The following is a 72,089-nucleotide window of genomic DNA, read 5'->3' on the forward strand; positions in this document are numbered from 1 at the left end:
CACGGTAGCGGAGGTAAATTATTCAGTCAGTCAGGAATTGCTGGGAGCTGAATTAATGGTCATCGAGACCTTGAGAGCGTGACCAAACTTCAAACCACTGACAAATTATTTGTAATCCTTGTTTCTGGTTCTTAACCTGAGTACAGTCTGCATCAGTGGAAGTCTAGGCAGAATGCAGAATGCTCACTAGGCTAGGATTTTAAAGAGAAGTTAATAAAAGATTATAAATATATATACAATATGTATGTATATAACATGTGTATATATATATATTATATGTTTATTTCTCAATAATTAAATATTTTATTCATACTATATTTAAATATGTATAATATACTTAATATACATATGTAATATCCCAGTTTGATTCTTAGGACATAATACATATATGTATCTATAAATTACATATATATAATATAATATACCGACAAGTAAATTTTATTACATATATATAAGATTTTTGTTTAAACCACACTACTGATTTCATTACTAGTGAGTACTGTCTTTGACATATTCCATTCCCCATGTAAGTCTCTTAACGAAAACAGAGTTCACTGAAATTGACTTCTAAGGTCAAATGTCTTTGGGTCTCGTGTAAGGTCAAGTGTATTAGTGAATGCAAGTATTAACACCAGAGCCAAAGAGCATCTAATAGTAGATGAAATAGTTTCAAAGTGTCCAAAAAGTAGGGACAAGGACTAGTGACTCATTCTGCTAAAGATTGATGATGTTCGTAAAGCAAAAAGGATTTATTGACTTATTTATTGATTTGATTTATTGGTTTGGAATGATTTTTTTTCCCAAGAAGCATTCATGAATGTGCCACAAACACAATCAAAGAAAATGCAGCGTCTGCATCTTGATGGAGAGTGAAGCTCAGCAGACAGCAGCAAGTGCAGCGGATTTAACGAAGAAGAATGATTTTTGCGGCAGAGATACATCACACAGCACAGCACTGTGCTCAGTCGATAATGATGACTGACCAAGATGAGATGAGAATTAGAGTAGCAAACAATGCCTGCAGAGTGACTACTGTAAGAGAGAATAAAAGGCAGTATGTAATTATAGCTGTTTTTGTTTTATTTTTCAACCAACTATGGCATATTATGGCATAAAATTTGGTGAATGATAAGGAAGTCACACAAAGCAAACAAAACCCTTAATGCGTTTTAGCTTGACTAGATACCCAGATGGCATGCATTTACCCGACAAACAAACAAAGTAATATAAAATGTGGAAGCCTCAGTGATGACTCAGGTAGATTTGACTGCGTGAGTTTGTACTAGCACAAAGGAGGAACTGATTCTGGATAACTGACTCTAGAAAAAGAATTTGTAAGAAAGACATTGGATAGCTCATAAGATCTCCAGAGATGTAGAGAATCAGCTTTGGAGACCAAACAACCAAAAACAATGCTCAAATCATGCTGCACATCTGGTCCGTGAAAGACATAACTCTGTCTCTGGAAATGAGATGATACCTGTTTATGTCATGGGAACTTCTGAGTCAGAGTCATAGAAATGGCCTCTACTAACGCAGCTCTGCTGAGACTGTCCTCTGGGTTTAGCTGCACTCACTGCAGCTACCTATCACCAGAGAGCACATCACTGTGTCCCTTCTTCTTCAGGCAACTAGCATCCATTTCAAAGTCAATGTGTAATCAGCACAACCTTAGTTATGTGTTTGTAATTTTTCTGTGAGGGACTGGGAAAGTAAGATTCCAGTATTCTTGGCTTCTAAACAAGAAACTGGATATACCCAATTGGTTGGGAATTTTACAAGCACAATATGTAGATTCAGATGCTGGGTAGACAAAAAGAATGTTAAGTGATCTCTGAAGCAAATAAGCAAAAATAACTAATGTACCCTGAACATGACCATTCTTTATGGGAAGTAAGTTATAAATGAAGAAGTCCTGTGCTATGAAAATCACCAACATTCCACGGCTCTTCTTACTATCAAATTTATGTAACTGAGTAGAATTACTATTGCAATCTGGATTTATTATTATTATTATTATTATTATACTTTAAGTTCTAGGGTACATGTGCACAATGTGCAGGTTTGTTACATATGTATACATGTGACGTGTTGGTGTGCTACACCCATTAACTTGTCATTTACATTAGGTATATCTCCTAATGCTATCCCTCCCCCCTCCCCCCACCCCACAACAGGCCCTGGTGTGTGATGTTCCTCCTCTGTAAACTAGTTCAACCATTGTGGAAGTCAGTGTGGCGATTCCTCAGGGTTCTAGAACTAGAAATACCATTTGACCCAGCCATCCCATTACTGGGTATATACCCAAAGGATTATAAATCGTGCTGCTATAAAGACACATGCACATGTATGTTTATTGCAGCACTATTCACAATAGCAAGTCTTGGAACCAACCCAAATGCCCATCAATGATAGACTGGATTAAGAAAATGTGGCACATATTCACCATGGAATACTATGCAGCCATAAAAAATGATGAGTTCATGTCCTTTGTAGGGACATGGATGAAGCGGGAAACCATCATTCTCAGCAAACTATCCAAGGACAAAAAACCAAACACCACATGTTCTCACTCACAGGTGGGAACTGAACAATGAGAACACTTGGACACAGCAATCTGGATTTTTAAAAATAGATTAAACCCATCTTGATGGCCTAGCTGTGTGACCTAGTCAACTATCAGTTTAAAAATATGTGTTAATTAGAGTATAATGACAGTTGCTGGACTACATATTATTACTTGATTTGGTTATTCTGACTAAATCATATTCTGGATAATATAAATGCCACATAAACTAAATTTGTAACTTATAATTGCATTTTAAAATTCTCATTCTCTAGTGGCTACATTTTTTTCTGATAGTCCAACTTACAGCACCATAATTATTATATATTTCATTTCATTTCATCTTATTATTTTATTTTATTTTAATTTTATATTTTTGAGATGGAGTCTTCCTCTGTCGCCCAGCCTGGAGTGCAGTGGTGCAATCTTAACTCACTACAAGCTTCACCTCCTGGGTTCAAACAATTCTTCTGTCTCAGCCTCTCAAGTAGCTGGAACTACAGGCGCATGCCACCATGCCTGGCTAATTTTCATATTTTTAGTACAGATGGAGTTTCACCAAATTGGCCAGACTGGTCTCCTGATTTCAAGTGATCCACCTACCTTGGCCTCCCAAAGTGCCGGGATTGCAGGCTTGAGCCATCGCGCCTGGCCCAATTATTACTGTATTCTTGAGCTACCATTATACCACTCTTTAGTCCATGCATTTTAAAATATGTATACACTGCTTGCCTCTATTTTTTGTTTCAACAGACACTTCTGAATACCTTGGAACTTGACTTTTCTTCTTAACGCTTCATTGTATATGTTTTCAAGGAGGACTACTAATGACTGTCACGGTGAATCCAGTGGCCCTTTGATTGTCTTCATCCTCCAATGTCTTTGTCATATTTGTTTATATTGCTCGGATCACCTTCGGTACTTTCTTTCCTTGTCTTCTATATTATCTCGTGTTGCATTTTCCTTCTACTTCTGTGCTCACTAATTCTTGTATCTTTTTCTTCTGCTCCTCTTCTAAATGCAAATATCTCACCAAATTCTAAGTATCCTCCTCTCTTCCATGTAACACAGCCATCTTTGGTCACTCATTCCATAGAGTTTGTAGAGTTATTAACAGTCCAATCCAAATGTGTGATTGTCCTATATACATCTCTGTGTTCAATTTCTATTCCAAACTACCCCTTAATTTCCATAAGCATTGCATAATGAAGCATTTCCAAAGCCAAATTGATCACATTGTCTCTCAAACCTGCTATCCCTGCAGACTTAGTATTATATATATTTTAAGGCATGAGAGAGGCCTAGCTGCAGGTCATTTGGTTCAATCACCCACATATTAAATCTCAGTCTCACAGGCCAGAGACAGGGTTTGTTTTAATTAGTGCAAGCACTGTATGTCATTGTTATGTATGTTAAATTTTACATGGATACCAAACCTTTAAATGCCAGGAAGAGAACATAGAATAATAACAATTAGAGAAATCAGAGGGCTATTAGAACTATTGTCTATCATCAAGAACACAGAATTGTGTATTTTATATTTTAAAGCTATAGTTTACCTCCTCCTTTTATTCAACTTTTTCATGAGCTAGGTAATGAAATTGGTAGTCTGTCTTTAAAGAATTTGCAGTGGTAAAAACTTAAAGTTTCCAAAGGTGAATGTAATATCTGAAAGTTTTTGTTGCTGGTCAGCATTCTGCAGTATTCTATTTATTCTGATTCTGGTAAAATCCCCTGTTATTCTCCTAGGGATAGCATTTATCTTTTCAAAATATTGCATCCACCTACCTACATGCACACACAAACATGCTGCCACCATGGGCCTTTCTGCTGAGCACCATATTTTGTTTGCCTTTTTTTTTTTTTTCTTTTTGAGACAGAGTCTCACTCTGTCACCTGGACTGGAGTACAGTGGTGCTCACTGCAGCCTCAACCTCCCCAGGCTCAGGTGATCTTCCCACTTCAGCCTCCTGAATACCTGAGACTACAGGTGAGCACCATCATGCCTGACTAATTTTTGTGTCTTTTTTTTTAGAGATGGGGTCTTGCTATGTTGCCTAGGCTGGTCTCAAACTCCTGGGTTCAAGCGATCCACCTGCCACTGCTTCCCAAATTGTTGAGTTTACAGACAAGCACCACCATGCCCAGTCTTTGTTTGCCTTTTGACTGAAGAACAGAACATAATACTTGATGCGCATTCATTCTACTAGAATGATTTGCAATCTTAGACATTTGTAATATTTTGAAAGTTTTAATAGGTTGGATTAACTAAACCAAAACATTTTGGATACGATATACATTTTGTAAAGCTAAAGCTGTCTAAATCAGCAAAAGCAAGTGGTTAAGCCTAAGTTTAATTAAGATGTTGGCCAACTTCTGTTATAAAAATTACATAACTTAATAAATAAGAGTCAAATATTTTATTTCCCAAAGCTTCAGGATTACTTATTAGCTATGCTCTAAAAGATCAGCAAGTGAGATGAAACATTAAAAATGGTAACTTGTGAAAACCACCAATGTATTTTTTCATTCTCACTTGTATGATACATTTTAGAAAGGCAAGGATTCTAAATGTATTTTCTTAATAATGAATATGAGAACAATGTCATTGTTACTAATATTTCAGAGTTGAGATTGTCAGTGCAGTCACTGATTAACAGTCTTGTGTAAGTTATTGGACAAAATGATTGTTGACCCACATGCATAAGAATAATGGTAGGAATTACATCAGTTCTGTCAGATTTTTATGTTGAGAAGCCCACATTCCTCTAAAAGTTAAGAACATAAGATCAGAATCCTGGTTGAAGGTAAAGAAACTCAGTCAGCAGAAAGATAATTTAGTAAATGTGCTTTTAATCTCTTTTCTATTTAGTTTTCTTGGGATGAAAAGAGAAACACTAACTTTGTGTAGTTTTTTTTTTCTTGGAAAGGGAAACATAATTTCATATATTTAAATTTATGCCTGGGGAGCAAAAGCTAACAGCCACATGAGAAGTGGCACCGGAAAAAATGTAAAGAGAATATTTCTCTTTTTTAAATTTGCTGTTAATATTATTTCAAAGACTAACATAAATGTTTATATATAATATTAATAGTATAAAATATTAGAAATTTAGCCAGTTACATTATTCTCACCTACTCATCAAGTCTTTTTTATAATTTTCACTAATTATATTTTTTTCTATTGCTCAGATTATGACTTTTAATGTAATTAAACTTCCATTTTCTGATCCAGTAACTTTAAACAGAACTACTAATAAAGGGTAAATAAACTAGAATGAAGAATTTGTTTTTATCTTTGACTATTCATCCATTACTTTTTGTAAGTATGATAGGCAGAAAAATGCCTCCACTTAAGATAAACTAGCTTCTAAATTTTTGAATCCTGTGTATATGTGACTGGTTGAAGGTGTGCAGGTTCTTGGCATCTTGAACAAAGAATTGACAAAACGCACAAAGCAAGGAAAGAATGAAGCAACTAGAGATACATTGAAAATGAAAGTACACTCCACAGGGTGGGAGCGGTGGAGCACAGCAGCTCATGAGTCGTGTTACAGAACTTTCTAGGGTTTAACTACCCTCTAGAGGTTTCCCATTGGTTACTTGGTGTATACCCTATGTAAATAAAGTAGTGGTTCCTAATTTGTCTGATTGGTTGCTTACCAATCAGAGGCTGAAATGAAGTTACAAAGGTTACACCCTATGCAAGCATCTGATAGGTTGTGGAAAGCAACCAATCAGAAGCTGAAGTTACAAGGTACTCTCCTATGCAGACGTCTGATTGGTTGCTTTCTGCAACCAATCAGAGATAATTTCAATTTTCCATCTGCCACACAAAAAATGGGAGGGGTTGCAAAGAAAGTAGCCTCCTCTCCTTTTGTTACTTTGGTGTGGAGAGTTGGGGTTTCCTTTTGATTTAGTTCTAGGAAGTCAGTGTGAATCAGCCTTAGGTTCCCTGCCTCCAGACCCTGCTCTCCTATCTCATATATATATATATACCTCATATATATATAAGAGATATATTTATATATATTTATACTTTGTATAACAAAAAGTGAATATTATGTGGCAAAGTGACTAAAATGAGGGTCTTGAAAGGTAGATTTTATGCTGGATTATCCATTTGGGCTTAAATGCAAATATCTATTCCGTAAAAGAGAGGCAGAGAGAGATTAGGCAGACACACACAGAGGAGGAGTTTACATGATGATGGAAGCGGAGATTCGAGAGAAAGAGGCGTAAGCCAAGGAAGCTGGAGGAGGCAAGAAATATTTCTCCCCGAGAGCCACCAAACAGAGTGTGGCTCTGTCAACACCTTGATTTTAAACTCCTAACTCCCATATCTGTGACAGAATACATGTCTTGCTTTAAGCCACCAAATTTGTCGCTTGAAACACCAATTCGTGAGGTAATTAATTTGTTACAAACAGCCATAGGAAACTTACAGAGTGAGTCATACTTTTGATTCAATCAGGGCATATGTTTCCTGCTCTTAAGTACATTTGAGGCTTTTTCATTTGTTTGTTTTGCTTTTATCCATAAGTTAACTTTATAAATGCAGATTAGAGAACATTTCAAATATTATCTTATATAAATATCATATATAAGGGACAAAGTGTTGTGACAAGACTCAAAGACAAATATCAGTAAATTTAGGGTGCCTGAAACAGTTTTAAAAATAGATTTTTTTTTTTCTCTTCACAAGTTACTCAAAAATCACCTCATGGTTTGATTTATTTTGTATTTGAGTCATGACTTTAGTGTACAGTTTTTTTTCTTGTCTCTTTCTAGATCATTTTTTCTCTCTTTGCATTCACTAAATAAGCACTGCCTTTACTACATTAATCATACAATCTGGATAATGAAACCTACTTCATTGCTGGAGACGTTCTTCTCAGAATCCTTTGACTTCCTAGTCCACATTAGATTGATTACATCTTAGACAATTATACAGCTGTCATTCTGGATTTTTTAATTTTTGTCCTCTTGAATTACTTTCACTATATCCTACTTCATATCTTTCTATTTTAGTTTGTTTTAGGTTTTCTACCATTGTTTATCAAATTATATTTTAGAAGTATTTTAAATTTTTGAATATTTATATTCTGTTCCCCTACTAGGGTATTTACTTAACTTACTATTACATTCTAGGCACAAAATTATTTTCACTAATAATTTCTCAACATTGTTCTGTTAGATCTTAGCCTTTAGAATTAATAGTAAACATTTTGACATGTATCATCGTTTGGCTTTTGCCTTTTTCCTTATTTGTGGCTAAGTAATGCCCTTTCTTTTCCTTTCATCTCCTATCTTTAAAAATCTTAAGGGTTTTTATTTGTTGTTGCTAACTTTTTTTTCTTCTTTTAGTATTTTGAAATATTACAGAACTATGTCTAGGCATGTACCTTTATTTAATTATCTTTTCAGTCTTCGTTTGTCCTTGAGAAAACTTTCCCATTATATTTAAAAGTACCTTGTTTTTCTTTCCTTGAACTAACTTTTAGATAAATATTAATGTTCTGGATTCATTCTAAAAGTCTCTTACACTTTTATTTCTCATGATTTAAGAGACTTTCTCAATTTTATAATACAGCTCTTCCATTGACTGTACGAATTCAAGCAGTGAAACCAAGTAAAGGAATATTGGACTAAGATGTGAATGACTACTGTCTACAACTGTCAAGCAGGGCTCACGCTTGATCTTAGACTTTAAGCTTTTCAATGCTGTACATCACATAGGACTGGGGAGCTCAGAAAGCAAGACTGTGGAGCCTAATCAGGAATTCCTTAGGATTAAGCAAAGTTTACAGGGTCAGTCAAGGCTTGAAAAAACGTAAAGCAAATCACTCCAAAGCATGGTCTGTAGTCCACTTAGACTCAAACAAAAAGAGCAAGGCCTTTTTATGGTGTTCAATGAGAAATTGAACACCATTAAATTCCATGCTTTCATTGTTTATGTACAACAACTGGATATTTCCTAATAATTTACTAAATATATCATTAAATATCAGGAAATTTGGGTATCTGTCAACTAATATTAGTAGGTTGTTAGAATTCACTTATTTTGTATTTCCCCTGCCCCCAAAACAGTGGATACCATAATAATGAATAATAATGAGCCCCATGCACACCTCCTTTTCCATAAAGTTGGTCCTCTTCTCTGAGGTTACATTGTGTAAGATCTTACATTGTGTAAGATCTTACATTGTGGAAGATCTCATGCTGATGATCATGATAGTGGTGTTGGCTGAAAACTTGTGAGCAGAAAAGGCAGACCCATACATGCAATATATGCCTGTTCGTCTCAGAATTAATTGCTGGCTACTTCAGACAGAGTGCTGTCATGATACTCTGGATATCAATGTCAGCTCTGATCCAATATGTTTGGGTAGTTCCCTTCTCCAGTGTATAATGTATAAATGGAAATCCTCCCATCTGGAGAATAATCATGGTAATTGCTGCCATGTACATTTATCATCTAACGTGGGCTGCTTCATCCTATTGATATGGATTATTTTCAGCTGGTGTGTTCTGGGTCAAAACCCAGCTAGGTCTGAAATGTGGGGAAGCGACTGCTACTTTTTACTAATGCAAGTGCTTTCAGTCTTTTGGATTATTCACTTTTTGTGGATACCCATCATTTTATTCCTCTGGACACTATTTTCAGTTACTATTTTAATAGTACTTTGCTGATCCAGGCCTCTCGACTACCCCTGTTACCTCACTGGGAGGATTTTATTCACTCGGCTTCTAAGTGCTGCCACATGGCCTCACTGGGGTCCTATCATTCTTTCCCATCACTGTCAGTGAGACAAATTTTGTAACCATCTTTTGTAACATGATCCCAGGTCTGCAGAGTAAAGCACCACTGAATACTGTTGTCCTTTTTAATGGAGCATCCTGCATGGGCTTGATACATCACCTATCCTCCAGACCAACCTGAAAACATAACCATTTGGTGGCTTTTCAGCCTTGCATAGTATATCTACTCTAGCCTTCCCGCTTCTCTGATACTTTTAGTACCTTCTTCCTCTTTCTGTTACGGCAATTCTTGCATTTTAAAGTAGCGTGGATCATTACACTTTCACACTTCTAGGACACTTCCTAGCAACAAGTTAATTATCTCCTGGAGTTCTTGCCAGAATTTTACGTCTCACATCTAGGGAAAGTGCTCCTAAATAAATGCTTTTTATTCTACTTTTATTTTTGAATTCTTCTCTTGATCAAAGACTCTCAGAAAGCAATCCCATGCTTTTCCTTTTCATGCTCCTTCTGATATTTCTGTCCAGGTTTTATTGTTCCTTTAAGATACAGTCCCTCTTTTATTAGGTTCTCCCTCTTTTCTTGGCCTCTTTTATTAGGTCAAGTACATCCCTGGCTAATGTTGGTTATGAGTTCACCCTATATACAGGCTTATCAACCATGAGAGAATTTAGAACAGATTCTGAGAAGGTCATTGGTATTTTGTAAGGTAGAATATTCTCAATGATTTTCAAGCAAAGGGAGAATGCTAGCTCTTAATATGAAAATTTAGGTTACTTCTACCAGTTCAAGGAGTTTGGAAAATTCTAGGATTCAAGATTTTCAGGGACATCAACACACATGTCTCCATTCCATGTCAGTGCCTCATTCTTTTCCAGTAAGAGTCTTGAATTAGTCATGAAGGACCTGTGTTGGGAGTTTAGTCTTATTTGGAAATTGGCTGTACTGTTAAGCCTAATCTCCTACTTTATAGAAGTGCTACTAAGAAGACCCTCTGACTTTCATCCTTGCTTTCAACTGGTGATCAATCTTTCTTGACATCTTGGTATTTTTCTAGAGTGCCAGTGGAGTTTAATAAGTTTAATAGTAGCTACTAAATTTCCTTGCCCTTAAAATTACTATTTTTCTCATGTTATTCAAATACCTTATACTTTGCACCAGGTAATCTATTCCTTTCTTTCAGATACTGCCCCAATTCACTACTAGTAAAATTTAACAATTGGTCTGCCATTTATGTCAGGAATTATTTGTTTCACCTACCACCAGTGATGGAAACCTGTATCAGCCAGACTGCAAGAGAGCCAGCCAGAACCCATTTGAGTGCCTGCTTTCTCAGACCATTGCTTGTACTAATTGTCAGGTTGGATTCCCTAGAGAGCAGACCCTGAAGTAGAGTTTAGCATGCATGAAATTTATTACAGTATCTCTGAGATCAATACCTATAAAAGGGTGGTAAAGGAAACTGACTTGATGAGAAGGACTGAAGATTCATTGACCAATTTAGTCAAGCGTGAAGGAAGTTCTAAAGCAACAGTGGACTCCCATAGTTGTTTCTCACTGAATTGAAATGATCAGGCTCTTAAACTCCTGCATTGATCAGACTTTGGGCTTGAACTGCCCAGTGAAGGGATGCATCATTGGACAAGGAGCTGTTGCCTTTGAGACAATCTTTCGGGAGACTGACAGCACTTTCATCAGTTGAGGCAACAGATCCAACCGTGAAGAGTAATATGAGCAGCACATCAGAATGTCTTGTTACATATATACCACATATGCATCAGTCATATCTACTCCAATCAAAAACTCTAATTAAAAATTCTATCCCATTGAAATCTCCCAATGCTTACAGTAGGAAGTCACATAAGTTTAGAATTTTATTGAAGCCAGTTCAGAAAGGTCTTCAATTGATCTTGATTTTAAATTGATGCAAATATTGGTTTTCTCATTAATATTTACTTTCAGGAATTGTTTTACATGAACTATTTGATTATTCTCATGGTTCATGGTAATGCACATTTGCTTTGACTTCCTTTTGTTTATACTTTGGCAGTACTAAACTTGTTTTGTGTTTGTTTTCTTGTTTGGTTTTTGTTTTTTATTAACTAAGTGATACATGACAAAATGTTTCGGACCACTAATTTTCAAAAGAATTCTAGCACACTCAGAGCAAATACATTGAAGAGGGGGAAAAAAATTGGGTCATCATTTTTTATACTGTTTTCACAAGAATCTGGATGTTTTTCTACAGTAAGGGTGAAAAAAATATGTTGAATTTAAATTTTAGTTAGGACCACAGACAAATGCTGGTCCTTTTTTTTCTTTTTTAACCAAAGCAGAAAGGTGGGAGTTCTCTTTTTCATTTAAACTCTTGGTTAGAATTATGTCAGAAATTTTAAAACTATAAAAGTGAATGTTTTTGATTTCTGTTTTTGTTATTGCTTGTGGTCCTTAAAATGACAATATATTATTATTCCAAAAAGGACCCAATAGCTTTCCTCCCATTTTCTCCTCAGAGAATATAGATATATTTTAATCAACAGAAAAGAAATGCCTATGCTATTTAAAAATGTAATCAAATTATTGAAAATATTTTATTTCTACCTTTAAACATTAAGTTATAAAAGCAAAATCTATATGAATGCACTTTTAATATATTTATAACCACAGTAAACTTGCTGTTGAAATGCAGTGTCTCTTAGACTCTCTGGCTGATTTTTTGAGAAAAATGACTTATTTGTAATCTGGAGTTTCTAATAAAAATCATTTACAATGTATCTGATCATTAATGAATTTAGTAGAGTTTTGCAAAAGTAAATGTTTCTAGATTCTTGATTGAGCTGAGATAGAAATCTAGGATTCATATTACTTTTTTCTTCAAATTCTCACTGTTTAAAAATATCTTTTGGGGTTAGTTGCATTTCTCACACACCATTTCTTTTAGAATTCCTTTGAGATTTCCTTAAAAAATGCTTAGTTTTTTTCTGAACATAGAAACATCATTCTAATGTAGAAAAGCTAGAAAACAAATTTAGCTAAGAAACAAATCTAACTTTATCTACAAAATAGAAGAATGTTATAATGTCCTGGGTTTCAACATATCAAATCCTTGCTTTTTTCTTTAGGCATTGCGTAGTGTAGCATTTCTCGCACATTTAAAGAATCGCTATTCCTGTCGGACAGTGATGTTTATAAATTATTAAAAGTGAAAAAGTGAAGCTTGTTAATTATTTGACTCTTCTATAATTTGTCTGTGTCAGTGCAGTCACTCATCATTATTGTTACATTTATAGTGCATTTCTTGCTTTTTCTGCTTTTCAGTGAATATTAGAATCTTCAATATAAGAATACACTTAAACTAACACAAAGTTAAGGAGACATCTCTTAGCCTGAATAATATAATTTTAACAAATAATGAAAGAAAAATTACTGGAGGAAGAGACATTTATTTATAGTGCTTTGATATCCTGTGAAGATAAACCAAGTTGAGGAGATTAAAAACATAATTAGGCAAAGACTTTTTGTCTTATCACTCAATATTATTCTTAGTTAAGAGTTAGTGTGTTATCAATATTGTGTCTGAGAAAACTTGCTTCACTGGAATTTCAGAATTTTTTTTGAGTGCTGACATTAGGCAAAAATTGAAAAATGAAACAATTTGGGGAGGTTGATTTTAATTTTAAAAATTAAATCAAATTTAATTTGGGCATATATATTTCAATGAATTATGAATTGTAGGCCATGGTATTCTTTAAACGAGGGGTCAGTAAAGGACCTAGATGTTGATTATTGTCAACTAAACTAACAGTATTATTTTTAAAATTCATGAAAGTTCCATGGAACTTGCAAATTGCTTGAGAAATAGATATTGTTTTATTGTTATGGAAGTAAAAATAAAATTTCTAAATATGGGTTTAAAGTTAAATGAACTTTAAAGTTATATACCTTTTGAGATGACATTGTCTCTAATAAGCTGAAAAAGACTATCATTCTTAGAGGGTTTGGATTTTGTCTTCTAATACATTATTTACATCTTTTATGCACGCTTATTTATGATTAATAAATGTTTTCCACATAAGAACATATTTAAAGGGAATGATATTTTTCATTCAAATATAAAATAATATAAAGTATTAACTACAAAATCTTTCCATTGTACAGAAGGCGATAATCAAAGTCTTTCAAAACAGAGAGAAATATCAGATTTTTACAACAACCTCTTATACCTGTTTTCTAAGACTAGAACTACAAGTTATGGAAATAGTAGTTTACTAGGTCTGCTGTGCCTATTTGTTATATAATTCAAAGTAGAGAAAGATTGAACTGCCTTTTATATATTGCTTTTTAAAGTTAAGAATGATATCTTTTTAGTTTGTTTGCATCTCTGATTTGACTGATTCATTGAACAACAATTGTTAAAGACCATGACAGAGAGGATACTGTGCTAATTCTGGAGAAGAATTCCAAAATGACTTCGACATAGAGAATGGATTCAAAGGGCTTGATGTTTATATGCTAGCTTGAACACGATTAAGTTTGTAACTTATTTATTTAGTACTAATAGAGTCAGAGTAAATTCAAATTATAATAATAACTTCTCCATGATGCTAAGTATATGATGTTCAAAGCTTTGAATGGTGGCCCGAATGGCTATAGTTTATATTTTCTATAATTAATGGTATTCTAAGTAATAATGTTCAATTAGAATCAACTGTTACACAGTTGTTGGAGAAGCGTTTCTTCAGTCTATCAATATTTTGCAGAAAATTTATTTATTCAGGTGATGCATTCATTTCCTAAAACTGCTGTAATGAAGAATCATAAAGTGGGTGGATAAATTTATTGTTTCACAGTTCTGGAGGCTAGCAGTCCAGAGTCAGGTTATCAGCAGGGTTTGTTCCTTCTTAGGGCTGTATTGTTCCTCCCCTGTAGCTTCTCATCATTGGTGGGCAATCTTTGACATCCCTTCTCTTGTAGAGGCATCACTCCAATGCCTGCTGTCATTTTCACATAACATTCTCTCTGTGCCTCTTCACATACTGTTCCCTCTCTGTTTTTCCAATTCTGTGCAAATTTTCTCTTTTATAAGGCTATCAGTTATATTGGCTTAGGGCCCACCCTATACTTGATTACCTCCGTAAAAATCCTATTTCCAAATAAGGTCTCATTTTGAGGGACTGGGATTTAGGACTGCAACATTTCTTTTTAGGAGGACACAATTCAATTCACAACAGATAAATAGGGATTATTCAAAACTACAGCTACATTGGCAGCTCCAAAATTCAAACAGAAAATTAAATCAAGTTGTTCTCTTTACCTACAAGTCACATTTGCTATGGCATTTTTAAACTCACAGAAAACTGTAAGTTGTATGTATTTTAATAAATACATTTTCCTTCTATTATTGACAAATTTCTAACTTGTTTAACTCTTAGGTTTTTTGCACAGTTGGTTTTTCTAATTATGCATTACAACCCAAGTAATTTTAAAATGTATGTGTGTTTCATCTGCCCCAGTCTATGTCTATATTAATTTTAAAGAGCTTATCACCCCAATAACGTTGGATATAAAAAGAAATAAAGATACATATATCTTCTTGGAATCTATGTCTTTACTTAATCCCTTTTATGATGCTGTATTTTATCAGACTCTTCTTAATTTTCTAATATCCAAACACATATATTTTTCTAGCATATGATTTTTAAATTTAATATAGGTGGTTTTATGTTTTATAAAGCAGTGGTTCACAGTTTTGGTTATACTTGGAGAAAAGGAAATGCTGAGAGACTTGGTCAAAAGTCTTTTATTAACAAATAGTTAGATCACTATCCGGAAGTAAATAGCCGTCGGTAAGTTGTACTATTAGTTTTGTGAGTCTTTTTTTTTTTTTTTTCCGGATAGCTTGTGGTAATTTGACAAATGACTTTAGAATAATTTTGTCATTCAAGAGGCTTTAGACCTTCAGATGAAAAATCAATGTGACTTTTCTGTTTCAAAAAATAACTTTTTCATAAATGCATAATGTACATAAGAAAAATATAGCTTTTATGTGAATTATTTAATTAATAGTTTCAGTTTTCCTCTGGCAGAATGGCTATGGGGTATAGACTCCTTTTTTTTTTTTTTTTTTTTTTTTTTTTTTTTTTTTTTGTGACAGGGTCTCACTCTCTCACCTAGACTGGAGTGCAGTGGCCCCATCTCAGCTCACTGCAACATCCACCTCCCAGGCTCAAGTGATTCTCCTGCCTCAGCCTCACAAATAGCTGGGATTGCAGGCGTGCACTACTACTGCCTGGCTAATTTTTGTATTTTTAGTAGAGACAGGGTTTCACCATGTTGGGATAGACTCATGCAGCATGTCAAATCCTCTTTGTTCCACTTTAGGAATATCATCAAGCTCTTTGAATTTCATAACTCATCTCTTTATCAATATCACCTATATTGAATCATCTCTTATCAAAATCACTTCTTTGTTTTTCTAAATGGGCTAAACAAAAAATCTCGAAAACACATTCAAAAAGTATTTTTCATTGAAACTAGATTTTTTAAAAATACAAAGTTGATAGTATTACCCATCTACTTAAATATTATCAATACATTTCTATTACTATGAATATAAAAATGGGCTCCATAATATGGCAGACAAGAGCCTCCATGTCCAATCCATGCTAGCAAAGTTTTGAAGATGTTGTAGTTCTTTTTTTGTATTTCCTCCCTTCCCAGGTTAAACCTCTGGTGCCTCTGATTTTCATGCCCCACCCATTTTTATTTTTATTTTTCAATGCATTTACTAGAAAACACTCCATTTTGCTCAAGCTTTCTCTTTCAACGCTTTGGTCAAATTTGAAATGTCAAAAAAATAATAATAATATTTTGATTTTCACATACTATGTGTATTTTCAAAAGTGTCTATAGGGCATTGGCATTACTTAGGTAAAAATGACAAATTCTTATTTTAGAATTACACATTCTGGCACATACCAGTGATAAAGATTTGTTGGGTTTATGAGATTATCTTTGTGAACAGGAGCACTCGAAATGTTTGCAATTGTCTACTGTCATATGAAGTTTCTTATATTTAAATAGCATAGAAAATGTATAAAAAATATGTTTTGAAATGATGACACACTCAAAAGCAGCAAAAGATTATAGACCAAAATTCTTGTCAAAAATTCAAATATTTGATGTCAAAAAATATTTTAAAAATAAATACTGAATATTACTCAGTTGAAAGTTAAATTCAATTTCATTTTCCTATTTATATACTTAATAGCAGTCTTCTTTATGTTGACATTTTAAATTATAACATTAAGTTTAAAAATTTTACTGACTCTATCCGATAAAAATGAGATGATCTTATTCCAGATATAATGCATATAAATCAACTTAAAAATAAAAAAATCAGAATAAAGTTTTATAAACCAATGCAGGGTTATGGTTTAATGTTCATAAAACTAATGTATGCATAAGTAAATCAGACTTCTAGTTTTAATAAATTTTAGAAAACTCTTCCCAAAAGGCAATGAATGGATTCTTTTCTGGTTGTCATCAGGTCAGAAACAACATTTCACAGAATTATAAACACAGAAGGTTTTCTCCGGATTCCCTCCAGTGCTGTGCACTTCATCGGCCTTTAAAAAAATAAATTGAAGGGTGGATATATATCAGAGCCTAAAAGTAGGACACCAACATTCTAGTCTTCATTTTATCACTAATTTCTTTACTCACTTAACTTCTTCCAAGAAAAGTTGAGGGGTTTGGGAAGAACAGGAACATCTGTGAGAATTGAAAGCTTCAGAATGTTATAGCTTGTATAAAGTTGGCACTATGGTTTGAATATTTGCCCCCTCCCAAACTCATGTTGAAATTTAATTACTATTTTAACGGTATTGAAAGAAAGACTCTTTAAAAGGTGATTAGATCTAGGCTGGGTGTGGGGGTGGCTCACACCTGTAATCCCAGCACTTTGGTAGTCTGAGGCAGGCAGAATGCTAGAGATCAGGAGTTCGAGACTAGCCTGGTCAACCTGTTGAAACCTTGTCTCTACTAAAAATAAAAACAAAAAAGTAGTCAGGCGTGGTGGCAGGCACCTGTAATCCCAGCTACTGGGAAGGCTGAGGCAGGAGAATCACTTGAACCCTGGAGGTGGAAACTGCTGAGATGATGCCGCTGTGAGTGTGCTGGCTCACACCTATAATCCCAGCACTTTGGGAGGCTGAGGCAGGTGGATCACCTGAGGTCAGGAGTTCGAGACCAGCCTGGACAACAGGGTGAAACCCCGTCTCTACTAAAAATACAAAAATTATCCGGGTGTGGTGGTGGGCGCCTGTAATGTCGAGATTGCACCACTGCACTCCATGCACTCCAGCCTAGGTGACAAGAGCGAGGCTCAGTATCAAAGAAAAAAAAAAAAAGAAAACGTGATTAGATCATGAGGGCTCCAATATTAAGGGTGGAATTGGTGCCGTCACAAAAGGACAAATTGAGTTTGTCCCCCTCTTGCTCTTTCTCACATTCCACCATGTCATGATGTAGCAAAGAAGGCACTCTCCAGAGGCTAGCACCTTGCTGTTGAACTTCCCGGCCTCCAGAACTGGGAGCTGTAAACTTCTGTTTGGTATAAATTATTCAGTATTTTGTTACAGCAGCACAGAACAGACAAAGATGGTTACATGGCAGTATCAGGTTGATTTGCTAAAAGCAGGGCTGAAGGCTGAATTACATGCTAAACCAAGGACTGGGATATTTTATCCTGTAGGCTCATGGTACTCAAACTTTGCTCTACCTAAGTATAAACCAAAATTTATTTAGAAAAAAGACATTCTCAGATCCTGATTCTTCCTTTGAGATTGTTATTCAGTAAATCTGAAATAAAGGTGAGGAATCAATTGTTTTCAGGTGATTCTGATAATAAAGTTTGCTTGGAAAAACACTGCTCATGGCCATGAGGAGTTAATACATGTTTTAAAAATTGGGGTAAGAAATTAGATTTATCTATTGGCCTTTAAGTCTAGGATTAATATATTTTAGCATGTGTATGTATAAGAATTGTTACATTAATTTTTACTAAAAATTGTGTGTATTTTAAGTATAGTAATAATTGTATTTATAGTACACTGCTGAGAAAATATATTAAATCTATGCCCAAGTATACAAATAAATATTCCTTGTCTGAATGATACATGACTTATTAGTGACATTAAATATAAAAAGTTTTGTGCCATTGGTATTGTGTCAAAACCTGTCAAAGAAATATGAGTTTTTAATAGAGTGCCATTTTATATAATGTCTTCTATCCAAAGTATTTACATTTATAATTGGAATGCAAATGTTCATAAAAACTGAAATATTCATAAGGCTAAGAAAAAGTTTTATGAAGAACAGAATTTTGATAGATGCTTCTGTAAAAATGAATTGTCTGCATTTAAAAGTGACAAGCTTTATAACTGTCCATAATGATGATCTCTTACTAGCTATAAAGCAGTTAGCAATATATAAAATTTTAATGATAAAAAGATTCATCACACTTTATTGCATTCTAGAAACCTACAGTGCTCATAATTATTTTTATTCATATATTTTCCTTCTTTGTATTTTTATTCTATATGAAATTAATTCCTATATTTAAAATATTTATTAAACAGTTAATCCTGAGATTTTTCCTCATTTTAACAAAAAGTAAATCTGAAAACATGATTTCTATCGGTTTTACTGAAGGTTTATTTTTGTCATTATATTTCTAATATAAAATGTTTGAAATTTGCATATCCCAAAAGTATAAATTGACCCAATATCTTATTATTTGGTTTAGATAGAAAATTGCTAATTTGGTGGCAATTAACATTAAATTTAATATCTTTCTTCATTATGCTTCTAAATTATTTTCAAATATCAATAGATGTTCTTTAAAAGATTGGGACAATATTTTTGTATGTTCTAACTTTAATTCCAGATTTGGTGTATTCCCTTGAAATGCATGTTTTTATTTGTACATACTGATAAATATATTTTATTCTCAGTAATTACTCATTATTCCTAGTTGCCTAAGGCACTCCACCCATTGAATTGTTGGCCTTTATTTATTTACCAAGATAATAAATCATTGTCACTAAGTTTCACAGCAGAAGTTTTTTTTATTTGTTTGATTTTATATTTGCAAGACAATACTTTAAAAATAAAAGTATTTGATCCAGACCCTTGAGAGACAAAATATTTGAAGTTGATTCTAAAAATGTGGTTTTATGATCAAAAGCTAGATTCTGGCTAAATCGAAGTATATAAAGTTTTCATAATGAACGAAGCAGATGGATGTATAAGGAGTTAACTACAGTTTTCTCTTCCCAAATGCAGAAAAAGACAAAATGAAAAGCAAGGATGAAGTTTCTGATAGGAACATTTCCAGAGTTTAGACAAAATAAATACCTAAAAGCTGCCCCAAGCAAGTGTGGAGAAATGAGAGAGAAAGCTCACAGATGGAGATTCCAGAATAGATGTGACCATTATCTGACTTCTTGTGGTAGAATCCAGAGGAAAGTAAATCTCTTAGGAAACCTTCACTTCTGGATGTGATTGAATGGTGGTTATAGCAGCTCAGAATGCCCGCATCTAGTCCCGAGTGTGAAGGGTTTGGAATGGCAGCGGATTAGAAAGGAACTTCGGGCTGTTGTTAGAAAATATCTAGCTAGCACATGTGCTTCCCTTGAAGACTGAAAGGAGTTTTTGGTTCAAGGATGTAATAGTGAATATCAGTAAATGATAACAAAGGTGAAATGAATGTGTGCACCTCAGTGGAGGCCAGTGATGTCTCTTCATATAATATATTTCTCATTTAAATCCACATGAGTTTGGAGGAAACATTTTTATTAAAATCCCTAACTATAAATATTTGTAGGTCTTAAATTGTAAGAATAATTTTAAAACTTCCTTTACATAAAACCGAAAAGTAGGTGTAGTATGTGTCACTTAGAAAGCAAAGTAGAAGTTATCTAACTTGATTATTTATCCTGTAAGCAATTTATTCCCCCTCTCTCATACATTTTCACTAATACACACACGCACAAGCACATATGTTTGAATGTAGTAGTACTTAGCACATACCTGGTTAGGATGGTCACATAAGGTATGTAACAGACTTATTCATGAATCTCTCTTCTCCTAAATGAGTATTATTCATAGCAAACACCCCAAACCTGAACACTTACAATACACATCCTGCTATTCTTTAACATGCAAAAGAGAAATTGACCATTCTTGTCACATCTTTTCTGCTTAATTCAAATAATCATTCTACAGAGTAACATAGTTAACATTTCTATCAACTCAGTCCTTTAACTTTTTAATATGTAAATAACATCATATTTTTTCTCTGTTTAAACGTCTCCAGTGATTTTCCACTTGTGCTTAGAGTGTAATTAAAACCCTTTCTCTGGTCAGCAACTGGCTTTTTGATTGTAATTCATACCAAGCTCCTCCCGGCTCACTGACTGCAGCCATTCTGAACTATGTTTAGCTGTAAGGAAACACCAAGCCTGTATCCACCTCAGAGACTGCACTTACGCTTTATTCTTATTTATTTATTTATTTATTTATTTATTTATTTATTTATTATTATACTTTAGGTTTTAGGGTACATGTGAGCAATGTGCAGGTTAGTTACATATGTATACGTGTGCCATGCTGGTGCGCTGCACCCACTAACTCGTCATCTAGCATTAGGTATATCTCCCAATGCTATCCCTCCCCCCTCCCCCCACCCCACAACAGTCCCCAGAGTGTGATGTTCCCCTTCCTGTGTCCATGTGTTCTCATTGTTCAATTCCCACCTATGAGTAAGAACATGAGGTGTTTGGTTTTTTGTTCTTGCGATAGTTTACTGAGAATGATGATTTCCAATTTCATCCATGTCCCTACAAAGGACATGAACTCATTATTTTTTATGGCTGCATAGTATTCCATGGTGTATATGTGCCACATTTCCTTAATCCAGTCTATCGCTTTATTCTTCCTTAGATCTTTAAATGTTTGATTCTTTCTTGTAATTCAGATTTCAACTCACGTGTTGCCTCAGGTAAGAACTTTCCTGGCTATATTACTTGACATTGCTTCCTCACTAGTTAGGCACACACTTGCTCCCATCATAGTTACTTTCCCTCACTGCACTGTATTCTTTTCATAGCACTTGTTACTGTCTAAGAGTACCCTTTATTTAACTGCTTGAGCTGTGATTCAAAAATAATAATTAAAACCTAGTGAGGTATTTATTTGTTTATCTATTTCCATATGTTTTATTCACTTTTGGTTTGGGGATAATTAAATGAACTATATAAACAAAAATACTGTAGTCAGTAATCATATCATTTGTGAATGACTTGTACGTGCTTCCAAGTTACTAAGGCACACATAACAAGGCAATGAATATGGAGATGGAGATCTGGAGAGGTAAGTGAATTTACATGGACCACAGAAGGCTTTGAATGACTTGTTAGGAAGATTGACTCTGACCCTTGGGCAACAGGAAAGTACTTAAGGGTTTTAATTATTGGTATAGAGTAACATCATCAAATGTATAAATGGGGAAAAATATGCTGAGCATAGTAATATGAGAGAGTTGAGAACATGTTACCATATTACTGATTGTTATGTCTTGACTTTTTTATTCAACAGTTATTTATTGAGCACTCTTCTAGACACTGGGGATAAAGTGGTGAACAAAACAAAATTTTAATCCTTATGAAACTTACACACCAGGGAGAGACACAGAAAGTAAACAGATGAGCAAATACGTGTAAGTGTATAAAAGTAAATATATAATTGTTAATGTATACATATGATATAAATATATAATTATAATATGTAAATATAAGTATATAATTCTGAATAGAAAATGCTATAATGAAAAACAAGATCAAGAAGATGTAATATGAAGATGATGTTATTTTGAAAAGCGTTTCTTAGTAGGTGTATTTGGAACAGAAGTGCAAATCTACTGTGGGAGAGACATGACAATATATGGAGGAATATGCATATATCACAAGACAGATTACTGAGACATTATCAACCTAAGGAATCCTTTACAATCCTAAAATTATTGAGGACTACCAAGAATTTTTGTTTATGCAAGTCATATCTATGTCTACATATTTATTTATGTCTATAGACACATTACTGAAACATTATCAACCTAAGGAATCCTTTACAATCTTAAAATTATTGAGGACTACCAAGAATTTTTGTTTATGCAAGTCATATCTATATCTACGTATTTATTTATGTCTATCAGTATAATGCATATATCTGAATCTATGTATATATAATCTTTATATGTCTTGCTATGAATTAAAATGATATCCTAAAATGTTTATTAATTCAATTTTAAATAACAATAAAATCCATATCACGGGAGCCTAAATAACATATTTTATTAAAATAACTATATTTTCCAAAAACCCAATAATGTAATGAGAAGACTATTTTGCATTTTGACAACTTTCTGTAATTTCGGGCTAAATAGAAGTTAACTGGATTTTCAAATTTGTTTCTGTAATAATATTGTGCAATGTGTTGTTTAGGTTGAAGTATATGAAGAAAATATGGTGTCATGCATATATTTAATTGGAAAGGAAGACAGTTTTTAATATCATTTCAGATAATATTGGATATTCCTCCTGGTGGTTATTGCATCAAAACTTGACAAGTAATTTCTTAAAAGTTTATTTCAATGTGGAATCTGAAACCACATCAAAAAACATTTCATACTCACTTTATTCCATTACAGTTCATTGGTATTTTTTGTACTTTGAATGAATATTTTATTCATATATGACCTTTAACATTATGTGTTGGTCATTTGAAAAATATTGATTCACTAAGTTATAGTGCTTACCCATTTCATTATAAAATATGAATATTGATTACATCATCAATATCAGATAAAACAGTTTTGAATAATGAGAAGTTGTCGATGTCATGGTGGTCAATACAAATTTTTCAAAATTCTAAATGCTAAAAATCAATACCGTTGACTGTTTTCCTTAAAGTGGAAGCTGACTCACTGTGTTCATTTTTTATTTTGTTTTTAGAGGTGTGTGTGTGTGTGTGTGTGGCTGTGTGTCTGTGTGTGTGAATTCAATGACTGTTAGTACATTGGTGGTGTTTTGATTTCTGCTGTGGTGCACATATTTTACTTCATTGTATTTGCATTATTAGTGCATCGTTAGTGCAAATGGCAACATAATGAAAAAAACAAATAACATCTGAGTATTGTTATGAAATCGTTTTTGGCAAATAGATCCGCTGAAGGTTTCTTGGGGATGCTCAGACATTACACAGTTCTTGAGAACCATCAACACATTTTGTTTTGGATTGTGCTCTGGGGTAGCTCACTCCTTAGAAACAAGTTGTAATATTACACTATCCAGAAAGGAGGGGCATCCTGAAATTAGAAAAGAAGACTTAAACGTAGTTCTAAAGTTTGCTATCTTTCTATCATATGCAGTTTCATTTCATAAAGAACTTAGTGCCCTGCGAGCTCTGGATATAATAACAGTTTCTGCTAATTCTGATTCCAAGTACCAGCAAATCACACACAATATGGACGATCATGTTAGAATAGCTATAATGAACTTAAGAGATATATGTATGAAAGCCTTCATGTCAATTGATCTTGAAAAAAATAAACCCTGGAAAGATTATTCTTGCATTTAGAGATCTAATCAGCATACAGAGATAATTTTAATAGTTGTCAGTTTGTCTCCTCATACTTAACATTCCTTCACCACATCTAATAACATGTGGGCGGGAATCAGATCCTTCTTTTGGGAAAGTTTAGGAGTCATTGAAATGAGCATATGAGCTTATATGTTCCTGCTGTAAATCATAACCAATATATACTCACTAATGCATCCCAGCATGTACTATAAATTGGCAATATAGATTGTTTGCAAAAATTCCTTATAAAACAATCCTTGGAAATTTTTCTATAGCAGAATTGAAATGCCCTCTGCAGTTGCTAGCAAATGCTTCTACTCTTATGTGGGCATCAATCATCTCATTTTATTCCCATACACATCAATGCCCAGGCCAGTAGCAGGCAGAAAACAAAATTGAAAAGTGATAAGTGTACCCACAAAACTTCTCTGAATGGACCAAGTTTATTCTCAATATTAGTCATTTTCTCTTCTCTCCACAGCTATATGTGTAGCTAAAAGAGATCGTGGGACACAAGGATCTGCAGACAAGAGGAAAATCCTGCCTCTCTACATGTTCTGCATCTCAATTTAGCATCTCCTATTGTCTGTGGGTTTTTTTTTTTTTAGTTAATTATAATTTTGACATAATTAACCTTCCTTAGGTTCAGTGCAGAAACTTTTGAAGTGGCTAAAATGAAAGCTAAATTTAGTCAAATTTTCCAGTTTAAGTTCACTAACAGCCATGATCTCAGCCATGTTACTTAAGCTCTCTGTCCCTATCTTCCCCATGAAGATAGTAGTTTTATCTACATTAAATAGTGGCTCCTGGCCCGGCGCAGTGGCTCACGCCTGTGATCCCAGCGCTTTGGGAGGTCGAGGTGGGTGGATCACCTGAGGTTTGGAGTTAGAGACCAGCCTGACAAACACGGAGAAACCTCATCTCTACAAAGAATACAAAATTAGCCAGGCATGGTGGTGCATGCCTGTAATCCCAGCTACTCCAGAGGCTGAGGCAGGAGAATGGCTTGAACCCGGGAGGTGGATGTTGTGGTGAGCCGAGATCGCACCATTGCACTCCAGATTGCACTCTAGCCTACAAAACAAGAGCAAAACTCTGTCTAAAAAAAAAAAAAAGTGGCTCCTGAGATTCAATGTATTTAATAAAGGATATAAAACAGTGCTTGTCTCATAGTAACGGCTTAAAATATTGTTTAGTATTATTATTTTCTATTCTAGGATGTATATGTTTATTATTCTCTTAAATAATTTGGCAAATTGTAGCATACCTATATGTATACTTTAATTTTGCTTGTTAACTTCTTGTAATAAATATTAAGTACCTATCCATGACATACAAGTCATGCAGTTATTTTCTTTCTAATTTAGCTTAATCCTTTGCCTTTGTTTGCAAAGCCTGTAGCAAAAAAAAAAAAAAAAAAAAAAAAAAAAATTACTGCAGTTTCAGAATCCATATACCAGACCTAAAAGCATCCTCCTCAACTCCTCAATTGGTAGCAGAGAAAAAAAATTGCATAGCCTAGCCAAATAGTATAAATCTCCTTCCAAGACTATCATTGACTGGAGAGATTGCTTTTGGAAAATAGGTAACTCAAGCTATGAAGATGCACTGTTTAATTTATTTTACAAAAGAATGCAAGACAAAGCCAATGCAAACAAAACTTACAGCCATTCTTGAATATATCAAATTAGGGCTAAGAACCATGTAAAATAAGAATAATTGCTGGGCAATATGTATACAGTTCGTTATTTTTTAAAATATGCAATTATAATTGAATAAGGATGAAAGGCGATTGTAATAAAACACTGGTAATTTTGGGAGTTTCAAGATAAAGGCTATCATCTCCCTTGTGCGTTGGACAGACATGTGTTTTGGCAACCACTTTGATTTTTTGCCCAGGCTCTATTACAGCCATTCTTATCTACATTTCATTCAGAGAAATAGAAAAGAAAGCAAAATCCCAGTCTGCTGAGGCAGGAATAAATGCATTGTGCATCTGATATAGTTAGTTCATTCATTCCACTAAAAAACATTCTGACAGTTTATCAATTTGCAGTGAAAAAAAGATTTATCTTCAGGTGAAATTAATTTCTATTAAAATGGGAAGACTCCACTAGCAGACTGTCTTTTGTTAAGATGAATAGTAAAACCAAATAACAAAAAAAGTGCTAGGAGAACAGGGGAGGAATTGATCTTAACAATATAATATATATCCTCCAGTACCTTTTTTTCACAAGGTGAATGTTATTTATGTGTGAGACAATTTGGACTAATTTGAAGAGCTTGGGGAAGAAAAAATAGAATATTAAAACATTTCAAAAACTTTGAATTAGAAGTGAAAAAGGAATAAGAAATTAAATGTTGAAAATGTATTTATACTCATATACACATATGTGTACATGTATATATACATTACACTCATATAAATATAAATACACATTTTATATGATCATTTCATTATACTATGGGATTACAGTTTCTGGAGAAAGTACCTCTTAATTCCATTATTGACAGAGATTGGTGAAGACTATAATAAAAAGAATGAAATTCTTTCCAATGGTAAGAAACAGGAGATAGATTTGTGCAGCTGACAACAGTTTTTAATGAAAATATTTATATAACACCACTTCTCATATATTTTCATACATCTATGGAGACTTCTCACTGTGATAAAGAGTGCTATACACATCTGGAGAAGGTTGAATGCAGGACTAGGGTATGACAGAATCCTTATCATAATGGGACAATGAGCAGATGAAATTCTTTAAGATAGTAATCAAATAAAATATGCGCGCACACACACACACACACACACACACACTTCCATATGGACAAGCGAGTTTGGTTCCTCTTTCTAAAGATCAATGACTTAATGTCCTGAATGACTTCTTTGTGCTTAAACTCCAGTTTGTGAATCTTTAATTGTAATTATTTAAACTCTTAAAAATATACTTTTCTTTTTCCCAAAACATGCACAATGGCTAGACTAATTGATTCATTTGTAGAAAAATATTACTTGATTAAGAAAACAGTTTGTTGTAAGAATCAGGGGCTGGGCACAGTGGCTCACGCCTGTAATCCCAGCACTTTGGGAGGCCGAGGCAGGTGGATCACCTGAGGTCAGGAGTTTGAGGCCAGCCTGGCCAACATGGTGAAAACCCGTCTCTACTAAAAATACAAAAATTAGCTGGGCCTGGTGGCGCACGCCTGTAGTCCCAGTTACTTGGGAGACTGAGGCAGGAGAATCGCTTGAACCTGGGAGACAGAGGTTGCAGTGAGCCGAGATCATGACACTGCACTCCAGCCTGGGTGACAGAGCAAGACTCTGTCTCAAAAAAAGAAAAAAAAAAAAAAACAGAAAGAAAACACTTTGTTAAGAAGTGCTTCCCTAAAGTAGAACCTTCTTGCAAAATCATTTCTGTATATTCCAACTAAGTCAAATGTATTCACAATATTCACTTAATAGAATGTATAGGTTCTTACTTAGAGGATCTAAAATATTTATAATAATAATTTCAAAAAGGTAAAAAATATAATAAATGTTTACATATTATCTTTTACAGTGTTGTATATATTTTTGGAATATAATTATCTGATTAAAAAATGAAGAAGATAAAATACAATATATGAGATAATTCTTTTTCAATACCCCATTATCACTTAAATACTAATTATGCAGAATAAGACCATTCATTTATTTAATATAGACATATTATATGCTTTCTAAGTAATGGTATACTCGATCCAGGGGGCACGTTGACGAAACTTTCGCCTCTGTCTTCAGAACACTCACAAGTTAGAATATAATTTGTGAATTACCTATGCCTTTTTACAAATTCTGTAATTTCCTTTCTTTGCCTTTAACTATTCACTTCCCTGGTTGTCTTTCCCTCTCCCAGAAGAGACACAGAGAAAGACAAGTATTGATGTACCAGGATACAAAACACTTAAGTTATATCATCTGTTACTTGCTGTGTCACTTCTTGCGAGATGAACATGTGTAAATGGAAACCACATCTTGTGCTACCTGTTCATCTCCGTTAAATGCTGAAAATGAGAGCGTGGGTGAAAGGAGAAGAAATAATTTAACCACAAGAAGTAAAACAGCTGGTCCTAGTTCAAAGCAAAAGAAAAACAAAAGCAGCAAGAAACAAAAGCAAAAGTACTAGGACAGAAGGGAAGGGAGATATATATATATATATATATATATATAAAACATACAATATAATATATCATATATAATACATATAATATATATGTTATATATGCATATACAAATATATATTCTTAAATACATGTGTAACTTGCAGCAACTTGTTTTTATGAGACGAATGTTGTCTAGAGTTTTGATCAAGTGAAAGGCGTGGAAAATGGAAAATGAGAATATTAAAAAGATTTGAGAAATGTTGGTGTACTTGTGTGCTTACACGTAAAATAAGGGTGCAGTTATTGCACTCAGTACAGGTAGAAATCAGAGTGAGGACCAAAATTATTTTTTGATTTAAATATATTAGTTATACGTATACAATTACTTTCTGTTAAACTCTTCTGGCTTTTTGTTTTATGACTGAGTTTTTATTATCTGTTGTTCTTAATTTGCCCTGAAGATTGACAAGTGTTGCCACATGTTATAAATTCCATTTAAATCTGTATCTGTTTATTATGAAATGATGATTATAAACAAGAAAACATACTCAGAAGTGTTACCTTAGTTACTTGTCCTTAAGTTCACTCTCTTTATAAAATGGTAAGGTATTTATCTTATATTTACATGTTACTTAAACAAATTTTACATGTCACAATTTGGCCATTGAAGTTCATTGGCAAAACACAGTGGTAATAATTATTTCTTGTACATGGTTTTGAAGAGAGAACAAATTTACTTACTGAGTTAAAATGATATATTAATGAAATATAAATGACAATGTGAGCATGGAACTTCTAACAATTCTCAGTGAAAACTATTTATTTACTTTTGGTAATGCTTTAAAAAATATATGCCACATTGTAGATCAAATGTCTAATTTTTCTACGTGGTAATGTGGCAGATTTTCCTAGCTACCCTCCAGGGACTATTTTCTCTTTCAAGGCATTCGTCTAGATTGTATTTCCCAGCCTCTTTACTTTTGGATGTGGCTTTGTACCTAGTTCTCATCAAGGGAAATTGAGCAGCTCTGAGATGGATTCCTTCCAAGCCAATGCTGTTGAGTAGCACGCTATGCAATAATCTTTTCTGGTGAGAGGCTGCCAAATGATGAGGAGGCCTTGGTAGCAGCAGAATCAAAGACGAAGTTGCCTGGATTCATGGGTATTTCAGTGATGAAAAGCTGCCCGCACACCAGGAACAACTTCACTGCATGCTTTGTAAGCAAGAAATACTTTTCTGTGGTGCTTGAATCATTACGAACACAGCTTATTGGTGACAACAGCCAAAATAAAGTTAGCATTATAAGGGAACAACCACATGATTGAAGTATTACTCATTTTTTAAGACTTAGATTATTAAGAAATAATAAAAAACAAACGAAAGGCAGTCTAATTTTAATTTAATTTCAATGTTAATATGTGTCTCTATTACATGATCTGACAAGAATCATGAGACTTATATTAAGTTGAAATATATAAACGGCCTTTTTCTTTCTTGAGACGGAGTCTCACTCTGTCACCCGGGCTGGACTGCAGTGGCATGATCTTGGCTCACTGCAACCTCTGAAAATGGCCATTTTTTTATAAATCAACTTGGTTGAATAAAATTTCATATGGTCCACAATCATATTTAATGCCATATAAAGTACATTTTGATACCAGTGTGGAAAGCAAGTATCAAATTTCAATGAAAACTTTCCACATTTTAAAATACAAACAAATGTCAGTTGAGCTTTTCATTCCTGAAGCCATAATATAGATTTTCTTTTCTTTAAAACAGCTTGGCATTGTTTCCAAACATAAAAATCACTCTTTGTGCAAAAATATATTTAGCGAATCTTAGTTGTTCTCCTTGAAAAATAGCACTCTCCAACTTCTTAGTGTCACACCCAGTCAAGATAGAATCTTCCATCAATTATAAATCACTAATGAGATATCTCATTACTAATGAATTATTTGGCCTCGTCACAGGAGTACTTTTTTTCTCCTCTTGGAGCCATCTCCTCAACTTCGAATTGGTATCTAAACAACTATTTTTTAAAATAAATTTACTTTAATGTAGATTGAATTTGCTGTTTGTTTCATCAATTATGATTTCAGGTCTATATTTTCTAATTTCACCCTAATTTTTTATCTTATTTAGAAGCCCTACTTCTCTTAAATAAGCCTTACTTTTTGCCAACATAAATTATTAAAAACTATTTTATGTTTAAAAAATACCCATATGTATTTATTAATTATCACTCTGCCATCTATACAGAGAGTTAAGGAACTTGAGAGAAAGAAGCACAACTAAATATAAAAGAAATCCCTAGAGAAGATTCTATAGTGCAATGGTTAAAAGTGCAAACTAAAGGCTGATGGCTGCCTGAATTCTGTTTACTACTAATATTTGTTTGCCTGACCTTGGGCAGATCATTTAAACTTTTCTATGAAAAAAAAATACTAGTATTCAAATGAGTTAATTCATATAAAACTTTTAGAACAGTGCTTTCCAAGTAGCAAATACCTAATAAATGTAGGTGGTTTTATTGTTATTAAACCAGTACATATGCCGTGGGCAATGAAATACTCTCTGTGAATTTGTAGAACTATTGGTCTCTTTTTAAAATTCCCATTAAGTAAAACAATATTTGCTTCAATTCCTTCAAACATAACCTTTAACTTAAATGAAGTGAAGCGTTTAGCTAAGGATATCATTTTTTAGGATCTAGGTAGGTTAAGTCAATAATCTAGCAGCCCTGTGGTCTCAAAACAGAAGCAGCTCAACTCCAATAAGTGAGGTTTAAGTTTGATAGTTTAGTGACCCGAAGGAACTTTCCTTCCTTATTCCATTAAGCCTTGCCAAAACAAGTCAACTGTCAGTCACCAGCAGGATTCTTACACACCCTGAGTAACATCCTTTCTTGTCATCTCCCCACCGTCTCTTATCATTCCAACTTCAATTCATATTGGGTACATAAATGTGTCTGTAAATACATCTTTACACATATGGTACTATTTATATTAACTAATTTATTTACTCTTCAATGGCCTTAGAAAATTCATCCGGAGTTTAGGATGGCAACTCTGAACGGGTATATCTTCAATATATTTTTGGAGACTGATTATCGTCTCAAAAGTTTTCCTGTTTTTTTCCTTTATAGTAACAGTTTCACCTGAGCAAGATTTTATGAATGAGCATTGGAGCATAAAAATATGTACTGTAAAAACAGGTTTAGAATAATTTGATAGCAAATTTGGTTTTTGGGTTGGTTTAATTAAAAATCCGTATTCTGTATTTTCTTCTTCACATTGTTCGTGTATAATAATAATAATAATAAAATATAATTTCACTATTCATTCTTTCAGAAGTGCTTATGAACACTCTTTGTAATAATATTCATTTAAAGAAAGCATAATTTTTATAAGGCCAAAATGATATTAAACTTTCATGTTGAGGAAAAGAAAGATATAGCTAAGTGTTCTAGAAACTGATAGCTTAGACTTGGAGAAACTGGGGTTCAATCCCAGAATTCCCACCTTGGGCAAATTTACTCAACTGTAATTGGGGACAATAATAATCCTTTTGATTTTTGTATGGATTGTTTCAGATATATTGGTTTAAAATGGAAATATTAACATAATGATTTCATTAGAAGAAGAATAGCACACATAACTGACTATGCTCTGTTTGGCATTTCACTTTGTTTTTGATGAATTCTTTCGACTGTCATATTGACACTAGGGCTGTTTTCCTTTCCCCATTAGGACAGAGCATTTTGCTTTTATATCAGGACATCCCACCGTGGCTAGGTCATTATTTAACCATGACCAAAGTTTGAAAATTATAAGCATGTGGGTCTTGGGCCACCACATTTTGCTTTGGTCATTAAGAGTGGTTTGTTGATGCTAATGTAGGGCACCCTGTGGTGGTGTTTTTTCCCCTTACTCTTTGACTTCCTCTTTTGTAACATTTCACATGTGGAGCTAGAGTGATTAATTTTTTATGCTGTTGTTCTTATGTGCAGCATGATAAGGTGGGTTCTGTTCAATTCTCTAGTAGCTCTGCTGACACTAAAGGTAACTAATAGCTCGAGTGGGCCTCTCATGGCTCTGGGAGGTCTCCTGCGAAAAAGCAACAGACAATATCTTGTCACATCATAAATTCATAAGGAGTTAATTAAAGGCTTTCTCTTGCATCTTAAACACATTCCGAGTCCCGTATCACAAGGAATGATTCCTGTTTAATTACCAATGGCCTGTGAAAATTCGCTGCTCAAAGTGTATTTTAATGTCAGGCAGATTATCAGTACAAATGAAAAACTGTACCTGGAAAATGTCCAAATAATGTAAACTTGTACAAAACTATGTGCATATAGTTTTTTCTTAATTATTTGTGAAGAGAGGTACATAAGCTAATTTTAAAACTTTTGAAACTGTCATTATAATATTTATGACTTTTAAAACATATTAAACTAAATACTGATTTATAAGACTGTTTGCATTTTCCAGTCAGTACACTGTATTAATTGCTGTTTCAAATTATTTTTAAAAATAAATACATATTGTATAATTACATTGCCAGAAAATTGTTGATCAATTTTAGAGACTTCAAGAAATGTTGTATGGGAATATGTTTCAATTCTGATATGAGATATTGTCAATTTTTATATATTTTGGGGAGAACAGAACATGATAAAAGTCAGATTCTAACGTTGTGAGAAAAAATAAATTTTTAAAACCTGTTTGGATTAATATGGAAGAAATTTACCTTGATGGACTCTTGATTATTCCCCTTAGATAATTTATTTCACCTAATGTATAATGGATAATCTATTTAGGTGGTCTTCTCAGAAGCCCTGAAGCTGTTTGTAGTGATTTCAATAGATTACAGCCCTTCCACTGTAAATAATCAAAATTATAATAAGTAACTAACAGGCATGAGGAAGTCATTTCATGATTCAAAGGAATTTTTTTCCAGCAACTTACCATTCATTATTCAGATGTATGTATATGTTTATTCAAGCAGGCCTCTACTGAAAGATTGTAATTTACTCCGCAGTGAAGAGGAAATTATATTTCTACATTTATTTTAATTCTATTGCTCAAGTTTTTTTCTGGGGTCAAAATACAAAGTCTAGAAAAATTCTAATTTGGTATAAAGCAATTCTTAAAATAGGTAGTATTACTAAGAATAACACTACCCTAATATTTTCAGGTCATTTATTTAACACCCTTAATTATAATATGAAGTATTTTTCACTTCCTAGACAGTTGTATTCATGATAAGAGAATAAATGTGTTTTTTTTTTTTTCCATAATTCAGGCCCTCTTTAAGCTCATTGAGCAAAATACTTGCCTATATTTGGAGATGGCAAGCCTAGATCGACTCTCCATTTAGAGGTGCATTCACTTTTATGTATGCATTTCTGCTCTGTCTCAATCTGCCTTTTACTGGCATAGGCAGGTGACATAGGCTGTAATAAGTCCACATTAGACTTTTTCAGAACAAAGCAAGAAGCAGACATTGTGTGCAATTACTCTTTTGGCAATGCTGGGGGAAACACCAATTTTCAGAAACAGTGGCAGGCATCCATGTGTCCAGGGAGACATATGATATCTGTGCTAAGGACTATGAGTAGTAGTGACTTAGCTACAGCCATTGTAGGTATGGTTGGAACTTTGATCCTGGCTGTGTAAGAGCCAAGGTTGACTCTGTATTTCCCAGAAATTTAGCAAGCTCCTAAATATTCTTCAATAAATTTTTTCTTAAATTGGCAAGATTAGGTTCTGTTGAAAACAGAGAAGTTTGTCGGAAAATTAACATTATATCTAATAATGGTCTGTTGGTCATATGGATTAACTATTATAGTTGATGTAGAATGGCACCATCCTTGAGAGTATACCCCTTGTTAGAAACTAAAGTTATTGCATTTTATCTTCATTTTTCCCAATTTGAAGAATGCTTCTTACAAAACTTCTTAGGCAAGGTTACCACAAATTGTACTGCTCCACTTTCTGGTATGCATGAAATAGTATGTGAGGAAAAATAAAATTTCAAAACCTGCTTGGATTTTGAAGTACGGATAACACTAATCCGTAAGCTAATTTTAAAACTTTTGAAACTGTCACTATAACATTTATGACTTTTAAAACATATTAAACTATAAAACTAAATATTGATTTATAATATCATTTGCATTTTCCATCCAGTATATTCTATTAATTGCTGTTTTTTTGCTGTTTCAAATTATTTTTTAAATAAATACAAGTTTTATAATTTACATGTATGTAATAGTATGTATTTATAGTATCCATACTATTATGAATAATACTATGGACACTATACTGTCCATAGTATGGATAGTATGGATTTATTATGACTGGTGGAGATTTGTTTTCATAGACCAGGCTAGAGAGGCCCTGAGAGCAGATGGAAGCTGTCAGTATGGTTGGTTTCTGGTGAGGGTTCTCTTTCCTGCTTACAGACTGCCACCTCCTCTCTATGTCCTCACATGGTGGAGAGAAGGAGAGAGCTCTGGTGTCTCTTTCTTTTCTTTTATTTATCTGTTTGTTTGTTTGTTTTGAGATGGAATCTTACTCAGTTGCAAGGCTGGAGTGCGATGGTGAGATCGTGGCTCACAGCAACCTCCACCTCCCGAGTTCAAGCGATTCTCCTGCCTCAGCCTCCCGAATAGCAGGGACTACAGGCATGCACCACCACGCACCACCATGCCTGGCTAATTTTTTGTATTTTTAGTAGAGATGATGTTTCACTGTGTTAGCCAGGATGGTCCTGATCTCCTGACCTCGTGATCTGCCCGCTTCAGCCTCTCACAGTGCTGAGATTACAGGCATGAGCTACCGTTCCCTGCCTCTTCAGTTTCTTAAAAGGATATCTTCCCTATCATGTAAAGGTGCCACCCTGATGTGCCACCCTTAAGACCTCATTTAACTTTTATCACATCCTTATAGGTCCTATCTCCTATTGGGGATTAAGGCTTAAACATACGGATTTTTGGAGGAATACAAGCATTCAGTCCATACCATTCTGTCCCTGCCCCCTCAAGTTCATATCCTTCTTATATACAAATATATTTCTTCCATCCTTATATCCTCAAAACACTTAACTCTTCCCAGTATCAACTCTAAAATATAAAGTGCAAAGTCTCATCTAAATATCACTTAAACCAGATATGAGTAGGTGAGACAGGAGGACAATACATCCCAAGGCAAAATTCCTCCCCAGCTGTAAACTTATGAAACTGGACAACTTTTGTGCTTCCAAACTACAATGGTGGATAGGTTTGAATAGATATTCCCATTCCAAAATTGAGAAATAGGAATAAAGAATGGGGTGATGAGTCACAAGCAAGTCCAAAACTTAGCAAACCAAATTTCGTCAGTTCTTACGGCTCAGGAAGAATCTTCTTTGGCTCAATGTTCTGTCCTCCAGGGCAATGGGGTAGCAGCACTCCCACCTGCTACTTAGTGGTGGCCCGTCTTCCCCAGCTTCCTGTGAGGGCCCTGCCCTTTGAAATCAAACGGGAAGCAGCCTTATCCCTGGTCCTGTCTTGGGGGTGGCAGATCTGATGATCTCTGAATTATGTCGTGATTCTTCTTACCTTTTCTTAAAGGGTAACACATGCTAGCAGCCTTTTTTTCATAAAGTCCTACTTCATCTGTTTCCTTCACTCCCAGCTAACAGTGTTCCTACTAGTATAATCCCATCCATATTCCTGGCTTCTACATAGGGGCTGATTAAATTCCTAGTTGACACTCATACTGATCTCCTTATCAAACTTTGAATGTTCTCCTCAGAACACACTTTCTAGTTTTTTGCAACACAGGCAAAGAATTTTCCAAACCTCAAATCATGGTTTCATTTTGCTTAATAATTTCTTCTTCAATTCATCTTTTAGAAAAATGTTACTATCGGCAACCAGGCTACACCTCCAACACTTTGCTTAGAAATCTCCTTAGTTAATATCGAATTCCATGACTCACAACTTCTATCTTGCACAAAACGCTGGTACACAATTCAGCTTAGTTACTTGCCACTTTATTATAAGGATTGCCTTTCTTCCAGTTTCCAATAACCTATTCTGCATTTTCAATTAATACCTCACCAGAAAGGCCATTAATGTGTGAATTTTTGATAAAAAATCTCTTGACATCATTTTCTATTTTTCCAGCGTGCATCTTGAAGCTCTATCAGCCTCCATCCATCCATCATCCAGTTCCAAAGCCATTTCCACATTTTTAGGTAGTTTTTACAGCAGCACCCCACTTCTTAGTACCAAAATCTATCTTAGGTTTCTCTTAGGCAAGAAAAAAATAGAGTTTATTAAAAGAAAATAGGTTACCTGACAAATGAAGGTAGCATGCCCCAATATCTGCAGTCAGCAAGCTGGGCACACAAGAAAGCCAATCATGAAGTTTTAGTCCAAATCCAAACACCTGAGAACCAGAAGAACTGATGGGATTTTTCCAGTCCAAATCTTGATAGGCTCAAGGTTCAGACACTGCCAATGTTTCAGTTTAAGTCCAAAGGCAAGGAAAGACTGATGTACTGGCTCAAGGCAGTTAGGCAGGAAGAGTTCCCTCTTAATCTCTGGGCAAAGTCAGCTTTTTTGATCTATTCAAGCCCTCAACTGACTAGGTGAGGCTCACGCACTTTAGGGAGGTTAATCTGCTTCACTCAAGTCTACTGAATCAGGTGTTAATCTCTTCCAGGAACACCCTCATAGACACATAGAGAATAATGCCTGGTCAAATGTCTGGACACTTTGTGGGCCAGTCAAGTTGACACGTAAAATTAATCATCACAGCTACCAATAAGGTATTTTCCTAATCATTAAAACATACACTGTGATTCATTTTGTTTGGGCTGACTTGCCTTATGTTACCATCCCTAAACCAATCGTTACATATGGGAAGATGGGTTTACACACACTGATAGACAAATCTGGGTTATGTTTAAACGCTCAAATCAATCACATTTGCTTAGGTGACTCATTTTACTTCCTGGCAAGGTGTTTTGCTTATTCATTTCCAACTTTTCAGCAAATGTTGGTGAAACCATCCCAAAATTGATGGTAATATTTTTCCAACGGATATTCAGAATTCAGGGTGCTTTTTCCAAAAGAAGGAAGAATGGCAGGCAGAGAATGCAAATTATGTCTCCGAATTGAAAGCTGATTATTTAAAATTTGTATTTTAGCTAGTATATGAATTCACAAGATGCCTGAATGTCACGCTATACTATTTATTCTGAATGAATTTCAATTGGCATTAATTAACATTTATCACAAGTCATCTATGAGCAAAGGGCCTTTTGAGTTACAGTAATTTAGGGCTCCAAGAATATGTTTTGCTCCCTATTATAATTGTTATTCTGGGACATGAGAACTTGTCCTGTCATTTAAAAAGGAACAACACAAATAACTACTTCAATCTTTGGATTCGTATATAAGAAAGTATCTCTGTGGGCCAGGAGTTCTATATATTTTGCCTGACTTAATACTCTTGTTAGATATGGCCTACTCTCCTTACTAAAAGTGGCTTAGTGCTGTACTTCTTGTATGTGTATGAAGGAACACAGGAAAAGCGTTTCCTCCCACTCTAAGTCACTACTCTAATTCAAAGAGGCCCCAACTGTTCTTAGTCTAAAACCAAGGATGTTGGTAACTACAGCTTTTACCACTTTTATCACCCATTCTTACATAGGGATCTTTGTAAAGTCAATTTTAAAAATAAGATTGACTTTTTCCGTCATACATTATTTCCGTATAGATTTTTGTGCATTGACAAGCCAATTTATTTACTGAAATTTTTTGGAAGGCTTTTCTCTAAAATAAGTAAACGTTGTGTTGGATGGAAATCATACTTGTGTGATTAGCTGTCTGCAGCAGAAGCTGTTGGTGCTGGGTCTGTACTACCTCATTGTAACTGTAATTGTCTTACTATTGTAGTGTTCACAGGACTTTCAGCTACCAACATTAGCATCTCATTGCCATGAAGCTTTCTTTGGTAGTTGGAACCCACTCAGCTTTGAACATGGACAGCAGCCATATCCAATATGCCTCCTCTTCTTCGTCCCCAGTAATCGCCTTTCCCCCACTTTCAGAATGCTAAACCGAATACTGGTAGCAGTTATTGACAATTTCCTGCCTTTTGGGATATGGAATATAACTCAGAGGTTCCAGTTTTCCACAGGTTTCCAGAATGTGCCATTGGCATTGAGTATAAGGGTAGCTTGCATAATAGCTCACACTTAAGTGGCTACCCTTCTGTGGTGGATTTAATAGTGTTCCACCAAAATTCATGGCCACCAAGAAACTCAGAATGTGATCTTATTTGTAAATAGAGTTTCGAAGATGTCATTAGATAAATATAGAACCATCCGTGTGGAGAAGAAAGTAAAAATGTAGTAAATCAATGAGAAAAGAAAAAACAACCAACCAAACAAAAAGCAATTAGACAAATACTTTGCGATGAGATCAAACTCATTTAGGATGGACTCTAAATCTAATGAGAGTGTTCTTACAAGAGACAGGAAAGCGTGACCAGAGACACAAGGAGGAAAGACCTGTCAATGAGAGAAACTGAGGTTAGATTGCCACAAACCAAAGAATGTCAGTAGCAACCAAAACCTGAAAGAGATGGAGATGGATTTTCCCCTAGAGCATTTGGAGTGAGCGTGTCCCTACCAACACCTTGATTTCAGACTTCTGGGCTTCAGAATGTGACAAAATAGGTTTCTGTTGTTTTAAAACACCAAAGTTGGGGAAACTTATTGGAGCAGCTCTAAGAAACTAATACAATTCCCATCTCTGTCTTACTTCCGTATTCCCATACTGAAGTTTCCTGGAATATCCTACAAAATAACTACTTGTAATCAAATTATTGAGTCAAGGTCTGGTTCTGGGGTCCCCCAAATTAAGACACTGACCCAACACTTGATAAGTACAGATTTTCTGAATTCCAATCTGACTTCCTCGAATTTATAGGGAATTAGATACATAATGGTAGATGCACCTTTTGCACATCTGTGCTCGATTTTGGCATCTCTGTGTTGGCTAGATGATCTGAATTGTCATTGCAGGGGAATATTCAAGTATTTTTAACAGTTCTTTCTATGCTTTTCCTCATATTTCTAAAAGCCAGGAAAAAATGGCATTGATGGCAGTGATGCCGCAGGTTTTGGCTATAGCATCATCTGCCTGAACCAAGTTTGCTGCTCTCAGAGTTTGTTTTAGAATAACAATTATTGTTGACTTCACATAGATCCAGGCGAGTGATCCATAGAGTGCCATCAACGGGTGGGCACACAAGAGAAATTTCTTTTTAGTCTATGCTGTGAAACACACTCTCTTAAATTAGGAGTACTTTTATTTTTAACATGTTTTCACGTTATAAGTAATGATATAATATTTTGGAGTTTTCAAATGCTTAGGATACAATTTTTAACAGTGATTTATTTTCTACCTTTTTGGTTGTTTATATGCATCAAAGTCAATGTTCATATACTGTAGCCATTCAAGTATGTCCCTAGTTTCAAGTTTTCAATGTTTAGTTACTAGGTTTTAGTAACATAGATTAATAAAAGTTTCTAAGGAAAGTTAAAATGCAGCAGAAACACAGCACCTAATTTAGGGCTTTAAATTTATTTTTTTAATATTATTATTATTATTATTTTTTTTGAGACAGAGTCTTGCTTTGTCACCCAGGCTGGAGTGCAGTGGCATGATCTCAGCTCACTGCAACCTCCACCTCCCCGATTCTCCCAGGAGAAGTGACTCTTCTCCCTCAGCCTCCTGAGTAGCTGAGACTACAGGCACCCACCACCATGCCTGGCTGATTTTTATATTTTTCGTAGAGACGAGGTTTTGCCATGTTGGCCAGGCTGGTCTCGAACACCTGACCTCATGATCCGCCCTCCTCGGACTCCCAAAGTGCTGAGCCACCACACCTGGCCTAGAAATATTAAAATATAGGTGAGCGAGTTTAAATAGCAGTTGTGTTTCAGACAGACATCACGTGAAACTCTCACGATGGACTCTCCCACGTGTTCATTTAGTCCTGAATGCCGCCATCAAGTATTCACCATTTCAGTTGTTCTCAGCAGGTCCCATTTGGCTACTAAGAAGAAGAGTCAATGAAAAGGGTTAATTAGCTTACAGATACTTTTTATGTAGCTCTAATTTTGGATAAAACTTCGGCTTTTTGAAACGGGAAGAACTGATTTCTAAACATAGAACGCCATGACCCAGGATCAGGATTCTGGATTCCCACAGCCTTTTTGTTTCCTTTAAAATCATCAGCCATCTAAACCTGCCACTGAAGTTTTCCACTGTGTGTGGGGTAATGCCTCTTTCATGTTCTTGAATTTTAGATTAGGTACATTATCAGTTTTAGGAAAAATCTAAAGTTCTGTGAAAATGTATATGAATGTTTTCAGAACTTTAGCTTACATCATCTCTATTATCTATGTACCTATCTATTTATGTATCGGTCTATGGAACCACACCTTACGCACCCACTTACATACGCAAAAACACCCACATATGAGATTTTAACCAATTTTAATAGAAAAGCCTTTGGTCTGTGTGTCAAATGCAGGGTGTTAAAAAATTTGTGAGATAATAGTAAGAAAAGACTCAAGACACATTTATGGTAAGCTTATTTTGAAGATATTAAATTCATGCAAATCATATAGCACATATAAAACAATTATAGCACATATAAACAATTAAGTCTCCATATGCCTATCTGATATGATTTACCAAATATGAGATAGTGTACTATATGGCAAATTTTCTAGATAACTAAGTTTCCCTTTAGTCTTATCTTTTCTAATTATTCTTTGTTTTAATAAAAGCTAAAAATTCCAAGAATAAATGCTTATAGTATAGGTAGGCTGATAGCTGAACATCTCAAATAGAGATGCGCTATTCTTGTACATTTTATACACAGAAAGTTAAATGGAAAGTTGAGCCACTATTAATGTGTTAGATAATTTATTTCTCCTTATAGCCCTGCAAAATATTTGAAAGATTTAGGTAATAATATTTGGATATAATTGCTGGTCCTTAGAATTAAACAGTGCCTTAATTTGTTGTATTAGATTAATACTCTCCATAAGAATCTCTAGTTGAAAGTTCAACTAGGTCTATTGACAGGAGTTGAGTAAGAGTATAAGTCACGAAGTTTTTTTGTCTTTTATTGTTTGTTTGTTTGTGTATTTGTTTTGAGACGGAGTCTCACTCTGTAACCCAGGCTGGAGTGCAGTGGCGCACGATATTGGCTCACTGCAACGTCCGCCTCTCGACATCAAGCGATTCTCCTGCCTCAGCCTCCTGAGTAGCTGGGATTACAGATGCATGCCACCACGCCTGGCTAATTTTTGTATTTTTAGTAGAGATGGGGTTTCACCATGTTGGTCAGGTTGGTCTCAAACTTCTGACCTCGTGATCCACCTGCGTTGGCCGCTCAAAGTGCTGGAATTACAGGTGTGAGTCACTGCGCCCAGCTCAAGTTTGTTTTTAAGTCAGTAACACACAGTTGTATTAGTCTAAATCTGCAGTCCATAACACGCAAACATTTTTTTCTTTCATTTTCCTTAATTAATAATATCTTATCTTCCTATTTACTTATTAATAGGCTAAAGCCTTCCCCAATCTCAACCTCAAAGGTACACATTTTTTAAAATTTACATATATAATGTTGTGTTATGTAGCTTCATGTGCTTCTTCTTTATTGTTCTTCACAGAATTGTCTATTTCTGAGTTCTGCCCATGATAATAAATGTAAATTCAATTCATTATTTCTGACTGCTTTACTTGATTCTAACATTTGCTTATACCACATTTTACTTATCTATTTTTCAATTGAAAGGGATTTAAGCTGTCTCAAATTCTTGCTATTTCAATCAATGCTAAAATGAATATCTTTGTATGTGTCTTTTTGTAGATTTGCAAATGATTCTTCTAGGCATTACCAGAAGTGGAATTGTTTGATAATTTAAAACATTTCCTAAATGTGGTCTAGAATGGCCATAAAAATTTACATTTCTACAAGCAATGCATGAGACCTAGTTTTTCCACAATCTCAACAAAACTTTATGTCATTAAATTTAGATTATTGACTTTCTGGTGGATATAAAATCAGATCTCTATTACTATATGTATCACCATATTACTATATGTATTCCTCGAGTTTGTCTTAAAGTTATTGTCCAGATTAATGGTAATTGATATCTTTACAATGTTAAGTCTTCTTATATTTGTATTTTATATCCTTACATATTTTCATAAAGATTTTGTTCAGTTTTAGGTTACTGTTTAATTTTTGCCAACAGTAATTGTTATTCTAAAACAAACTCTGAGAGCTACTTTTTGTGGCTGTGGAAAATACTATCTTATTTTCTTGTAAACACAAATAGAAAATATTTGCACTAATTTTCCCCTTCATTATATCCCTGACTACCTTGCTGAACTCAGTATTTCTAATAAGTTATGGCTTGTGTTATGTTTTCTACGTAAAGTTATCATAGGCTTCATTATTTTATATCATTGCCTTAGCTAGATCTTCAACACCTTGTAGCAAATTAGTAATCAGCTGGTACACTCCATGAAACTGCTTTGCATTCTGATTGGTTGGCATTTATTCTGGACATGTTTTTAAATATTTTGAATGTTACCCCTGAAGAGATTAATCTTTATTTTGTTTTCAACTCTAAGTAGAATTCTTCTAAGCTTTTTCCCTCATATAGAATTACACAATTTGAAAATTATGGAGATAACCTTTATCAGATTGAGAAAGTATGGATTATTCTTCTTTCCCTAAGATTTTCAAAATAAATAGTTGTTGAACACAATCCAATGCTTTGTACTAATGTGCTTTTCTTTCTTTTTTTTTTTTGTGGCATCTTAGAGGGATATATTTTCTGTTGACAAACTACCCATTTGTGGTTCTTAGTTGTGATTTATTATTTTAGTACAATATTGGAATCATTTAGCTAATAATTTAATTAGAAACTTGGCTCAGCTTCACAGGTAAATTGACCTGTATTATTATTATTATTATTATAATTTAAGTTCTAGAATACATATGCAGAACCTGCAGGTTTGTTACATAGGTATACACGTGCCATGGTAGTTTGCTGCACCCATCAATCCATCATCTACATTAGGTATTTCTCATAATGCTATCCCTCCCCTAGTCCCCCAACCCCCAACAGGCCCTGGTGTGTGATGTTCCCCTCGCTGTGTCCATGTGTTCTCATTGTTTAACTCCCACTTATGAGTGGGAACATGCAGTGTTTGGTTTTCTGTTTCTATGTTAGTTTGCTGAGAATGATGGTTTGCAGCTTCACCCATGTCCTTGCAAAGGACGTAAACTCATCCTTTTTTATGGCTGCATAGCAATCCATGGTGTATATGTGCCACATTTTCTTTATCCAGTCTATCATTGGTGGGCATTTGGGTTGGTTCCATGTCTTTGCTATTGTGAATAGTGCTGCAATAAACATACATGTGCATGTGTCCTTATAGTAGAGTGATTTATAACCCTTTGACTTCATACTCAGTAATCGGATTGCTGGGTCAAATGATATTTCTGTTTCTAGATCCTTGAGGAATTGCCACACTGTCTTCCACAATGGTTGAACTAATTTACACTCCCACCAGCAGTGTAAAAGTGTCCTATTTCCCCACATCCTCTTCAGCATCTGTTGTTTCCTGACATTTTAATGATCACCTTTCTAACTGACGTGAGATGGTATCTCATTGTGGTTTTGATTTGCATTTCTCTAACGACCAGTGATGATGAGCTTTTTTTTCATATGTTTGTTGGCTGCATAAATGTCTTCTTTTGAGAAGTGTCTGTTTATATCTTTTTCCCACTTATTTATGGGTTTGCTTGTTTTTTCTTTCAAATTGTTTAAGTTCCTTGTAGATTCTGGATATTAGCCCTTTGTCAGATGGATACATTGCAAAAATTTTCTCCCATTCTGTAGGTTGCCTGTTCACTCTGATGATAGTTTCTTTTGCTGTGCAGAAGCTCTTTAGTTTAATTAGATCCCATTTGTCAATTTTGGCTTTTGTTGCCATTGATTTTGGTGTTTTATTCAAGGCTACACTAACCAAAACAGCATTGTACTGGTTCCAAAACAGATATATAGACCAATGGAACAGAACAGAGGCCTCAGAAATAACGCCACACATCTATAACCATCTGATCTTTGACAAACCTGACAAAAAGAAGCAATGGGGAAAGGATTCCCTATTTAATAAATAGTGTTAGGAAAACTGGCTAGCCATATGCAGAAAACTGAAACTGGACCCCTTCCTTACACCTTATTCAAAAATTAACTCAAGGTGGATTAAAGATTTAAACATAAAATCTAAAACCATAAAATCCCTAGAAGAAAACCTAAGCAATACCATTCAGGACATAGGCATGGGCAAAGATTTCATGATTGACCTGCATTTTTAATCTGGCACTGTCTTTATCAGTTTTGGATCCAGATTATACTAGTCTCATAAAATCAATGACTACTACAACTTATAGAAATAATTATTATATACTTTGGGTGCTTATCATGTTAGGAATCTTCTATGCACTTCGACTGTACAAACTGTGAAATTATGGCGTAACCCAATACATCTTAAAGTGAGATCATAGACTTTCTTTTACTTTGAAAATTTTTAACCAATTTTCTAGTACTTTATCACAATTACTATCATCATTTAATACAGATGACTTATAATATCAACTAACATTTACTACATACTTGAAATCTTCAAAGTCTCACGCATTTATTAATTTATATATTCTCCTGAGAATACAACAGCAATGATAGGTAGACACTATTATTAGTCTAAATTTACATAGGGAACGTAGTGGATCTGTTGAAGTCGCATAGCTTATGATAAATGTCACCAGGATTTGAACCCAGCCAGCCCCTAATTATTATGATACATTGCGCATCAAATAATAACGATTTCTAACAACTTATAAATAAGAGAAAATTTCTGCTCTGAGAGAGTTTGATAAAAATCTCATTGTAATAATAATGGTTTGCCCTTTTTAAGAAAGTAAAATTACCAGCAGTTTAATTTCTTTAATGGTAACTTGTCTCATCAAATATTGCTACAATATTGCCCAGCAGGTTGAAGCACAGGCTTTTATCAAAATAGCTAAGCTAATTAATAACAGAAGCTATCCAAAGAGAAGTTTTTAGACAGTATGTTTTAGATAAATTGTAGCGAAATAAAACATAATTGTAAATTAAAACTATAAGAAATAATATAGCCTGTATACCATTATTTATATCTAATGTTCTTTTAAGAGGTTTAATATTTGTTTATAGACTGAAGAAAAATCACTTAAAATTACGCTCTCCGTCCTTCAGTAGTAGTATTATTGAGTTCCTAAAATAATTTAGGTGATTATTTTTATTGTCTTATTATAAAAGACTTTTTCCCCTCTGACAGCCAAACTTGTTTTATTTACAATTCAGTCTTACAATTTATATAAACCAAAAATGTATAATTTTCAACTAAAAGGTAGTATTTAGAGCCCAGGTTCAGTGTTTACCTGAATAAGGGCAAGTCTCTTTCTTTTGAAGACTTTTTCTCTGCAAGTTTGATCATGTTGATTTATTAAACGATGCCGAAGCAGTGCATAGGGGGGTTATGACAGTGAAAAATTATTTGAAGTGTTTCCATCTATCTTATCAATTTCATTAACCATTATCTCCTGCTGAATTGTAGAACACTTGGTGTCAGGCGGTATGTTTATTGACAACACTTTGGCATTGTGCTTTTTTTCTACTATAACTGAAACACCTACACTGACTAGAGAGATGAGAAGAAGGTGGCAAGAATTAAGCACAGCTTTGTAGGCAATGTAAAGTGACAAGTGTTTCCTTAACTTGAGGTGGCTGTAGGACCAAAACAAATGAACAGGAGGGTGATTTCTATGCTACTCACATACCTTTTAGTAGTAATTAATGATTAAAATTTATGATCTGTATAGTTTTAATTAAAATGGTAGTAAGCCTTCTAATATCAGAAACACAAATTAACTCCAAATGCTAATGTAAAGAAATACATTACATCTCACATGTGAAATCCCAGGAGTGTGTAATTTTTTTTTCTATCAGATCAGTATCAAATTATCGGATACATATTTTTATATTTTATGTATATGTTTGAAAGATATTTAGAAAAAATACAATTGTGTCAACTGAAAACAACTATGTATAATCCCCATGTTATGGAAATTTAATAAATGTTTAATGAATAAATACATGATTTATCAATATTTATATTCTACAAATATTTAAAAATTTATTTATATTTATCTTTTCAGCAACAAGTGTACAAATCAATAAACATAAGAAGTAGGCTGAATAATGGCTGCCAAAGATACACACATCCTAATCGCTGGAACCTGTAACTATTACCTCATATGGCAAAAGGGACTTTGTGGATGTGATTATTTTAAGGATCTTGAAATGGAGATTATCCTGAATTTTCCAGAGGAATCCCCATGCTGTCACAGGGTCCTTATAAGAAGGAGACATTTTAAATGGTAAAGATCAGTAGCATTTTTACACTTTGCACATTGTATGATTTAAAGCAAAAACTTCAGTGGTATAATCCATGTAACAATGGAAGTGGCGATAAACTCATAAATTGTATTGCAGCCTTAGGATACAAAAAAAGATCTTGAGCAAAATAAAATAAAATATTTTTATAAAAGCAACTAAGAATTTCAGAAAAGCTAGTAAAAACTAATGTTTACTCTTTTGTCATAACAAAATTACTACTCTTTTTTAAAGTAAAATATTACATAACCTTATTTTGTGAATGGCAAGTGAAAAGTTTTCACTTTAATGTATTTTGTTTAAAAAATACTAACATAATTGATATTTTGGCCCATTCATAATGATATCTTAACATTTTTGAATGGATGAATAAGTAAGTTATTAAGAAAATAAAGTCTATGTTGACTACACATAATTACAGGATTTGGTTGCGTCCATGCCCAGTAATTAATTCCCAGGAAAAAGTTAATTTTGTGGTAACTGCTACTGATTTTATAATTATGAAAATACATTGAGCAGTGTTTTATTTATTTAGCAAACATAGTCATAGGTAAATCTGTTATTATTTATTTATTTATTTATTTTGAATGATACATAATAGATGTACTTTTTTGGGGTAATACATGTGATAATTTGTTACATTCACATAATTTGTAAAGATCAAATCAGTGTAACTGGGACCTTCTCTATTAAAAATATTTTTCTCCTCTACTATAGCCATGCCATGTCTTTATGAAATGGATTTGCAAAGACCTAAACCGTTGTTTTTTGCCATTTCAATAATAATGCATATAGTTGTGTGATTATTCCGTGAGGATGTCTAAGGCACAAAGAACAGCCATTCCATGAATTATTCATTTGCTGGCTAAAAGTATAATAAAACAATTTATTGCTGCAAAAAAATAGAAGGAAGCAGTGATCAGAGGGATAGAAGTTTATGTTATAAGGAAGCAGAGAGAGGTTTGAAGACGCTAAGCTGCTAACTTTGAAGATGAAGCAAACATCCCACCCGACTCTTGTGGACCAAGTAATGCAGCGAATGCAGTTCTAGAAGCTGAAAAAGGCAAAGAAGCGGATTCTCTCCAAGAGCCTCCTGAGCTAGCACAACCCTTCCAACAATTAGTTTTGGTCCATTAAAACCCATTTCAGATTTCAGACCACCAGGACTATAACATAATGTTGTTGTTGTTATTCTAAGCGATGAAATTTGTGGTAATAGGTAACAGTGGCAACTAGAAAGCTAATATATCACCTTATAAATAATGGAGGATATATCCACAATTGCAGTTTTATCATAGCAAGTCTAGATTAGTTTGCAAACACTTTTTCTACTTTCTCACCTTCCATTCACTTCTCAGTTCTTAATAATATATTTGTTCCTTCTCCTCAGTCCTGTTTTAATTTTTAATTGTTTCAAATGGTTTGCCAGGTTCTGTGACAAAGGTTTAAGATATAATAAATTTACTAAGCTATGATCTCTGTTTCACAAGACTAACAAAGAGTTACAGGAAAAGTGAAACAAAACCACAAAGTTAAGAACTACTCTCTAGAGTTGCTTGGTCCAATGCAGTAGTCACTAGTCAGATGTGGCTACTGAACATTTGAAATGTGGCTAGTTTGGATCAAGATGTGCTATAAGTATAAAAAATAAGTACACACGTGATTTCAAGGGCTTAAGTAAAAAAAAAGTAATACATTTCAGTAACTTTTATATTGATTACACGTTACAATAATATTTTGGAGATAATTGGCTAAATAAAACATTAAATTGTCTTTTCTTGTTTCTTTTAATTTTTTTAATGGACTATGGATGCTTAAAATTATGTATGTGGCTTACTTATTTCTACTGAAGAGTGCTGATCTAGATTACACTCTTTGAGAGTGTAGGGGTCTGTTATGGGTTGAACTGTGTCCCCTCAAACTTCATATGTTGAAGTACTAATCTCCAGTACAACAGAATGTGACCATATTTGGAAGTTGGGTTTTGCAGATGTAGTTAATTAAGATAAGGTCACTTGGGTGTGCACTATACTACTGTGACTGTTGCCCTTAATAAAACGGAAATGTAGCTGACAGCAATGGCTTGTATCTATAATCCTAGCACTTTAGGAGGCCAAGGTGGGAGGACTGCTTGAGCCCAGCAATCTGAGAACAGACTAGCTAATATATGGAGACCTCACCTCTACTAAAAATTTTTTTTAAAAGCCTGGTGTGGTGGTGGGTACCCTTGGTTCCAACTTCTCAGGAGGCTGAGGTGAGAAGATCTCTTGAACCTGAGAAGTCAATGCTGCAGTGAGCCATGATCATGCCACTACATTTTTTTGTCCCAAAATAATAATAATAATAAATTAATTAAAAATCAAAAGGGAAATTTGGACACGGAGATAGTCACAGTGGGATATACCATGCAATACAATGTAAAGATGAAGGCAGAAATAGGCTCAATGCATGTACAAGTCAAGAAAAGATTGCCAGAAAACCATAAGGAGCTGAAGGAAAGGCATGAAACTGATTCTTCTTCAAAATACTTCAAATTAACCCATCATGCTAATACTTTGATTTCAGACATTTACCTCCAGATCTGAGACAATAAATTTCTGTAGATGCTGCTGATTATAATGCTGTTGATTATGTGGTACCTAGTGATGCCATTTCTAGCAGAGTAATACAGGGATCTTTTTCAGAATAATGTGTTTAGTTGTGCAAATAAAATGTATACTGCTATAAAGAAAACAAATAATAAAGAAATACCTGGATTAAAAATATATTATGAAGTAACATGCATTAGTTCTTTTTCACATTGCTATAAATAACTTCCCTGAGACTGGGTAATTTGTAAATGAAAGAGGTTTAACTGACTCACATTGCTGGGGAAGCCTCAGGAAACTTAGAATCATGGCAGAAGGTGAAGGCGAAGCAAAGCACCTTCTACACAAGGCTTCCTCCTTCAGATTCCTTCACCTTCCTCCTTCAGCAGGAAGGAGAAGTGCAGAGTGAAGGGAGAAGTTTCCCTCATAAAACCATTATATCTCCTGAGAACTCACTCATTATCATGAGAACAGAATAAGGGAAACGGCTCCCATGGTCCAATCACCTTCCTCCCTTGACACGTGAGGATTACAGGTCCCTCCCTCAACATGCGGGGGTTACAATTCAAAATGAGATTTGTGTGGGAACCCAGAGCCAAACCATATCATAATGTGTATGCTTCTTTATTAACATATTTTATAAAAAGACCTTCTATGACTTCTATTGTCTTCCTCTGTCATTACCTTTTCCGTAACATTGGATTCTACCTATGACTCATTCCTTCCTAGAAATGTTTTTTTCTTTAGCTTTGCCAATTGTAGTCTATTCTGGTTCTCTGTTTCCTCATCTTCCACTTGGCCTTTAAATATGGGAAATTTTAAGGGTTCTATCTTCACACGTTTTCTTTTCTCCCTCTTAGACCCTATTTCATGAACTACTTTCTGATGACTCTTCCATCCTGACTTATCTTCTGAAATCCAGAAAATATTCTTAACTGGACATTTCCACTTGTATTTCTAAGAGGGATCTCATGTTCAACTTTACTTCTATTTTAAGGTAGTCAATTAGGCAAAGATTTATCAGTTGTTAAGAGCAGAATCCATTTAAGTATACTGCTCTCTTTATTTCACTTGCCACATTCAATTGGTGCTATCAGTTTTATATCATAACTTTTAAAGTTTTAATAAATATTCTTTTCTCCTGGCATCACTTTAGCATAAACTTTTTTTTGTTGTTTGTTTCATACTTGGATTATTGAAAGCACCTACCTCCTGGATCCCCAAACTCCAAATTTAGAGTCTCTGGAGAGTCATTTAGAAATGCAAATATGTTAAAGTCACTATCTCACTTTCAAAAATTTACCATTTTCTCCATATTCCAAACCCACTGTCATGGTTTTCTGCCTAATACCCGGACTTCATTAAGTAATCCACAAAACACAAGACATTTGAACATCTAACAGCCCTGACTCCCTGAAACATGTAGATTGGGAAAAGACAGGTTAAAAGGCTGGGAGATGGGGGATCTTTGAGTCCTGGGAGGTCACAGGGGCACCTATCGTGTGGTATAATAACTGCAATCAATTACTGAAGGTAAAAATAATCTGTTATTTATAAAAGGTGTGTGCAAACTCCAGGCAGTTGCTTTACTGGATACACAAGAAAACGACAAACGGGAAGAAAAAAAAGAAAAAGAGAGAGAAAGAAAGAAAGGAAGAAAGGGTGAAATATTCATACCCTTGGTTATTGCTATCTGTAGTAGTAGTTAAAATGAAATTAAGGGAGAGTGACGAGGAAAATAGTGGCCTGGGCCAAGCTGAATTCCAGCCAGCCTGTGCTACAACCCCTAGTCTCAGACCCTCTTTGAAGGGAAATGTTATGCTGAAATAACACATTGCAATAGTTAGAATAATTCAAAAGAGAATGAGATAAACAATGAGGAAAGATAAAAGGGAGGAAAACGGGAAAGACTCCTCCCAGCAGAGTTGAAATAATTAAATGGTTATTAAGAAGTAAGATGCATAAAGCAGACATTGATAAGGGTTAAAAATATTTAATGCAACACTTTTGGGAGTTGGGTGGGCTGATAGGATCTCTTGTTAGTCCACAGTGCTAAAGAGCCAAAACAAATACGCTTTATTCAATCTAGTATTAGTGAAATTTTTAAAAACTGGAAAGCAAAGATGACATGAAAAACCTGTCTTCAAAAACCTAGGACAATGGTCCCACAATCTAGTCACTATAAAGATTGATTAAGGAGTCAGTGTCCTTCACCTCAATGCCCAGTTGGGTACTCAAGGCCATCTGCACTTGAGTGGATACAATGGTCAATCAGTACATGGAAAAGAGATGTTACTAGGACTCCTCATGGGAACTCCATGCACTGTGGTTCCCAAACTTGGTAAATTCCTACTAGGGACTAACGTTAGTTTGAGAGGACCTAAGAAGAATTCGAGGGTTGATAGGATTAAGGTGAAAATTGGATGAAAAGTTGATATATTAAAGCAGATTTTATGCAAAATGCTTGCGTCTTTTTATCTGGATGTATTATGGAAATGGATATTATGTATGACTGGAGAACATTTTACCTAGTACTATGAAACAGAAGGTATGTAACAACTTAATTGGATATGTTAAATGGAAACCAATAAGATTGCCACCCAAATTAACAACTTGTGTGGACAAGTTGTTAACTTAAGAATACCCGTTGGGCAAAATAGGTTAGAATGTCAGCATTTGGTTGTTTTATTTGGACCTGGTGGGACACATATTTTATAGGTGAGAATAGTTGCTAAATCTTGTAGATAAAACCACTTGAAAAGAGTCTCAGAGTTCTGTGGCAAAAGCCTGTGGGCACAACCCAGCATTAACTGCTGGGATTTCAGATTCCAGTATTTCCATTAGAGTGGCAAGTATTAGCTTGCTATCAGACATTAATTGAAACTGCCCCTATGTAAATGATGTAAAATAATCTTGAAACCTGAAATAAACATATTATCTGGGGTGATGTCAAGAAAGCAGTCCAATGGGAAGGATAGAAAGTAACTGGAACTGTTTCATGATAAGATGGAAATGGTTTGTATGGAAACATAGTCCCAGAGGAAGGCCAGAAGAAAAATTATTCAATGTATTCACAAGCTGGTAATCTATTTTCCTTTAAGACTGGCGTTCTAATCACCTGGGGATCTGCCTGATCAGATTGCCATTTACATAGCTCTTCTGTGACCACAAACGGATGGCTTGGTTTATGGATGGCACTTCCAAGTGAAAGAGCAGCATCTTGTTTGGAAGGCTAACTGCTCTGATCAAAGAAAGTAAATGTAGACTAGCCTGGTGGGCTAAAAACTGCCTGCTGCTTGGCCCTGTGGTTGAGTTTTTATTGACTCATGGCCAATGAGCAGCCCATGGCATGATCATATGCTCCAGCAGAAAGGCAATGTAAAACTGTCCTATTAAAGGGATGCGATCATATGGGGAATGGTCTTATGGAAGTAACTTTTGGAATTTGAGGAGTGAATTGAAGTAGGATATGTTGATTTTCATTGAAGGAATCCTATTCCGGAATGAAAAATTGATAGGAGCCAGTGAGTAGACACCCTGATGTGCTTGCTTCAGGGGTCACCTGGATTGTTGAAACAAGTGAACCTTAGGGATCTGCATCAAGGCAGGTATGGACTGCGTCTAGATATATTCCTCTTGTACTCTATTAATCATGTCAATCGATTCTTCCTCATGGTAGTTAATCTCATGATGTGATTATTAATAGTGATTTGTGTTACTCTTATTTTTCATAATAATTTCATATTGGGTTGTATGGCTGCTTCAAGAAAAGAGTTTTTCATTTGTATTTTTTGAAGCTCTGAGAATTCAACGAGTTTCAAATTATTTTTTATGCTAATCACTCACATTGACAATCCTTTCACCAGACAAGTAGTGTAAATTTGGATTCTCCACGTATGTGTGACAGATTTTTTGTCATGAAATTTTATAAAAATTCCCATGATCTGTCTTTTCGGTTGAATTGTGTCCCCCAACTCATTCCCAAAGTGATGTGCTGATGATCTAACCCTGGTACCTGTGAATGTGAACCTAGTTAGAAGGTCTTTGGAAATGTAACAAAGTTAATATGAATTCAGACTGGATTATGAACAGCCCTCAATAACTGGTCTTCCTACAAGAAGAGAGATTTGGATGCACACAGATATATGTAAAGAAGAAAATCATGTGAGGAAGGATGCAGATATTAGAATGATATAGCAACAAAGCAAGGAATGCCAAACCGTCCTGCAAGAAGCAATTTCAAACTAAACTCTCTCTACTTCTTTTATTTTCATTGTCTTGGTTTGAAGCACAAGAAGTCTATATTGGTTCAGTACATGGTGGCATTAAGAGCAGAAAGCTCTCATCTTAAACCCTCCCCTACAAATAACCTATGCTGCTTTTATAGAAAAGTATTGATTACTAACATGTCATAAACTATTTTCCTGTAATATTTTATCCTCTGTCCCTTTTATTGAGATTCATTTTTTCCACTCTTATTCCAACTCCTGTATTTTTATTTACTTTATTTTTGAGACGGAGTCTAGCTCTGTCACCCAGCCTGGAAATCTCGGCTCATTGCAACCTTTATGTCCAGGGTTCAAGCGATTCTCCTGCCTCAGTCTCCAGAGTAGTTGGGACTACAGGCACCCGCCACCACGCCTGGCTAATTTTTTGTATCGTTTGTAGAGATGGGATTTCACCATGTTATCCAGGATGGTCTCGATCTCCTGACTTCGTGATCCACTCGCCAAAGTGCTGGGATTATAGGTGTGAGCCACCTCACCCGGACCCAACTCCTCTATTCTTGAACTAAGCCTCCTTTGAAACCCTCAGGATGAATTATGCACGTTATTTGTTTGTATTTCTGCATATATCAGAAAAAAATTATTAAAATATTAACTTATTCAAAACTCAAATTATATTTTCTTATTTTATAGCCCAGGGCTTTCCACAAAATACAATCTTTTTTTTTTTAATGAGAAAACAGAGGACAATATTTTTGATATGTCATCTTTAACATTAATAGTAATTAAAAATTAGTAAAAATAATTACATGACCTTTCAAAGATCTTTGTTCTAAAATGACATAATTAAAATGGTTTGCAGCATTTTAATACAGAGAAAGGATTGTGCTACCTGCATTTTAAATGGTATATGTTCAGTGGTGCCAGTATTATGTCATTATTTGAACCTAATGCTACACTTGAAAAATATATAAACCCATACTTACCATACTCCCTATAGCAACCAACCTAGCAAGGTAAATCAGATGACCTTAATGAAAAATTTTCTATATTAATTTTCTTTGAATCCTCAGTATCATGGCACACAAAAGAGTTCAGAATATGTCGTGTGAGCTAATAAGTCAGTGGATGCCTAAAAATGATTTATAAAAAATGATTTTTACAGTCAAAAGCCACCAATGAAATATATCCTTCATACATCTTATGTTAAAGTAGGTATTTTTGAAATATGAGAAATGTATTGATTTCTGAATTATGTGCCAAGTTTCATTTTAGATGGCATTACAAGGCTGTTTTCCAATAGTATCTAGTACTCAATTGCGCTTTGGTGAACTCATAATTATTTTGTATATGCTTACAGTTGCATTCATCTCTCTGCCATTCTTTCAAAGTTGGCTGCGTTCAGGAGAAAATCAAGCTGAACTCACTCAGTAAACAAAGAAAACTCTTTCCAAACCATGTGATAAGGAGAGTTTTCATTTGGCAGAGCTAAGGTCTTGTCTGATGAATTAAATTATACAGTCCATTAGAATAGAAAATATATCTTATGCCAATTTTATTCAACACATGGATCACGGATTTGGCCTTTTGGCTGAATTATATCTTTGACAGTTGCTTTTGGGTTGTTTCCACAAAGAAAATATTAACGTTTTTTCAAACCTCAGAATGACACCACCTGTACATTTATTCATGAGATGGACATTTGCTGAACATCTACTATGTGGAAATAATGCCAATAGGAAGTTCATATTCTATAGGAAAGAATTAAAAAAGATACAGTCTCTATATAACAAGTCTGCAATGTATGTAAAATGCTAAGGTGTGCAGCAGATAAGAAAATTTTTTTAAATTGTCATGTGGCCATGAATAACCTAGTCGGTTTACTGAGATGACCCTTCAAGGCCATGTCTTCAGTTGTACTGAGTAGATTCAATGCACAAGGAGTATTAGACAGGTGTCTTTTCCCATTCTTAGTGGTCTGTCTTGCTAAACTTATGTGCATCAGCATCCCTCTAGATACAACCATGGCAGACTCTACCGATTAATCAGAGTTGGCTAGGCCTCAAGATAGTCTTTCTGTCACTTTTGTTGGCAGAGATAAATTCCGATGAAATTTGTTAGAACTTACTATAAGAGTAACCAAGAATATTCAGCACAGCAATATTGAGAAGAAAATCCAGTGAGAAAGACACATTTACTTGCGAATGTGACTTACATTCAACCGTATCAACATACCTTGAAAATAAATTATATGTGTGTGTGTGTGTGTGTGTGTGTATGTATCCAGTTGATTCTTTGTGTCTGTGGGTTCCGCATCTGTCAGTTTGAGCCACTATGAATAAAAAATATTCAAAAACTAATAATGAACCAAAAGTGAAAATACAGCAAAACAAATTATACAAATAAAACCTATACGGTATAAGAACTATTTACATAGCATTTACATTGTATTAGGCATTATGAGTAATCTAGAGATGATTTAAAGAATACAGGAGAATGTATGCAGATTATATATGCTCTTACTATGCCATTTTATACAAGGGACCTGAGCATCCACAAATTTGGGTGTCAAGTGTCCTTGAACTAATCCCCCATTGATACCAATAAAGACATGTGTGTGGGGTCGGCAGGGGGTGCCTAGGCTGTTTTAGGATTTCTTAATTCTTTGTATTATAAACATATATTTGCTAGACATTTTAATAAAAGGAAAATCCATTTTAATTTTCTAATTACTTTGAATTATTTAATATAATATGATTATAATAAATATTTGCTAAGTGTCCATAGGACATGCATATAAAACTAATATCAACTTCTAAAGCAAGCAGTATATTTTTTAAATCTTTAATCTTTTTAACCTTTTATAGAAATAAAAAGAATTTGTATTATTATATAACTGGAAAAGAAAACATACGTATACTCATACCAAAGCCAAAATTAGCATAAAAAGAAGAAATCATACACAACCTTTTATAAATACAATGGATTTTGCACTTAAATTGTTCATTGATATGAAATTGTCTATATAGCTCTCTAAATATGATTATTATACTTGTCTTAAGAAAACAACAGAACCTCTCTCAAATAACTTCTTTGGGACCTGTTAATTGTCTTTTACATTGACTTGCACTTTTTAAATCTGTAGCAATTATTTTTCTCATAGTGAGTTACATTTCATTGGCACCGCTGTTAATATCATGTTTGATTAGCCATTAGTGGTTTAACTCACCACGCGAACAATGAAACTCTTGTTCATAAGATAAATATTAATATCATTTATTTTCTATGACATTTTAACGCTGAAAACATTGCTGCTAACATAGTTACAAGATGGTCTGGAGCTGTTAATTCCACAAAGTTCATTTGTGATTTCACTGGAATTCTGAAATTATGATATTTCCAAATAATTTATGCAAAGTAACTTGTGCTTCATTTTATCCACCGGAATTAAAAAGATGTCCACATTATAGTTTTGCGTTTTTAAAGAGACTTTTATTCTTTTACACATAATGACAGTGAAATTTGTTTTTAGATAAGATGCTTTTACACTTTCATTGAGATTAACAGAACCAGAAAGAAATCACCAGCATAAAAATGCCTCTAATGTGAAATATGATGACTTACATTATTATATTCATTTTTCAAGATAGCTGGGAGTTAGTATTTTTTTCCAATAAAAATGTTATAATAATTTTATCATTACTTTTATACATTTTTTAAAAATATTTTCTCTACTATATTAACCTGAACACCCTAAAATACTCATATTTTACTCTTAGTAAATCTCTATATATTTATAACTTCAAAATAATATTCAAAGGCTGATATTAATAAATACTTCTCTTGTATAATAAAATCATATTTTGCTTGTAATATTTGGGGGTAAATTTTTATGTCATTTTTCTTCACTAATGCAATATCTCTTTTTGTTTTACCAAACTGCCATAAACCATTAGCTTAAACTAACACAAAATTAAATCCCTTTAGTTTCAATTTCCTGCATTTTTTAATTTCAAAAGTTTCACTAAATATTCAATGCTTTTGTAGAGCATTCTCTAGAAATCAGCTTGTTATAATTTTCCTGCCTGATAATACTTTGTTTACAGATTATGTGTACATTCAAAATTATAGATCTTTTTTCATGAATGCATTTTATCCTATATATAACAATCACTGATTTTATTTTTTAAAGAGATCAAGAACTTGTTTTCTGATAGGCGTGGCTATTAGATATATATTCCCAAATGCAGCTTGATAGATTGCCTTTTGCTTTTTTTTTTTTTTTTGGCCCCACTTTTTCTTTCCAGCTTTTTCCAGTTCTCATATGTAGATTAATTTTATTATTAGCATTCAATATCCTGCTATAAATTAACTCCCAGTGGAAATGAAAACAAAGGGAGTAATTTGCAAGCAAGTTATAATTATTGCCTGATTCTTTTTACCTTAAAATTATTGAGAAAGATTCTTTCCTTGAACAAATTTTACTTAGGCTTCTTTGAGCCCTCATTTTGAGTAGGCTTCATCCTGGGGCCATCTTTGGCCTGCTTAGTCCAATTACAGCAAGAATCCAGCTAAAGCAGTTGAGCAAGAATTCCCACCTTGATAGCTGATAGCCTTCAATACCTGGTCAAATTCCTTCTATCACACCGTTAATAGCTGAGCACCCTGGTCTTCCTTCTGTAGGAACCCTGTTAGATCACATTAGCAAAAGAAGCTCCCTACCCTTATTGTCTCCTCTTAGTAATTTTCCATCCACCGAGCCCTTACTTTCTTCCTTGGCTATAAATTCCCACTTTTCCTTATTTTAGTCATAGTTGAGGCCAGTCCTCCTATAGCAATACCCCTATTGTAAAAGTCATGAATAAAGATTTTCTTACCATTTTAATGAGTGTTAGGTTTTTTTTTATTTAACACTGTTCAGGCTAATGTATACAGTTTAGTATTTATATCTATTTTTAAAAATTATAAAACATTTAACAAATCTCTTATCCTTGAGACCTTCAAACAAAGAGCAACAAAAGTTCAACAATGTAGAGACTAAAAGTATATTGAGCCATAAACTAAATTAAAATAAAAATGAAAAACTAAGAAAAAATATAATGACGACCCAAACATCTGACAAAGATCTTAACAACTGAAAATAGCAAGGGCTTTTAAAACCCAATATTATAATAATAATAATAACAATAACAATAATAATAATAATAATAAAAAACAGGGCCAGACGTGGTGGCTTATGCCTGTCATCCCAGCACTTTGGGAGGCCAAGGCGGGCGGGTGACCTGAGGTTAGGAGTTCGAGACCAGCCTGACCAACATGGTGAAACCCTGTCTCTACTAAAAATACAAGAATTAGCCAGGCGGTAGTAATCCTGCAATCCCTGTAATCCTAGCTACTCAGGAGGCTGAGGCAGGAGAATCACTTGAGCCTGGGAGGCAGAAGTTGTGGTGAGCTAGATCCCGCCACTGCACTACAATCCGGGTGACATAGTGAGACCCTGTCTCAAAATAAAATAAATAAATAAATAAACAAAAATAAAAAACATTAAAAAGTCATTAAGATAAATTTGAATTACAAAGAAAAATGATATGCAAATAGTTTTTAAATCCATGAATAGGTGTTCAAACTTAGAGACTTCTAATTGTCTCTTAATAGCCATTCTTCTTCTTTATTTAGTAAAAATTAATATAAAATAAACCTGCATCGTAGTTGCTTCCCTTACAGAGATGTATGACCGTGTAGCTAGAGGTCTCAAAATGACAGGTAAGTGCAACTGTTGGGTAGACATCCAGGCAGTCTCCTTAAGAGAGAAAAGCACTTCTTTCAACATCCCACTTTTTACCCTTTTATCCCTTTTTTGAATATAATTGTGATAGTTGAGTCTCCAGCAGTTGTTGGGAAGATGAACCTGAAATTGGAGACCTGATCCTGAATCACAAGCAAATTTGTGGTGCTGCCCTTATCAGTCCTGGGTTACCCTCTACTCATATTCACTTTATTTATTTATTTATTTATTCATTGAGACGGAGTCTCACTTTGTCGCCCAGGCTGGAGTGCAGTGGCATGATCTCAGTTCACTGCAACCTCTGCCTCCCGCGTTCAAGAGATTCTCCTATCTCACCCTCCTGAGTAGCTGGAATTGCAGGCACCCGCCACCATGCCCCACTAATTTTTTTGTATTTCTCGTAGAGATAGGTTTCACCATGTTGGCCATGCTGATCTCAAACTCCTGATCTCAAGTGATCCACCCACTTCGGCTTCTCAAAGTGCTGGGATTACAGACGTGAGCCACCATGCCCACACTTCAGGTTTATTTTTTAATGGCAGAGAAACCAGACATTATGCGGTATCAGCTCCCATTATTTTAATTATTTTATGAGCACAAATCTTATTCTATATACAAAATTAATTCAAATGATTTTTAGTTTTTGGTTAGCAAAGATAAAAAAATGGTTGAGACTATTTTTGTTTGGGTGTGGAAAAACAGGCAATCATGCATTCTTTATTATTATTTGTATCATATTATTATACTTTAAGTTCTGTGATACATGTGCTGAACGTGCAGGTTTGTTCCATAGGTGTGCACCTGCCATGATGGTTTGCTGCATCCATCAACCCATCATCTACCTTAGGTATTTCTCCTAATGCTATCCCTCCCATAGCCATTCCTTCTGAAACTATTCCAAAAACAGAAAAAGAGGGACTCCTCCCTAACTCATTTTATGAGGCCAGCATCATCCTGATACCAAAACCTGGCAGACACACAACAAAAAAGGAAAATTTCAGCCAATATCCCTGATGAATATTGACGCGAAAAATCTCAATAAAATACTGGGAAACTGATTCCAGCAGCACATCAAAAAGTTTATCCACCAAGATCAAGTCGGTTTCATCCCTGGGATGCAAGGCTGGTTCAACATATGCAAACCAATAAACGTAATCAATCACATAAACAGAACCAGTGACAAAAACCATGTGATTACCTCAGTAGATGCAGAAAAGGCCTTCGACAAAATTCAACACCACTTCATGCTAAAAACTCTCAATGAACTAGGTATTGATGGAATGTATCTCAAAATAACAAGAGCTATTTATGACAAACCCACAGCCAATATCATACTGACTGGGCAAAAGCTGGAAGCACTCCCTGTGAAAACCGGCACAAGAAAAGGATGCCCTCTCTCACCATCCCTATTCAACATCGTATTAGAAGTTCTGGCCAGGGCAATCAGGCAAGAGAAAGAAATAAGCGTATTCAAATAGGAAAAGAGGAAGTCAAACTGTTTCTGTTTGCAGATGACATGATTATATATTTAGAAAACCCAATTGTCTCAGCCCAAAATCTCCTTAAGCTGATAAGCAACTTCAGCAAAGTCTCAGGATACTAAATCAATGTGCAAAAATCTCAAGAATTCCTATACACCAACAATAGACAAACAGGGAGCCAAATCATGAGTGATCTCCCATTCACAATTGCTACAAACAGAATAAAATACCTATGAATACAACTTACAAGGCACGTGAAGGACCTCTTCAGGGAGAACTACAAACCGCTGTTCATGGAAATAAGAGAGAATACAAGCAAATGGAAAAACATTCCATGCTCATGGGTAGGAAGAATGAATATGTTGAAAATGGCCATACTGCCCAAAGTAATTTATAGATTCAATGCTATCCACATCAAGCTACCACTGACTTTCTTCACAGAATTAGAAAAAACTACTTTAAATTTCACATGGAACCCAAATAGAGCCCTGATAGCCAAGACAATCCTAGGCAAAAAGAACAAAGCTGGAGGCATCACACTACCTGACTTCAAACCATACTACAAGTCTACAGTAAGCAATCATGTATTCTTAATGGTGTGGTAAATGTAAATTGGTAAAAATTCTTTGAGAAATATTTGGTGGCATTTCTGCAAATTAAAAATTATATATTCTTTGTCCAAGAGGTAGATATCTAGGAATTTAGAAATCTCTTCTAAGGAGACTTCCTGGAAGTCGCTCCAACACTTCTGCTTACTTAGTATTCCCCTCCTTTCTATGGGGGATATGTTCCAACACCCTTTGTGGATGACTGAAATCATGAAGAGTAAATAACTCTAAATATACATTTTTTCCAACAATTCATACCAATGAAAAAGTTTAACTTATAAATTATTCTCAGTAAGAAATTAATAACGAATAACAACATAGCATAATTACAATTTATTATAATAAAAATTATGTTAATGTGAGCTCTGTTTTTTTTTTTTTCTCTAAATATGCTGTGGTACTGTACCTCTGGTAACTGAAAACTGAAACCACAGAAAACAAAATGGCAGGTAAGTGGGGACTATTCTGTATTATTTTCCAGATCTTTAGTCAAATGACCACACAGAGAGTAAGGGAGGCTGCTATAAAAACACTGAGTTGCAATCGCATCATCATTTATTGTAGAAGAAAATTTGAGATAAGTATAAAGTTCAAAAATAGGGTTATGATAAAAAATAAAAATAAATGCAACATTTATTTAGCAGTAGACAATCATGCATTTACAAAAGTCGAGGAAGATTTTGGGATACTGATGTGTGAAAACACACGGGAAAGACTGAATATTTCTGTGAGGTTCTTCCTTTCTAGGAATACCTCAGGCAGTTTTGACCTCCCCTGCTTTCCTCCTATGTATACTGACAGGATTTTCCAATTGGAAATAATCTCAAGACTGTTAAAATACTTTCACTTTTTATCAGTGAGATCTTTTAGTGGGATATACATGCTATATCCTGAAATAAGCCACTCCGTTACACTCACTTGTCCTGCAGACAGAACTTGATTGTCATTCTGGAACCAAGATGTTTCCCCATGTGCAAAGGAAACATAAAGGATGCAGAGTCTCATGGTTTGGGTCTTCCTAGTTACAGATGCTGTACCGGTAACGTTACTTCTTTCTTGTATTCTCTACTAATTATTAGTAAAGGTCACATTGGGTAAAAATCTATAAATTGTGCGAGTCTGGCAGTTCAGCCTTTAGTGATAGTTCGGTATCTGAAAACCTTGATGCATATAAAGTAAGTTAGAAGATAAACTGCCTTTATACAAAAAAAGTGTATCTATCTCTTCTTATGTAGATAGGAAGAATATATTTCTAGATGAATACACAATAAATTATTAATAGTAAGGAATAAAACCAAACACTAAGATTTATGCACTAAATTATTTTTCCACATTCAAAATTACTTTTACTAAAATTGACAAAAGAAGGTAAATATAGATTTTTTGTAATTCTAGGTAAATATAACTGCCCATAACTATGTTATTTATATCAAGATCTGTGAAAGCTTAGTCATTGAGTTAAATATTGTTAGATTGGTGAGGAAATTAATTCTTAAGTTCAAGCTTAGTCAATGAAACTATAATCATTGTATCAAGACTGAGGATTACATTAGAATAAATCTATTAGTTAATGTAGAAGCTCATAATAAAGTTTCCTTGAAAACACTAATCAAGATTTCATCATAATAATCTTGATAATGACAAAATAAGTTAAGTATAAATGTGGCATGAAAGACCCTTGAATAAGTCTAGTTTATGTCTATAATTTCAGTTTATTTAAGGTATCTGTTTACATATAAATATTCTGTTTCATTCTTTTTTGCTTTACAAGAAGTTGTCCAATACTAGGTTGTCCAACCCATTGTGTTCTCAAAGGGTCTTTTCGAACAACTCAAATCTTCTTATTCTCTCCGATTTCATGATATTGAAATGTATGTTTTCTGGTCCCAACTTACTTTTCATGAAAGCTTAGATAAGTCACATTTGTGATTTATAGATTTTAAGTTCCACAAAGTTATCTTATACGAAGTTAAATATTTGGAAGAGGCTGGAGGAAAGGGTCTTTTCAGATTATATCCTTCTGTATTGCTTTTATTATATTCAAGGGATTTTTTTTTTTTACTATTTTTATAAAAGAAGTTAGAAATACATCTCATGGCATTAAATTACCATATAAATAAACTTGAACAAAATTTCCTTCAAATGAACAATAGACCTTGTTTTGTTTTCTCTTTTTTATTTCTCTTTTTCAAGAATATAGCTAAGCACTATTGCGGAGAAAGATTACAAGGTACTAGATCTCCGAAAATCACTTTGAGGTAAGTGAATTAGTTTCCATGATAAGTAAATCTTATTCTGTTCAGCCACTAAAAATAAGCATCAAAAAATTAGATTCCTGTAACTCAGCAAAGATCTGGAATAAAAGTAATACATGAGATAAAAATCCTCATATTGTAATTCTTACTCAATTTATAGCCTTTCAATGTGGCATTGGGAGAAGAAAACTTAATGCTTAAATTCCCATTTTGCAACTTTACATAAAAACAGTGCTGCTGACAGGCTACAAAAGAACTTTGAAAGCAATAACAGATAACAATACAATCCTTTTTACAATAAGTTTAGAAATTAAATGATGAAAATAAAGGACAATTAAAGATTAGGGACCTGCTGATGGATAATTAAAAGCCCAGCAATTGTGATCATCAAAATTTTTTCAAAATCATCTAATTTATAGCAAGTAGTTCTTTTCTGAAAATAAAAATTTATTATACCATGAGATACAAAAAATATTTTGACACTTTTCCTGTGTATGAACAATAATGGCTCATGTAGAACTGGAGGAAAGAATTTCTTTCTGCTCTGTTGTAGAGAGCATTGGCTTAACAAAAGTATATCCTATATAATCTTCTCAGATTTGAATACAGCCTTTAAGCATGGGATGATTTTTGTTGTTGTTGTTTAATTTCTTTCTTTTTTAAAATTATACTTTAAGTTCTGGGATACAGGTGCAGAACGTGCAGATTTGTTACATAGGTATACATGTGCCATGGTGGTTTGCTTCACCCATCAACCTGTCATCTACATTAGGTATTTCTCCTAATGCTACCCCTCCTCTAGCCTCCCACCTCCCGACAGGCCCCAGTGTGTGATGTTCCCCTCCCTGTGTCCGTGTGTTCTCATTTTTCAACTCCCACTTATAAGTGAGAAAAAGGCATGGGATGATTTTAAATAATCAGTGGTAGAAAGTATAACTTTCCAGGCTATGATATTCCAGTTAATGATATCTGCTCCAGCAACCAATATGTATTGAGTACATGCCTCGCCATAAACAAAATAACCAGAATTGACCACATACTTACTATATTCAAGACCCTGTAAGGACTTTTGTATGTTCTGAGACTTAATTCCCATATCAGCTATGATATAAGCGTCACAGTTTATCTCATTTTGCAGGTAAATAAGTTGAAAACCAAAGAGTTAAAGTGGCTTTTTCAGAAATGCCAGCCCAGTCAGATTAAAGCAGAAATAGACACAGCCTTTTTGTAAGTACAGTCTATTGTCTTAAATAACTCTATTAATAGACATAAGGAAAATAATTATTTTAAAGGTATCATTTTTAGCTTTAGTGTACCTAGAATTGAAGACTGAAAATATGCCCACTAAAATAAATAAAACACCACAGTACAAAAATCACATGAGAAATCATAAGTTAACATATATTAGTATATTTACTTAAATTATTTTAATTATTCCCCCATAATTTTTAAGAGTCTATCATTTTTAAGAGTCTATCATTTTTAAGAGTCTATCATTTTGAAGATGTGCTCTTTAACTGAATTAGAATTGAAGAAATCATACAGTGTTATTTATTTCCATTTTTAAAAATATGATTAAATCTATCTCCTTAGCCATTGTCAAATATTAATTTTTGGGGGTACACAGAATAATTATGCATCTGCTGACAAATTAGAATAGTGTTAATACAATTATAAAAATAACCTGAATTATATTATTCAACAAGTACAATAGTGTTGTTAAATATCAGTGGCTATGCAAACATAAATTATGACTATTCATTAAATGGAAGTGGGTAATCACAAAGGCCTTCCTTCTTGTCTTGAGCGGGCTGAGGAGGAGGAGGAAGAGGAGGGTTAGTCTTGCTGCCTCAGGGATGACAGAAACAGAACAGGAGGAGGAGGTAGAAGGGAAGGCAGGAGACACAGCGCACACTCAGTTTAAGTTCTGTTGAAAGAAATCTCTGTATAAGTGATGGCAGCTGCGGGCTGTCCGGAGCGGCCAGAGCTGTGGCAGGAGCAGCTGTGGGAGTGGCAGTGGCGGCGATAGGACCCCTGTGCCCTGCATCCCCTGTACCCCACGTCCCGAGGCAGCTGACTGCACTGTCTCCACCTGCGTGTGGCCGGAAGGGACCCATTCCCAGGCCCGGAGCCTCCACTGCTCCAGACACTGGCCTCATGTCATTGCTCCCACCCACCACCACCGTGGGGAGGAGGCGGACAGTCCTTGCAGCCGCTGCCCTAGGAGGGCTGCCTTGATGGGGCCGGGCCTAGCCGCCCACCCATGGGAAAGCAGTGCCGTTGGGCACAGAGGAGGCAGCAGAGAGGGGACCAGCGAGGACCTGGAGCCCCTGCCCCAGGCTGCGAGGAGATGCAGTTGGGGCTACATGCTCCACACAGCCGGTGGGAGCCAGGGACAAGCAGGAGCCCTGACCCTTCCAAGTTGGTGGGGTGGGAGCTTCCCGGGTGCGGCTGCAGACGCAGGCAGCTCTGCACTCTCGGGCCTGGCAAGCCTCCTACCTTCCGGGTTGGAAGCGCCCTGCTTCTGCTGCCTGGCTTCTCCCCGCTGGGTCTATCTTCTGGATCTTGGAGAAAAGTCGGGGCCAATGCTGGTCGCTGTCACCAGGTTGTGCACACGCTTAGGGGGGCAGCGCTGACTCACCCATCCCCGCCGCCAGAGTCACCTCTGGACTTTGGGTGCTGACAAGCAAGAGGCGGAGGCTAAGAGGGTGCTGAGGACAGCTCAGCACTGGCCTGCAGGCCCCACTTGGCATGAACAGCCTGGGTGCCATGAACAGTGGCAGAAGGCAGACAGGCTCCTGGGCAGGAGGGGGCTGGTCCCTGGTGAAGCCTCACCTTCAAGCCAGAGAGGGCCTGAAGCCTGGGGGCGAGGCTGCCAGTCCTGTGGACCAGAGCGGGAACTTGTGTTCTTTCCCCTGGGCCCGCCCGTGGCTGCCCATGGACCAATCAGCATGCACCTCCTCCCCTCTGAGGCCCATCCACCCTCCCGCCTACCCCACCCCAGACTCGGTGGAGAATGGAGAGACAATGGAGGGATGAGAAAACCAGCTGCAGAAAGGAACTACCCTCTCTGCTGACAGTTGGACACTCGGCAGGATGACCTGCCTGGCAGGTCAGAGAGAGCTACCCTCTCTGCTGAGAGCTGAACACTCATGGGGACACCCTGGCTCCCGAGAGGAGCTGCCCACTGTAGGTCTCCTCTGAGCTGTTCTATTACTCAGTAAAGCTCCTCTTTGTCTTGCTCACCCTCCACTTGTCTTTATACGTCATTCTTCCTGGACATAGGACCCACCAAACAGCAGGGCTAAAAGAGCTGTAATATAAACAGGGGTGAAACACACCCCTTGCTCGCCATGTTGTGGGTGACAAGGAGAGAAGAAGAGCTGCGGTCCTTCAAGGAGAAGAGCTGCAGCCCTTCGGGGATCCCATACCTGGGAGCTCCCCGAGCCACGGCTATGACTCCCTTTTGGGACCCTTGAGTGTCCAGGCTTCTAGGTGCCACCAAGTTCCCTGGTGCCAGCTGTGTGCCTGGTCCACCTGCAGTTATGCAGTGAGCTAGCACCTGTGCCAGCACATGGACCTGCCCACCTTGCTGCAGCAGCTGGCGTGCCTGACTGCACAGTTTCCGGACCCCACACTTGCTCGCTCACACACCCCTTGCCGCTATGCTACAGTCTCTTCGGAGGTGTGGGACCCAAACTGGTAGGGTGAGCTGAACGCAGCCTGCCAAGGTGAATGGGCACAGTGGACCCAAGCAAAACTCGGGCAAAGGCGCCACCAGCCACAGAAGTTTCTGGCCAGAAAAGCAACACCCCCAAGAATCCCATAAGATAAGTGGATCCGTGCAGTTTAAACCTGTGTTGTTCAAGGATCAACTGTATTTCAAATCTGTAATTTGGTAGGCCATCTTGTTATTTTGGAATCATTTGCTTATATTTTTTAAATTATTTATTAGATCTCAGTTTTCCATTTCTGTCCTTTGATTTTCTTTCTATTTAGGTTCTTCAATATTATTCAATCATCTGGTCTCTTGTATTGATGTCATATGTTTATTCACTTTTCGATTTGCATATTCTTACTTTGGGGTCTTCATATGCTCTTGCTGACATTTTTGCCAGTATCTGTTCCTCATCTGCTTTCTTACATCTCTCAGTAATATGTGTATTTACTCATTTTCTGCTACGCAGTAACAATGAGAAACCCAATAGACATCATGAAAAGTAATTTTTTTAGAAATTCTTTCAAGGTTAACTTTCTGTGCACATTTATGTATGGCACTACCCAAGGTTTGCACTTGACTTTAAGACTGTATTTCTTTCCAATTTCTATGGTAAGATTGAATTGATGTCATTTTATCCTGATGACAGATAATGTTTAGTTAATTCAAGACATGCAATCAAACACAGCTTTCTTTAAGGTGCTCCACAGGTGTGCATTAATGGGCTGCTAGTTCAATTAGTCTGTGATATTCCTACCAAAATATTCTAGTTTTTCCTTTGTTGAGATGAAATGTCACAAAGTTATTGCAAGGATTAAATGAAATAATTTACATAAAATTTAAAAGAAATTGGGAGAGTTTATACTCTGTAAATGCTTCTATCTTCAAATCAATTTCTTAACTCGTAAGAAGAATATCCAAGTCTTTGCTATTGTGAATAATGCTGCAATAAGTGGGGTGGGGGGGAGGGGGGAGGGATAGCATTGGGAGATATACCTAATGCTAGATGATGAGTTAGTGGGTGCAGCGCACCAGCATGGCACATGTATACATATGTAACTAACCTGCACATTGTGCACATGTACCCTAAAACTTAAAGTATAATCATAATTAAAAATAAAATAAAAAATAAAAAGAATATCCAGTCACTGAGTCTTATCTAATATTAATAGGAATATATTTACTAAATAGGAAACTGCCCGGGGTACAATCTTTCTCAAGGAATCATCTACTTTGAATTTAACAAAGGAAAAAATTTTGTTTCAAGTACTTTCATTTTTTTTCCTGAAAGTCAACTCTTTAATATGTATTATATCCAATTAGTAGAACACATAAAATTGTAAAGATGAAAATAACACTAATTGTGACAGCCATGGAGGTGTGTCACTCAGATCTGCTGCAGGAGGTCTAGTCAGCCAACAGCCTCCACCAGCTGTGTCTTCGGGTTTCACTGAAGTATCTATCCATGCCAGGGTTAGGCTTTCTTCTGACTGCTCTAAGTCAAGGAGTGAGCGGAGGAGGGACGTTAGACCTGAGCCATTTCTGCCCAATGTAGGGCACTTAGGGAATATTTGCCATGGAGTTTGCTATGGCTTGAATGAGCCTTTCTCATAGCTGCATTGGAGTATGAGGTTCCTTCCTACCTCATGTCCTGCCAGACCTCAATTGTATCATAAGTGTCAGCAATGGATAGGGGTCTCAAAGCTCTCCCTGCCTTCCTCTGCTCCTTGTCCTCTTTATTATTTACAGATATTTCACCCAATGAATTTTTGGCAATTCTACTTTTGTCTTGGCATCTGCTTCCGAGAGGACCAGAACTGACACATTTCTAGATTGAAATTTTTCTTTGAATAGTATTAAGGAACATTTTCACACTTAATAGCCAAGACTGGGTAAAACAGAAATAAAATTATGTACATAGAGAATATCACATGTAGTACTATTTAAAATTTCTAAGCCGTTTAGTGAGACTGTGTAAAGTCACCATTTTTACTATAGTAGAGGGTCCCCATTGTTGTATTTTTCCTGATGAAGTATAGCTTCACCTTCTCAGATATAATATGAGAAATGTGAAAAAAAATTGGTTGTTAGAATCATCAAAGAGAGGTGCAATAATTTTAAAAATAAATTTAATAAAGTCATAGGTTTTAAAATCGATCTCCTCTTATTTCCAACACTTTTAAAATAGTACAGAGTATATTATAATACAATTTTATATAACATAGAAAGATTGATTTTTAAAACAGCGCTATGATACCTTCAAAATTATCCTGCATACTGCCCTCATTTAACAAAAGAAAATATCAAGATTCTGACAAACTAAAGTCACCATTACTGCCGGAACTAGAATTAAAATTCCTATCTCTGGATAGAATGTTTTTATCAAAATAGTATACTGCTTTTAATACTGCTTTTGATCAAAACACCAGCTTAACGGGTTACACATGAAGTTTTCCTCCTACTTTAATCATTTCTCTATCAGATCTCCAAATGTTAGTCTCTCTTATGGTACAAAAGGCTGGAAAGTTACATAAAGTCAATTCCCATGTGTTTGATTTTCTGCTAAATGGAACTGGGGAATAAGAAAGATTTGCTAGTTATTGCAGAATTTGGGGACTCAATCCTAAACGCAATAAAGGATCATTAATGGATGCAAAATGTCCTGCTTCCTTCACATGTTGTAAGAATATGCCAGTGCCAATTACTATTAAATTTGACTTCAGTGATAAAAGGCAGTTTCTTTCCAACTCTATTTAAAATCACAGCGTCACGACTCCAATTAAGTTGTTGTGTATCATTAAAGCATTATTTTCTTGAACACATAATACACTTTTAAAGACAATTATTGATACAATCACGAGATTAAGGACTTTTTATCTGATTAATATCCACACATGCCTCAACATCTTGTTTTCTCAGAGTTTATGCTAATACATATTAATTTCCTTTTAGTCCTATAGCGACCTACAAGTGTGAATTGGGTGGGGAAAGGAGATTCTTGCCTGTTCAAAATATATTAATGCCAGAGGAACAGAAAATTATCAGGCTGTTTTGTATGTTAATGTTTAAGTGCATGCAGAAAACTGCCTTGCTAAAATCTGCTTTGAATAAGAAGGATTTTCATTAAAGATGAGAAAACATGGACCATGGTCTCTAGGGATGTACAGAAGAATCTATAATGGTAATCTAAAAAGGTAAAGCCTATTAGGCAGATGGTATCATATAAGAAAAAAAAAAAACCCACAAAACAAAACAGGGGCTCGAGCTAGGAAGAAAAAAACGTCCAGATCCTCTTAGAATGACAAATAGAATGGAACGTGCTCTTGTGAAAGGAGGAGGATAGGAAATACATATTCATAGCTGGAAACTCATAAAGAGTATTTATTTGAATCATGGTAAAATCAAAGGAAGAAAAGATAATAAAGGTTAAAAGTCCTTAGAGGGAAGCATATTAGACCAGTCTTATGCCTTTGAACACTTAATTTGATATAGCACAATAAAAATATTAATTGGAAATTTTGATTACTATTTAACTTTTATTGTTAGACCTAGTTTTAATCTAAGAATTCTCAGATAATGATTTTTAAAGACACACAGTACCCTTGGATAGAAAATACATTTTATTAAAACTTTTATATAATTATGTCATCATTATCTCTACTTTCCATCCATATTTTCCAAATAAGTTGTGTAAGTTTAGCATACAGAATTTCCTAAACTCCTAGTTTACTCAAAAATAAAGTTGTTGATGCAATGTTACTAGTTTTTCAAAATTAAAATTACTTTATTACTGGTTTTGTTTCAGTTTTAAAACAACCTACTCATCTTAAAATTATCAAACACTTAAACATACACACAGTAAAGTAAAAATAATCATAAGACCCATTATCCAGACATAAACACTGATAGCATTTTGGGAAAACCATTCAGAAATTACTCTATGTTTTATATATATATACTGTTATATATGTTTATATATGTATGTTATATATGTTATATATATGATGGTGATATATATATGCAATAGAAAAAATTTATAAATATTTTGTGGCCTATTACAATACTACATGACAACTTTCTTTCCAATAAATATTTGCCTCTTTTATATGAAGCGTTACCATATAGTGAGCACATACTATGTGCCAGATATAGTAACACAGATGTAAGCAACATACAATAGATGGTAAATGTTAGTAGCTATTATTCTATCACCTAATCTGTATATGGATCATGAACATTAGTAATGATTATCTCCATTTTGTACATAAAGACACCTATCTTAGTTTCAGAAACCTTTTTCAGCTCATACAGTTATGATTTTTCTTTGATGTTGTCAGATGTTTTTAATATCTATCTAATAAATGCAAAGTACAGGTATTTATTCTAAAGTTATTTAGTTAATTCTGTATTTATTAAATTTTAGTTCATATAGCATGTCTCACCATGAAAGATTGATTGATTTTTTTTTTGCATTTGCATTTCTTATTTATATAGTAAGAATAAATCCCTAGAATACAAACTGATAGTTCAAAGAAAATGCAGCATTTAGATTTTAAGATACATTGATAAATTACTATTCCAAATACAGCTCATAATATCACAATCATAATATTGTCATTAAGCAAAACTTCAGTCGATATTGTCAGTTTT

Source organism: Pongo abelii, chromosome 2 (assembly GCF_028885655.2).
Source record: "Pongo abelii isolate AG06213 chromosome 2, NHGRI_mPonAbe1-v2.0_pri, whole genome shotgun sequence".
Lineage (NCBI taxonomy): Eukaryota > Metazoa > Chordata > Mammalia > Primates > Hominidae > Pongo > Pongo abelii.